This window comes from Corvus cornix, chromosome 2 (assembly GCF_000738735.6).
Source record: "Corvus cornix cornix isolate S_Up_H32 chromosome 2, ASM73873v5, whole genome shotgun sequence".
In the NCBI taxonomy this organism is placed as follows: domain Eukaryota; kingdom Metazoa; phylum Chordata; class Aves; order Passeriformes; family Corvidae; genus Corvus; species Corvus cornix.
Window position 1 is genome coordinate 140,296,944 of NC_046333.1, and position 72,089 is coordinate 140,369,032.

Consider the following 72,089-nt stretch of genomic DNA (forward strand, 5'->3'; position numbering starts at 1 on the left):
CTTTACATTGGCTAGTGTGGGGCTGTGCTTTGGATTTGTGGACAGGTGACCCAAATTGACCAGAGGGAAATTCCAGACCATATGACATCACGGTCAGGATATAAAGGGGGGGTAAGAAGGAGGAAAAAGGGGACATTTGGAGTGATGGTGTTTGTCTTCCCAAGTCACTGTTACATGTAATGGGGCCCTGCTCTCCTGGAGATGGCCAAACACCTGCCTGCCCGTGGGAAGCAGTGAATTAATTCCTTGTTTTGCTTTTCTTGTATGCTCAGCTTCTGCTTTCCCTATTAAACTGTTTTTATCTCAACCCATGAATTTTCTGGCTTTTACCCTTCTGATTCCCTCCCCACTCCCACTGGTGGGGGAGTGATTGAGGGGATGCCTTGAACTTGGCTAGTGGCTTAGGTTAAACCACACCACCTTGTGAATTTCAGTCCTGTTGAAATGCCATGTTCCTAGTCAGTCCCTTAGGATGGGTTGCCCTTCCTGGTGTCTTACTCTGATTTCCTCCATACTGTACCATTTTTAGTTGTATGAGGCAAAAAATTCTACCATGCATGGCCATTTCTCATTCACTGTCATGATGGTGGCTTAGGTCAGACAGTGAGATGTCTATACCTATATCCTACAACCTTCCTGACATTATGTCATCTACTGATGGTCATCTGAGGTCTCATCTAAGGTAAAGCAGATGCCAGGCGTCCACTAAAGCCACTCTATCACACCCCTCCTCACCTGGGCAGGGGAGAGAAAATATAACTAAAGGCTTTTGGCTGCAGGTAAGGACAGGGCTCTCCAAAGGGTCACAAGTCCCACCAGGAACCTGCTCCAGCATGGACTTCCCATGGACTCACAGCCTCCTCTCAGTATCCCTCTGCCCCAGTGTGGGGCCATCCAGGGGCTGCAGGTGGATCTCTGATCCACTGTGGACCTCCATGGGCTGCAGGGGCACAGCTGCCTGAACATGGCCTTCACATGGGCTGTGGGGGAATCTCTTTCCAGCACCTGGAACACCTCCTGCCCCTCCTTCCTCACTGACACTGGTGTCTGCCTGGCTCTTGCTCTCACATATTCTCGCTCATCTCTCTACTGCTGTTTTTTCCCTTTTTTGAATACATTATCTCTGTCACCAATGGCTCAGCCTTGGCTAGAGGCGGGTCTGCCTCAGAGCCAGCTGGCATTGGCTCTGTTGGACGTGGGAGAAGCTTCCAGCAGCTTCTCACAGAAGCCATCCCAGTAGTACCTACCTGCTACCAAAACTTTGTCACACAAGCCCAATACAGTATCTTTGTGTTTCATGCCAGGCCCTCCCTGGAACAGTGTTGCAGGTATAGAGAGGATTTGAACATTTAGGGACGGTTGCTCTGGGGTAAAGCACTGCCGGCACAGGAGGTAGAACAAAGTTCGTATCAAATGGAGTGGGGCAAAGAATGGTGAGTTTTTTTCAGTACCACTGCTGGTTTTTCACATTCCTCATCTCAGACCCAGTTCTTACTCCCATGTTTGAAATTGGAGGTCCAAGGAAAAGGCCAAGAGCCTCACTCTCCATGTGGCTGGTGCCATAGGTTGATCCATATTCAACAGCCAAAGCAGATACTATGATTTAAATGAACCTTGTGATGAGGAACAAATTACACCAGAAAATATATTACAGGGCTTGCTCTTACACTTGATGAACTGTATGTCTATTGATTTAAAAATGTATTTTTCTTTCTTATTGTCATTTAAATGTATGGGATAGTAACTGATTCATGAAGCAGTAGGTATTGTTTCTTTTAACTCTGATGATAATTACTTTTATTTAATGAATAAGGTCCAGGTTCAATAAAAGACCCATCTGGCTTCATATAATAAATTGATTTTATGGGGCTGCTGTGAAGCGGAAGCCAGAGAGAGTTTTTATTGAATCTAGGCCCAAACACAATATATCACAACTCTCATTTTCAGCTTATTTTATCTATTAATAAAACTCCATTTAATATCCTTGGATATTTTTCAAAAGGTTTGTCCTTTATCCTCTTTGTCATAATTAGCACAGAGGGTAATTAGTTTTTACACAGGCATTTTCCTTCGTCTAGATAAAAGTCATCTAAATTGTTTTCTTTTGCTTATGGAAATGAGAACACCACATTTTTATTTCTCCTTCAATTGCTCCCTGGTGATTACCTTAATTGGAATTACTATTTCTCTACCACTGTTGTGAAGTTCAACCCTTCAGGAGCTGTCGTGGACAAGGAGCCCAGAGCCTTTGGTGGATGGCAAATGAACTGGTCCTGCATGGACCTAAATATTCAGTTGCCACGTCAAATACCCATGGCAAGATTTTGGAGGTCACAGGGACCCCTGTGACTGTGGGGTAGTCTCTGGGGAGGGAGGACAGCTCTGCAGCCCCGTGTGCTGCCTGTGGGAGGCCACTGGTGCCCCCCACTGCTGTCCCGGGATTGTTCTCCTGACTCCAAAAGGGAAATCACAAGGCCTGAGCAACAGCCATTGTTCTGCCTGCTTCAAATCCATTGCCGTAGAAACTGCAGTCTTCAGGATGCCCCAACTCACAGCACTGCATCTGTAAACAGAGCAAGAGGAGAAGGTGAGGTGAGGCAGCAAAGGCTTTACCCAGTGAAGGCTCAGCTCCACCATGGGGGTCCCTTTGCCTTCAAGGGACTTTCAAGGGACCTGTCTGCATTGCTGCTGAAACACTCTCTGTTTGTTTGTTTGCTCAGGAAGATTGTTGTAAAAATGAAAAAAACATATACATACATAACTCCAATTCACAGATTTTGATATAGTTTCACATGTAATATAGTGTCACATAGAACCCTCTATTTGCATTTAATAAATATTTATTTTCTACAATGTCTTTTACTTGAGACAATATTTGCATGGAAATATGAAGTAAAATAAATTAGAATTGAATTATAAATTGCAATAAAAATTATTATAAAATATGATTATTTATTTAGTAACAAGAATATTTAAATTTGCATTCCAGTTTCTGAATCAAATGGGCTAAAAGGAATTCAGGACCCAAATTTATTCCTGTCTCTTGATATGAAATGAAAATTTCTATTTTATCAAAAATAATGTAAAAAATTTTCAGATTTCAAAAATATTTTTCTTTTATTATGACCACTTTTAATTCATTACTAATATTTCAGGGACACCAAGTCCCTGATTGTTGTTAGTACAATTTTGCTGCTCCTGTGTGTTAATCTTCATGACATTCTGCAAACTGTGATATCAGAGGCTCCAAGAGAGCAGAAAGGTTTGTGGAAAACAGGAAAGATAAAATTGAAAAATATTGACTAATTTAATTTTTTCCACTTTTTTAAAGAGTAATTTGTTTTAAACAACACAAGATATTATGTGTGTGGGATAAATATAATCTGTCATTTCAGAAAATATGTTATTTAATCTTAAATGTTTCCAAGACTGTTTACTCTCACTCTTAATTTTGAGTGCATTGCCTGAGACTTATCATAATCATATCTTTTGTTATTTTAATTTTTGAACTCACGTGATCTGTCAGGGTTTTTTAAAGACGTGGATGCTTATTCAAGTATTTCATTTAATTACTAAGGGGCGAGTAATTTTCTGTTCTTGTTGAATAATGCAGATAATAAAATGTTACTTCTTATGACTAGATTTAACATCTATTTGACATCTTTATGTCATAGACTCAGTGGTATCTTTTCTTTAATATTAAGGTCATTAGAAACTCACATGTCGACCCTTCTTGCATCAGGAAAAACACTTCCAAAGTTAATGTAGTAAAACCAGGAGTGCAAGAAAAAAAAAAGACCTATAAAAATTAGGCACAAAATTAAAAACCTGAGCAAGCACATTTGCTCAGAAACCAGCCCTGGTGTGTACCCAAGGGCACATCTAAGAAAGGAAAAGATTTTCCAGCTGATGGCCACTATTAACCCTTCACTATGGGACAAAGCTAGCTGTGATGCATCTGCTTCATACTTACAAGTCCAATGAGCAGAAAACAAGTTATCAATGATTGAATCCCATAAACTTTGTCCCTGAGGAAGAAGAAAGGACACAGATTTCAAATACTCAGATTTCAGATGTGAAAAAACCTCTTCTAAGCAGGTGAAAACTCATAAGGAAACCAAATAGATACAAAAATGTGGCATATGGAATAACAGCTCAGAATCACCCCTCAGAGCCAAACTTCACTTTGGAGACTTGTCTGCTTATAATTTAAAACAAACAAACCCAAACAAACCTCCAAATCTACCCTGGGTATTAAATATTTAAGCTGTGTAATCACTGGAATAACCTGTTCTGGATTCCTGCACACTGCTTCAGGGACCAATTAAAAGCACAACATCTTCATTCCAGTCCTGCAGGTTTCATCATCTCAGCCACCAGGAGTCAGGGGGTGCCAGCTGCCAAACACACAAAGCCAAATACTGAATGGGATACCTATGGCAAGAAGCAGGCAAGAGAAAAAGGAAGTGAAAGAAACATGCTTGCTGCAATTATTCATACAAGTAAAGCACTTTAATATCCATCTTCCTAACTAGAATAACTAGCAACATTCCTGGCCATGGCACAGTGGAGTAAGAAATGAGGAAGGCCAACACACAGAGCTAAAAGTGCTTCATCCCCCGTATCCTTGGGTAGGAATGGGTGCACTTAGAGTGATGATGTGTTTCTGGTGACCAGTCAAAGGACCCAAGGAAATGGAATGAGGTTGTGTCAGGCAAAGTCCAGACTGGGCATTAGGAGAAAGTTCACTGGGAGGGTGGTCAGTCACTGGAACAGGCTCCTCAGGAAAAGTGGTCGCTGCAGTAAGCCTGTCAGAGTTCAAGGGGTGTCTGGACAATGCTTTTAGTCATATGGTTTAATTTTAGGAAGTACTGTGAGGAATAGGGTGTTGGACTTAATGATACTTATGGGTCCCTTTCAATTTGAGATCTTCTATGACTCTAGAAGAATCATGGGTGGAAGAGCTAGAGAGACCAGCTTGCTACCTACTGCACTTGCCTCGAGTCAGACAATCTGCATAAATAGGTACTGTTCCAGATGACAGCAATGGATCATCAGTTGTCAAATATGTCGTGTCTCAAACTCATGGGTTACTTCATAACCTTATCTTCAGACAATTTACTTTCTGATCCTTCTAAAAAGTCACAAGTTATTTCAATACATGACAAAAATCTATCTTACCCAAAGCCCATCCAACATCCACTACTTCCATTTATCTTTATGAAACCCCCTTCACACAGCTGCATCACCCCACACTTCATAACAAAAATCACTTTCCATGTCAGCATCTACTAATGAATCTTCTTTAATTGCTTACAGCAGAATGTGCAACATCAGTTTCTTCTGTGAAGCCAAATCCAGCTCATGTTGCTCATTCTTCATAGCTGCTAAAGTAAATGGCAAACACAGCAGCCACAATGATTTGGTACATCAAGTTTAAGCTGATGAGCCAGGTAATTTTTCTGCTGCAGCTGATTTGGTATTTTCTTGCCTGCAAGTAAAAGTCTGTTGTTCCTTGGACTTTTGTATGGTAACCTCACTGTGTCAGGGATGCTCTAGATGGTCAGAGAGTGCTAAGACAAGGGGCACTGTGCAGTTTCTATGGCATATGTGCACATACAGGAATAGTTGGATATGAAACCTTTAAAGCCCACCTCCCCTCCCAGACTGCTGCTCAATACACCTAGCAAAAATACATATTCATAGCAGAAATGCAATTGATCACTGCTGTGCAGGATGAGTCTGTTAAACAAACAAAAAAAAATTAAAAAAAAAAGAGCAGTACTTGGGTAAATTTAATGTAAAATTCATATAGTGTAATGCAGGAATATATCTGAGTTGCTGAATAGTAATAGTAATGTCGATGGACTTTCAAAGATGATCTTATTTCCTCTTCACTCCTTTGCTAGTTCTATTATTTATCTCTCTGACCCATCATTTTCATTTCATGTGGTCTCCCCCTTCTGTCTTACTGCTTTATGCAATTCAATTTCCAGTCCTCTATGTAATTTCAACAACTGCCATTCCCACTTCCCTGGTTTTCTGCCATATAGAATATGGATTTTCCATAGACAAAGACATTAAAAAACTTGGAGTACATTTCTTGATCTCATTGTGCCATGCAAGTTTTAGAAATGTAGAAAGAAAACTACTAAGAAGATTTTTCGGTCAATTAATTCAATATTGTTGAAGTTTTCGCTCCTTTTTCTTAACCTTTTCTAATATGTAGTCATATAGAAAAGACACATTTTGGTGAGCTTAATGCAAAATATTTTTACTCTGCCAGAAGATGATGTTTCAATATTTTTTCATTAAAAAATCTGAGCAACAAATACATCTAATTAGCATTATTATTTCCTAAAATTAGCACTTTCTAATAGAAACTATTGGCCACGTCTAGTTATATTTAATATTACCCTGCTGGAGTGTCGTCAATAGCAACAGTAATTTATTCTCTTTTAGAGACTGGAACCAGAACCTGAATACCAGGTGTTAAGCCTGGTTAACACCATGACCCAACCAGCACAAGCTGGAAAACATGGATGTTCTGTACTTCTTCAGGCCATATCAAAGCTCTCAGAAGTTTTCTGCTGTACTTGAGGCAGATCACAAAGTTCAGAACTATTCTTATTTTCCTCAGCTGTTTGCTTGCTAATTGGTGTCAAATCAACTTTGTTTAAGATAAGATCTTGACATCGGAGACTCGGAGGCAGAGATTATACCTGGAGATTTTCCTTGTTTTGAGGTTTATGTGCCGGTGTCTCATACTGACTTCAAATTAGTTAGGAAAATGTTTAGCTCTTAAAAGCCTTTCATAGCTCGGGTCAGGAAGGAGCAGCTGCTGCTACCGAAAAAAAGAAATTAAACTCGGAGGGCTTGGACTTCTGGACAGCAAAGGGATTTTTCCTACACGCTGTTTTAGTGAATTTATTTTCATTAAGCTGCTGTTAGGCTGCTTGGGACGTGCCCCGCCGCCATCCCCTCGGTCTCCCGAGGCATCCACGCCCATCCCGATGCGGGCAGGGCTGGCACCAGGTGGCACCACCGGCCCACGGTTCCGCCGCCGCCGCAGCGCCCGCCCCCAGCGCGGCGGCTGCGGGGCCACCCCGGGGCTCGGCCCGGGTCGGAAACAGCACTTATGTTCCGGCAAGGTAATGCTAATTCAGATTACTGTTCTGTATCTCAGTGTGAGGGCGTAAAATACACAATGTATATAACTTGCAAGGACATACCAGTGAATAGGACCTCATACTTATTTTTGCGGTTATTATTTCTCTTTGTACTACTGCTAGACGTTCATCCCTAAAGAGGAGAGAAAAGAGACACGCTAACAGTTTTCAGGCACATAAGAAATTCTTACAAAGCTCTGCAGGGATACACTGCCCTTTGCATTCACTGTGAATAGGAAAAAAAGTAACATAAAGGGATATTTAGTTTAGACAATAACAAAAATGCTGTAACAAAGAGAATAAAGCACTGAAAATTATTGCACAAGGTAACTCTGGAGAACTCATCACACTGGTTTTCAGGAACACGTGAGACTGGTTTAGGATGAAGAGCAGTGAAGGAACGACTGGAGGACTTGTCAGGGTCTCTTCTAGTGCTGTTTTCTATAATTAGATGAGATAAAAATTATACTCAGGTACTCAAACAGCATCTTGCCCAATGGTACAGGTTGCATAAAGCCTGATAAAATTTTCATAAACTTTCCTCAGATCCAAAGGCACTGATTGAAAAGCTAACTCTTGTATATCAATACTAACAGCAATCACTCCTTTTAATTGCACCCCGTTCTCACCCTTAGATTTGACATTCAAAAGAGAAATCGGGGTAAAGAAGCATCTCCTTCCTCTTGTAAAGAGTTTCTACCTTTCCCTTTGGAGATGTTTCTTTTTAAGATCATCTTTTAAAACACATGCTTGCCTGATTGGGTTGGTTTGTTTCTTCAAGCCTTTCAAGATTAGAAAAAACTTTTTTGTAATTAGAAAAGACTCGTATTTCATGAACAATATATTCTAACATTCCTATATACCACACATGTGGACATTTTTCATATAGTGACAAATTTGGAAATAGTAAGATAATTTTCCGAGATTAAGGAGGTAAAAGTATCTTCATTTTACTACATGATTGTGATGTTTCCGGGTTGGATAGAAATTCAAGATTAACTGATAGTTTCTGGCTTATTTTAAAGCATGGGAGGAGGCGTACATCCTCTTAAAATTTGGTAGAGCCTTCCAAATTGAGATCCTTGGTAGCTTTTTCACACTGTTAATGACTTTTATTAAATGAGAATCTGAATTTGCTTTTGGTGGAGAGTCTTCTCTTTTAGCACAGTGACTTTCCAGCAGGTGTGCATCTTTCCTCATGGAGAAACTTCCAGCACTGTGATACCCCTTCTTCTGTGAAAGCTGCTCTGTGGTACCCCAGGAATGAACCTCATGTTAAATATTTCTGTTTGTGACTGTCTTCTCCTTAAAAATGACTGAATAGGAGTGAGACAAAATGATACAATATAATATGAAGCTGCAAATAGCAAAATGGTGCCTAGTTTAAGGTATTGGGAATTCTGGTACTTCCAAGTGCATTCAAGATATTGACTAATCCACAGCAAAGTATATGACACAGGTAGTGACTCTGATTTACAAGTTGTAAGCCTCAGGCTACCTGGAGTAAAATAGTCACTACAGGCTCTATGTGCTCCGGTTACATTATGTGGAGCTACAATGAGTACTAGAAATCATGCCTGGATCTGTCCACCTTTCATTTCTGCTGTCATTCTGGGTGTATGTCAAACTGCCCACAACAAAGTGGAAATATCTCTGTTCCTTTTCATGATTTCTTTCCCTACAAGCACATGCATGCAAGGAAGTACAAGGTAAAGCTTCCTCCTATTAAAGATGCTAAGTCTCATGTTATGTTTCAGTTCTACACATTGGTTTTCTTGTGTGTCCTTCCAATTTCACCTGAGTAAACTGATCACTACTATACTTCACTAGGCTAGGAATCAGCTCCAGGTTGACTGGAAATCTGCAATAAAATAAAAAATGAAAAGCACTTAATTTTATTATGAATAATACATTTTTCATTAAAATTCCTCCCATCTCTCAGTTGCCTGCTGGATGGATTAACCATGTCACCCATGTAGTTTGCTGATATGTTGTCTCTGATGTCTGAAACGGGAAGAAATGCAATAGAGTGGTGCCAGGGAAGCACTTGACTACAGTAAAGTGGCAGATTACAGCTATCAAGAGATTTTCCCATCAGATGCAGTAACCAGCCATCTTGAAAATGGTTAATAAAAGGACTTGACAAGAAATCCACATTAGTAGATAGATTTCAAAGAAGCAAGCACATTTGCCAGTATGCCTACAGCCATTTTAGTCTTAATTCTGAAGTCCCACATTCTGGTACACCCTCCCTCACTAACATTCTTGTATCTTTTAAGAAAACCATCTCACTTTCTTAACACTAGTCATTCCAATAGTCACACAGATAAAACTATAGCAAGTTTATAAATTTTTATGTACTGTAGAAGAAAATAAAGTTCCTTGGTGCACACTAAAAACATACTGGGAAAACCAGTCTGGATTATTCCTGGTTCAGGCAAAGGCAAACCCATCCATGGGATTGCTTTTGCTCACAAACCTGGGTGCACTTGGTGGGTAATGCAGGAGGTTGGGGAAGTCTGGTGTACACCTCAAGGGAATTTGATTTTGGGTGAAAATGACAAATTAATTAAACTGTATTATGTTAATAATTATCCAACACTGTGTATTACCACTTTAGTGGTGACTACATGTGCATCACTTCACTGAGCACCGCACGGCATCGATCTTAACCACAAGCGTTCTGGGGATCCCAGCCTGACTTCCCTCTGACCGTTGCACCCACACCAATGGAAAATAAACTTTGATAAAATTGAACAACAGCAGCAGCACTGGAATCACAATGAAGTCAAATGTGCAGCATTCCACAATTCAAAACCTTACACCATCTTTCCTGCTTGAAAGACTGTTACCAAGGATAAAGGCCAAAAGTGCTAAATGAATTCTACAAACATTTTTTTTGGCATATGTGAACACTTTATGAACATTTGACAGAGGCCTTCCACAGACTAAGAGAATGATGTTTGTATATCTATCAAAATAGATAAATAGGAAAGGTGATGGGATATTGAGGAATGTGAAACTTGGTATGACATAAATGGTATGGAGTAAAGGGTGGATATTGTCCTGGTTTCAGCTAGGAGAGAGGTAATTTCTTCCCAGCAGCTGTTACAGTGCTGTGTTTTGGAATGAGAATGGTGTTGATAACACACTGATGATTTGGGTTTTCCTACATCGTGTTTATCCTAAGTCAAGGACTCTTTTTTTCCCTTGCCTCACACTCTGCCAGTCAGGAAGTACGCAAGAGAAACTGGGACGGAGCATAGGCAGGACAGGTGATCTGAACTGACCCAAGGGATATTCCACACCACAGAACATCATGCCCAGGATATAAACTGGGGGGACTTACCCAAAAGTGCCGCTGATCTGGGTTAGGGAAGGGAGGTCAGGCATTGGTCAGTAGGTAGTGAGCAATTGCATTGTGCTTCACTTGATTATTTCCTTTTTACTATGATTCTTTAACATGATTATTATTTAATTTTACTTAATTTTCAATTATTAAACTGCTCTTAACATACAAGTTTTATGTCAATTCTCCTTTTCATTCCACCAGGGTGGGGAAGGAGAGGGGAGGCATTTAAATGAGTGGCTGCATGGTGCTTAATTTCCATCTGTGCTTAAACCAGGACAACAGCACACCAGTTAAGATTTTTAAATAAGTAAAAGTTACCCATATCCATCAGTGAATCAGTTTGCAAGGAGATGTAACAGACTTTATTAGACCAGATGGTGTAATTAAGAAAAAAAAGAAGCCTGGGTACAATGTAAAAATTGAACATTTCTCATTTGGAGCAATAAATGCATTAGTTTTACTTTTCAAATCACATCAATCTTTAAACAAATGCTGGAAAATTAAGATTGTCAAAACTGACATCATATTTCTGATTTCACTGAAAAGAGATGTGTTAGTGGACCAAAATAAAATATTTTTTATTAATGGAAACTTTTTTTAATTTGCCATTTTTATTCTGATTTTAAATGAAAAAATAAAATACCTGGTAAATCAATTCTGTACAGCTCTACCTATCCTCATTCAACAACATCAGGAAATTTATAGGCAAAACCCACTAAACCTGAAAGGAAAATTATTCTGCTTTTTAGTCTAAAACAGTAAGTAATATTTCGGTTGAAACAGAGTGATAGGTTGTTATTGTTTTTAAATGAAAGCAGTGAAAATTTAAGAAAAGAATCAGTAAGGGAACAAAGGCCTGGCAAACAGATTTTCAAACCTGTGGAGGGGCTGCAGAGGAGGAGGAGTAATAGTAGTAATAAAGTGATAAGCCACATTCTGAAATGCAAAAGGTGAATCACTTTTGTTGTCAGTCAGCAAAGTGATAAGGACAAACAAGACATTCAATAGCACCAAACTTCTCTGAAAAGTTTGAAAGATCTGAAAATTGATGGTGCTCTGAGATTCAGGCTATAGGAAACTGAGAATATTAAAAACAAACAAGAATAGAAGGTGGAGGAGTTTTGGCTGACATTTTCAGAAATGCACTTAGTACAGGAACGAGTCCCTTTGGAGTAGAAAGTAACTAACATAACCTTTTAGAAAAATAGTCAAGGGACCTGACAGGAAAATACAGAGCAGTCACATTCACAATCTATTTTCTGAGATCAAAAGGAAGAATAGTTAAAATAGCCAGATTTCCCTTGCTTCAAATGCATTCTTTGTTAACACTTCTTTGAAGATCCCTCTGACATGCTGCTCATGAGAGATACAGCCTTTAGCTAAGATGTCCTAGTGTACTTGATAACACAGCCCACCAGCAACAAATGTCTAATATGAAGAAAGAAGTATCAACAGATAAGGCAGAAAGTGGAACAATGGGGTAAGAATAACAGGTTGTCATAAACAAATCCTTTGCCTGCTGAAAAGAATGTCTGCATACCTTAGAGGCCAGCTTTAGAACCAGCTCATTGCTTTGTCAACTAGTAAAGAGAAAAATAAAGAATTTAAATAGTTTATGCATCTTGTACTATAGCAGAAGAAAATGCACATTAAGACTGAAAAAAATAAATATATTAACAGTGATTTAGTCTCTGACATACCTGTCCTGGAAATGGTATGCAAGGAGTATTTCACCTTCTTCTGCCAGATAAATTACAAATAAACCCTAGTGACATCAGATAAAACGGCACAAATGTTTGCAGATGTCTCTTCAGAACTCAGCTAAGGTAGGTAGTTTGTGGGTTTCTATTTTTTGGGACAGATCCTCAGATGATGTAAGCTGGCTCAGGTCTACTGAAGTCAAGATGCCAAAAGTTAAAACTGAGCGCATAGTTAAGACCTTATTTTGCAGCACAACAGCAGTACACACTATGCACTGTTAAGGCTTGAACAGAAGATCTGTTGGGGACTCAGCTGTTAAATCCAGCTCTCTGGGGCTGCAGTCCAAAGACTACCCACAGTCACCATAAAGGACATCCTTAAGACCAACAGTGCTGTGTCTTTGCTGCTTCCATGAAACCTCTCCTGACTCAGTTCCTCTTCAGTGTTATTTGCCCCTACACCTGGATGTGTCCACTAATTTTTTATACATCATAGCAAACTAAACTAGCCACTGCAAGTGGTTCAGTGGAGGGCCTTAATCTGTTAATTTGTTAGTAAAGTGCTATGTATACCTTTAGTACTACATAAATAATTAATAAGGCTAACAAGGATGACTCTAACCACAGGAACCTAAAAGTCAGACAATCTTAACATTAACATAAATCTTCCAGTGAATTATTAGCAGCCAGTGACGCTTGCAGATTCCTGGCCTAATGTACATATGCCAGCCAGTTTCAGTTGGCAGCTTGGCTGCAGGTGACAAAACGTCTTTTCTGACTTGCATAAAAATATGTCTGGAAGCAATGAAAACCCCAAGAAAATAATATCCACTGTAAAGAAAAATTATGCAGAACAACAAAGACATTTAGAAACTGGGAGGGGGGTGGTTTATAAAGCCCGTGATGATTCAAAAGTGCAGAAAGATGTTGGGTTCAGTGATGCTGATAGTGATAGACTGGGCATTTGGCAACATGTATCTCCTGCTTTTCCAAGTTGCTTGTCTGAATTCCTGTTGCCTTGGCTTTGTCTCTTTCATCTGAAATGATCTGTCAATACAGGGAGCATGGGAATGGAAACTGAATCCCTTACATGACTGAAAGTGCACTGCCAGGAGAGGGAAGGGGCAGGACATGCAGGGGGTATGCAGGCTTTGGCGAGGTGCATCAGTTAAATAATAAAACATGCTAAAAAACACAAACTGTGTCCTTTGTTTAGCACCATAGGAACTACACTCAAGATCCTGTTTCAAACTTCAAAACTCATCAAACTCTCAGAGCTAGCTTTTAGAATTACTGGATTTGAGGACTTCTAACCACTGGCACACAAAAGGCTAGTACACATAGAGAGGAGCACTTCACCCCTCCTGAAAGAGATTTGAGGGTGGGTGTATTATCAATGAATCAAATCACACCCTTAGACCCCTTAAGACATCCTTGAGACAAAACATTTTGTGATACAAGACAAGGGAAGTGAAACAAAGGCTGGACAAGGTACGGGTGATGACACTGGTACAAAGGAAATCCTCGTGTGAAAAAACCTGTTCCACAGAAAACAAAATTGAATGTAAGGACATGGCAAGGCAGACAGTACCAGAAAACAAATAAAATTATATCAAAGAAACCATTCCTGTCTAAAAATCAAATCTTACTCAGATATGAATCCCATTAACTTCAGCTCATGCAGGAGTTTACGTTTTTCAGATTGAAGACTGCTGTAGACATTTCTGTAAATAGGTTCTATTTTATCACAGATGAACTTAAAATAGTTTAATAATTCTTTTCCTTTTGTTACTCTTTCATTGACATTTTTATTTTTTGACATCTTCACTCTCCTTTGTCCTGCCTACAGTTCATCCTGAGAATAGAGACTAAGTAGCAAAGTACCTTTTTTCCATAGATATGACAGCCTTTCACCTTTGCAATCCTTTGGAGGACAACAGGTCTTATGTTTAAATCACTAATCCCCTTTGGATGAAGTCTCACTTTCTGGGTGGCTTCATCGGTCAGACCCACAAAGCAACCGCTTCTCAATTTATATTTTTTCGAATGACACTCCCTTATCTGTCATTGTCATATGGCACAGTGGGACATCTTTGGAAGATGAGGTGGACTGTCTCTTTTGTCACATTCAGCTCTCTGCTGCAATTAAAACCTGCTTGTCTGCTAACTAATCACACTTTCTCTTCGTTACAGACACATTTTCACTTCTTCACTTTCCATACAGCCTTCATATTAATTTCAATCTTTGAAATGGATATGATTCCTCAAGATTAAGCTCCAGATATAACTGATGAACCCAGTTTTTCCTCAGCAGAAATCTTTCACTTTGATCCTTCTTTTTCATCAACCATTCATCTTTAAACATAAATAATGGCATTGCACACAAGGCACAGTATTCTGGATACCTGCTTCCAATTTTTAACTATGACACAGCCTTCTCCAGGAGGTTTGCCTCTGGCACTGGGAATGGGGCTTGCCTTCCCTGACTCAGCTGTTCAGTCTAAGCTCTTCTCTACAATCAAGACAGATGCATGACCAGTGGCCCTAGGGACATCATTTGCTGTAGGTATCTTTCACTCTCCTTTGACAAGTGGGAGAGTCTGGACAACAGGGTTGGCCTCCACATCACAGCTTTCAGATGGCCAATATTTACAAAGGAATGCTATCCCTACCCGCTCTCCACCCCAGGTCTCTACTATGGTAATAAAAACCCATGAACTTCTTCCACCTCTTACCAGCCATCTCTGTTCAGGATACATAATGTTGTAACTCTTATATTTTGTGTTCAAACAGTGCCCAGTTAGATAAATCAGGAACCATGCATGCTTCCACTGCAGGAAAGTTTGCAGTACCACTCTAGGTCCTGTTAAACATCAGGCCAAACAGAGGAGGACACATCCACCCTCCAAGGGCAGGTGGAAAGCTCTGCCAGCAGCTGGCCACATGCATCCAGCTTTCTTCTGTTAGCCATTAGGAAGGTTACTTGAGAATGATTTTCAATTTCCTTTCAGTTTGGTTATATTCAGCTTATATTCTGCAGATCTTTCATATTGGCTAAATTTGTTAGTATCACAGCATAGATTCAGCATTCCAATGTATGGAATTGTTTGGTCTGCTATGCTCAACTGTCACTCTCACCACTTTCACCTTCTAGCCTCATATTTCCTCATCTTGACATTAAGATCTTGAGCAGAAGAAATCCACAAAGGACGTTCAGAGACACCTATAACTGAGCTTTTTAATTCCAATGATGGTGAAAATTGAGGTTAAAAATGAAATTCATATCCACACCAGGTATCTGACTGTAAATATCCAAAATTCAGAAATGCCCACATAACACATTATTAAGTTATTCAAGAGTTAGTTCCTAAGAACAAAATGTTTTGGATTTATCCACCATACCTTAGAATTTCCCACTAGCTCCTGATTCACCCTTTAAATCAGAGGGTAAGAAGGTAGGGTAGATCAGATCTTGAGACCTGTTAATGTCCCAAGGATCAGGAGCCTTGGGCAGTTTGGCCTGAGCTGACCTCCACTCTGGGTCCAGTGTTGAGAAGACGTAGGAATCCAGAAACAGCAATTACGATTGCAACAAAATTTATGGCAGCAGGAACAACATAATAAGGAGAGGCTGCTGAAGCAATGCAGTCACTTTTTGCCAGGAAGACAATCTGTTCCTGGCTCATATGAAGGCTGTGTTCAAATTTAGGTCTAGCCTTATATGGTCAAATAAGGATTCTGTCCGTGCCTAAGGAACATTAAGTCTGAAGCTATTTTCTACTCTTACTTTCTTCTTTAGCTAAGGAACACGACAGTTAAATTCGTTCTGAGAGTGTTCTCCCCATTATAAACACAACCAGTATGCACTGGCATCTTCTCATGGTACACACATCACTGCATGGGCATTACCAGCAGTACCACAATTCTTATAGACCAGTTATCCTTCTGACATTTACTAAATAACCACCAGACAAGATAAGAGCTGCTATCATTCTCCTAGTGTGAAGACAGATGGACAATTCTCAAAATTTCAGTCAAGCAGTTGAAATACATGAGGTGTCAGAAAGCATTATTTATTTCATCTACATTTTTAATACAATGGTTTACAACACATAGATGACTGGATGACTGGGCAAATGTATACATTTCATATGGATAAAATTACATACAAACAGGTACAAATACACATACATACACATTTACCATGCTATACAGAATATGAAATATTAACTTATATGGTTCATATGCTTTTATAAACATATTCTCCTAAATGTAGATTTCTGTATTGTATATATTATTAAAATGTGGCATTCAGATCCATATAACTCATTTTAAATTTATTTATGTTGTCTGTTTCTTCAGTTTTTTCAGAAATCACTTTTGTCCTGGATGACTTTACAACATACCTTATTTAGTAGGTCAATACTAATCAAAATTTTGTATCAACCTTACACCACAAAGCATGGCAATTTCAATAACAAAATCGGCTATTATTTTTACAGCTCTCCAAAGTGTGATGTTAGTCTGAGTTTGGAATGTCAATAAACTCAAAGCTAAGAACATGCTTAAGTACTTGCCTGGATCAGACCCAACAAAACCAGTTGAGATGGGGGATTCATTAAAGGTAGATTTATAAATCATTATCATGGAACTGGCCACTGAACATTTTTTAGTAGATTACATAGAGAGACTGGACACAAAGAGAAGACAAGAGACACTAATAACTGCCCCTGTTGGACATGACAGGAAGCTGAGGTCAGGAGAAGGATCTGCCAAAGGCATCCCAGTAAGAACCTGTCTCTCTTCTGTCAGACCATATGTAAAAGTAAGACTGTCACTGTTATCTGCTGACCTTCATATGGCCCTAACAATGGGGAAGGGGCCAAGCTGGGAGATTCAGATGCAGTCTTGCAGTTTTGGGGACTGCATATGTGTTTCCACCACTTATGTCCATATTAAGGGACTGCAGAAACATTAGCATGTTGACAGAAACTAAGTCTGGAGTTCCCTCAGAAAACAAAAACCCACTGCAGATGTGCAGCTGCAGTGATGCAACAGCATCACCTATCAGTCAATACAAACAGTTTTGTAAATACATGGTATAAAATTATCAGCTATGTTCTCCAAACTGGTTTAATAGATTAATTATGGTTTAACAGATTAATGCAGCATTATTTCAGTGTTTTCAGTACAACAGCTGCCAGCACTGCCCTTAGCCTGGATTCCTGCTTTGTGCTTAGAGCTCCCATGTTCTTCCTGTTGTAAATTTACTGCAACACTGAAAAGCCCAGAGTTAGGGATATGCAGATTAAAAAAATTGTGAAAATGATGGCAAATTGAATGAACTAAAACATGCTCTTCCCAAAAGATCTGTTCATATGGAACACAGCTTCTTGATATTTAAATTCTAAGGCTAAAGACTGAGGCATAGCAAACTACGGACTCCTAGAATATTTACTCTATAAGGATGAAAGATTGTTGGTCCCTGTGGGATTATGAGGCTGGGAAGTGCTGTTATTTCAGACCTGATGTTTAGGCCATTAATGATTCAATGCAGTCTTTTCCTTTATTTCAGTAGCAGCAGTTCTGTCCCTAATGTCATTTTTTTTCCCATATAGCCTGAGGATTTGATGTGATTAACATCTGAAACGTATTACTTGGGTTGGTGCTAATTAATTTAGCTGAAATACTATAACTTTTAAACTCTATTGGTCATGGAAGGCTGAATGATAAGGTTAATTAATTCTGAACAATTTTAACAGTAAACAAAAGCATTTTAAAAATAAAAGAATGTAAAATCAGAGAAAGACTTTTCTCTGCCAAACTTTATTAGGATCCTACCAGTGGCTAGATGTCCTGTAAAGAATTATTCTCCCACTAAATTTGTGTTAGCTGGATAATATAGGAAGAATGTTCTCTCAGTCTGGGTTTTAAATAGTTATCCCAGCAGAGATATGCATCTTAGAAATGGCCCTGTATTTACTGGAGCTGGACCAAGTTCATCAATCCCACATTCCAAAATCTCCCACACTAAGGCTTAAATTCTGCAGTTCACATTTTGAGTCTGTGTGAATCAAATCTTTTTAAGTTTCTCCCTCATTAGTTTTCAGTCAGGATTGTCAGTTAATAAAATACAGGATGGCACAGATGCTCAACTCATGTAAATTTTCTCAACTCCTGCCACTTGATAGCTGTCTCTTTGACGTCAGTGGAACCATGACAATTGCCATCAACCCAATATTCATTTTCTTCCCTCCTGTTATCCACTTCCCTGAAGACATGAATCACTAGATGCTGCCACTGCTGTCATATAGTGCCATGCAGACAAAAGATAAGTCACCTAGAAAACTTCACATTTCATGCTATCAGAGGATATGGATTTGAAAAACTAGTTCGACTCAAATGACAAATGATGAAACACTGAATTGACCTTTGCACTGTAGTTTTCTTCTTTTAATGTTTGAGTATAAGCTTTTAATTCTCATGCCTGCAGCTTTACTCAGCAGATATCAGCTGCTGAAGGACCTCTTCCCACGCTCTCAATATGCATGTTTGCTCTGTCACTTCTGGTACTAATGGGAGCAGCATCCCTAAGTACATTTTTATCATTAAGATCAAGAAGAAAGATAGGATGGCAGTGTTGCATCTCCAGTGGGAAGATGTGCACAGGCTGACAGAAGAAAAAAGAATATTTGAAGGATGTACGTTTACAGGTCCAAGGGAAGTACTATCCTAGAGTGTGTGGAACACATGCAGGTAAATTACAATCTTTCTACATAAAAGTAAAAATTCCTTAAACTCAGCTGCAGAAGTAGCAGCGGGACAGAGATTTTATCTGTAAGCATTCTTTCTAGACCCAGACTTCCATTCTGTAAAGGCTGCAAAAAGGATTTCAGAGATTTTTCTGAATTAAAATAATATAATCCTTTCCATATTATGTAACCCTTCTTTCTCTACAGTAATTTGTCACCTGTACATGAAAAATAAAGACATTTGGGTCTGAAGATCCTCAGCTCAAACAATGAGAGCTAAGAATAATACCTCTAGAAATTAAAAATAGAAAAAAATGTCTACAAAGTCTACAATAACATTACTTTCATCTTTTCTGTTTTACAGCGATGCATGGATTGTTATTACTGTTGCCAGCCTCACACCAAGAGAGCATACTGAGTCTTTTGTTGATAACACATGGATGATATTAGCTAGTGCTTTCTAAAAAGGCATTTTCTAAAGGGCTAGTATTGGTTAAAATACTAGCCCTTTAATACATTATTTGGAAGTCCCATTTCTTACTCCCAAAGCTGCAATACTCTTCACATGTGCCAACAATGCCATTATAGCATTAAAATGGAAGAGTTTTCAGATTTTTAGTTGAACTATAAATACTAAGCTTGGGGGGTTTGGAAATCTTGCTTTATTGTGGTTTCTTTGCTTGAACAATCAAACTAATTAGTCATGTTCTCCTTTTCAGTCTACTACTTTCTGGTCTTTCAGACTTTTTCTCTTATTATTATCACAGAGCTATGTGATATGTCATTCAGATAGTGCTGGCCATAAATTTTCCATCAAAAATGTTCATTTAATGAAAAGCTTCTATTCAGTTAAATGAAAACATCTGTAGCTATTGCTCACATTATGTATTAAAAGATGAGCACTTTCAAAAAGAAACCTCCCTCTTGCACATTCCAGAAGTAAAAAAAAAATCCTTGAAAAACAAACAAAAATAATTTTAACCATTTTACTGGAGTAACTCAAGATCAGATGGAAGGAGCTGGGAATGAGGAGAATATGCTTGCTATCACCACATGTGCAGTTCTCTCTAAATATTGAAAATACCTGGTGGAAACATCTTAATTGTCTTTTGGCATAGTTTGTTTTTCTAAGGCCTACATTTATGGCCTTTATAATTATTTTAATGGGTTTTTTTAATGGTGTCTTTTAAAATCTAGATCAAACCTCCCCATGTTACCGGAAGCAGGTAATTGCAGCTGAAGGGCCCCATGATGGTTGTTTTCAGTTTGATGAAGGAGGCACAGGAGGGTAGCACCCTGCTGCAACAGGCACAATATACAGTGATGAAGCCAAGGTGATTTGTCAACACTGACAGTGCAAATAAAAACCATGTCATGCCACCTGCTAATGCAGCAAGATTTCAGGTAGTTCTGCAGAGGAGCTGAAGACCTATTTGAAGGACTCATAGTAAGGCTTTACATGAGAGGAGACCTGCGCTTTTCTGTTTCTCCTTGTCTTTGACAATGCATTGCATTGGTTTAAAAGAGTTGCTTTTCTCAGAATCCTTTACTACAGTACCGTGTAATTTTAATGTATTCTGCCTCTCTACCCTTACAGTTTGTCTGTCTGCGCTCTTGCTTTTCACATATCTGTAAAGACAGATGCAGCCATGATTTTTCTTAGGTTCGAGGCAGCTTCTCTGCTCTGCCTGTCAGAGCACTATAACCCGCAAGTCTGTGGCACCTCCCTTCAAGGAACATTACTGTACTTCTCATCTGCAGCAGGCTTATACAGCAGCAGACTGATCTGTGAGCTCTGTAGAGCTGACACTCCTTTCTTCCTCTTCTTGGCATTATTTTCAGTAAAAGCATTGCTACTAGCTATGGTTGAGTCTCTACTTACAAATGACTGGAAGCAAGCCATCCAAAGCAGGAATTCTCCAAATTCTGCGAGCATTACCATGTTTGGAGATCCTAATGCTGTCACATGGCATCTGACAGTATGTTCACTCTGCTAATAAGCCTTTTTGAGCTGTAACCCCAGAACATGCTTAGATCTCAGATCACTAATTATCATCTTCATTCCAGGAAAAGTCTTGTTCCAGATACTGACAAACTTGTGAAACTGAAATAACACCAGACTTCTCACTCACTTCACACAGTTCATGGAGAAAGCACTTGCTCATGCCACATTTCATGTTAAAAATAACTCACTATAACAATTAAAACAAACAAGTTCACCAAATTCCATTAGCCTTTTAAAAATGACATGGATTACAAGATTATGAAGTTTCTTCTTCAGTAGCTTGCTTCTCCTCCATCCCATTTTTCTTGGTCTTAAAAGCAAGTTTAGAAATGCATTTGTTATGGTGCACACAATGCTAAGACTGCATTGCAAAAAGAACAGCAGACTACCTCGGTCTGTAGCACTCTACCACCAACAGTCTGGGAGGTACCAGGAGAGAACAATCCTTTCCAGTAGGTAGCATGTCTGTTGCTACACTTTTCCAAAGTTTAAAAGAGTCAAATAGTATTTATATGAACAGTTCAACGCAACTGGCCTTGCACCCAGATAACAGCCTGATGAGAATTTATTTTATTAGTACAGCTGCAGCCATACAGAGTCTATTGAACATCTGCTTCACAACATACCATACCCAACAAGCTACAAAAAACTTTCCAACGTGCTGTAATAAAATTAGGATACACAGTGTTTAAGAGAGAAGTTTAAAAGCTAATGTGCAATTAGTACAGGTCCAGCAAGATGATGAGTTTTGCCATCATCCAAGCCTGAACCAAATGGAAATGGGGTCAGTAAAAGTGTCCAGATGTTGTATATAGATTCAGGTTATAATGACAAATATACTGCTTCTAGTAATTGTGATATACATCTGGAAGGTTATATAGGAGCAGGATGGAAAACTCTGGGGAAATAGAGGACATCCTCCATTCTGTAATATATTGCTTGTAATATTGCACAGAGGGAATGTGGCCAGAAGTTTTGCATAAATAATGTCAGTGAGTCAATCCAAGAACCCCGCAATAATGCATCAGCCTAGAGGGATGATTTGTGTTCAAACATCTGCCTCCAGCTATGCTTTTTTCCTATCTATTATTCCATTCCCTATTTCACATAGTCTTATATCACTGGGAAGACACAAATGGCATTTGACTTGGCATCGAGTGATGATGGCTTTTGTGGACATGACCTGCACTATACATCTTTCATGCCCTTATTATTTTTTCTGCATTGTCATCTATACTGCTGATGACTTTCATGGTAAATTAGGACACTCTGACCTCCTTATCCAGGAACTATTAGGTCCCTTTTTAATCTATAAACTTCTTCGCTGTGAAATATACAATCTCTGAATCATAAACCATCAAGGACAAGGACTGTTTTATTCTGCACTCACACAGCAGAATGAGGTTATACTCTTGCCTTAAGTCTTCTGCTGCTACCATAATGCATCTGACATGATCACATAATGTATATCTGTGTTTGTTTAAATTATTCTAAATCTACTAAGAAGAAAACAAGAAAAGCAAAATGTATCTTGGGATGAATAGATTGTGTGAATGAATGTCCAAATGAGGGAGTGAAGGACACAGAATGAGTCCATGAATGGTCATACACATAGGAGAGCTACTGACTAGAATGCAAAAATTCCCAGGACCAGATTTGTAGCACCAGAACGGCTGATCTTACCACCTCATTAATACCTGTTTTACATGCCATCCATGTTTACATGCAATATCTGATTCACAGGCAGAAAGGGTTGTGGAACCTTTGAATAAGAAACAAGGCTAGAGAATCTAGACTGATTGACACTGAATAAATCACAATTTTGCTCATAAGAAGGAAGTTAAGGCGAAAGAAAACATCTTTTGCCACAGATACAGGAAACAAAAATGAGCTTTATAATACTTCAAGAATACAAATGTTCTTTGCAATCGGCTGATGGGTATTCAGTGCTCCTCCAAATAACAGTGGGGTGGGTTTGTTTCTATAACGTCACAGAGAAAGTTTTCATCTACTGCTAGGGTTTACAGAAAGAGAAATAAAACATCAGTAGAGGCAGATGAAGAGAGAAACCCTGGGCTGCTGTACCTTTCAGGATAGAAGACAAAAAGCCATGTACTACAGACCACAGCAAGGATCCCCTCACACATGTTTTAGGAAGGAAACAAGCACAGGACCTCTCTGTCTGTCCTACTATGCAGCGAGTTACAGGAATATCATCTGTCAACACCTTACTGAGAACTATGCCTCCAACTGTGGAGAGGAAACTGCATACCAAACAATAGGAAACTGCATACCGGCAATGACCCCTGAAGGGAAAAAACACCCTTGCACTCCTAATTATAATGCTAATAGCACATAAGCAGTCAAACCACAGGGCAGATTAGCTTTTCTCCAGTATTAACTACTGTGAAGTCCACCACAAAGTCATTTGTCACCAACATACTTTCAGCATTGGTGTAACAGCTGTGAAAATACAATTAGTCCCTCCATCTCTATCCCACTGGGTACCAGTCACTGCTTCAGTGGCCTCTTTGGATATGTTTCTGTCCTCTGCTGGCCAGAGGTCAAGTTTTCCAGAAGCTAGTTGCCTGTATAAATTACAGTGCACATATTTTACATCTCATTGTAATGCTTTCTTTTGCCAGCATCCGCTTCTTTGCAAATGTTCCATTTCCAAGCCATTTTTCTGCAAGCCCCAAGAGAAGTCATCAAACAAGCATGCTGAAAATTTATCCACAGGCATCAAAAATGCACATTTGGCTGATGAAGACATAGAGTTCATATAAACTTCAATTTGGAATGCTTCTTCTTCCAAACAGCTAGTCCCATATGACACCATTTGCTCAGGAAAAATAACACCAGGGGAAATGTCCGAAAGCCCAGTACAAGAAGACACAGACTGCCCTCAGCTATTTTGGGGCAAGGAGACAAACTTGGTATTGTTTAAATAATTTTCAGTGTCAGCATTTGGAGTACCAGTACAATTGAAGGCTGCAGGAGAGGTGCTGGGTAGTGAGAGACCAAAGGAGACATGATATGTCTGCTTCTGGGTTTGGGTCTGAAGTCACAATGCCAAGATTATGCTGAGACTTCCAGATGTCTCTTTAGAGACAAGCAACTGAACAACTGCAAAAGCAGAAAAATTATCAGGATGATGTTTCTGCATTGTGATACCCTGGAATAAGTCCTGTTACTCCTTTTCCTTCTGTCACAGTTACAGGGAGAGTACCAGCTGCTAGACATAACAGCCCATCACAGTCTTCGAGCCAGAAACAACTGACTGCAAAACTAGTTCTTTGGTGTTTAAAGGAATATGAAATGGGCCAACGGCAATGTTCCTGAGCTGAATGTCAAGATGGAAACTCCAGACAAGTAGAGAATTGATGATACAACATGCCTGCCAAGATCAAAAAGTGGTGTGTAGGACCCACTGCAAAGTGAGAACCAAAAAGCCACATCATGTTTTAAGCACCTCACATGTAGGCTGGACTATCACACTGCACCTGACTTCCCCATATTCTGCTAATGCTTGTTTTTATACTATGGGAAATAGTAAACCCATATAGTTATTATAGTAAACCACACACTAACCCTGGCTTATGGAGGCAATGCGAGTCCCAACAGTGTCTAAGCTGTTACAGTACCATTTGGATCAGTCAGCAGGAGGACTGTGCTTCCACATGCAGGTCTCAACCCATGAGTTTTTCATCCTATTTTCTCCCCGTGTACTGCTCAGGAGGGAGAGGGGGAGAGTGAGCGAGCGTGATGGTGGAGTGGTGTGGTGGGCACCTGGTGGCCACCACACCACATAAAGTCATTCTGAAATTGGTGGTTTCCTGATCAATTTTCTGTTCACTCTGTGAACATTCACAGGTTGGGCTGTGGCAAACCACTGAAGTTGGTTACTACCTGTATGAAACCCAGCAGGTATGACACTCCGCTTCTCTGTGCCCCAGCAGACTGTGCCATTAACACATACAGCGTATAGACAAGTGTTACAGTGGCGATACTGCAACACGTGTATCAAACAACGAGGCCCGTGGAAAAGAAATATATATGGACCGATTCTTGATAGATGTCTCAGAGAGATGTTTATTTCTCCAGCCGCATGGCCGGGGCTCTCCAAGGAACCGCTCAATCCCGGGGCCCGAGGGTCCTTGCCCGCGCAGGGGAACACAAAACAACCAACGGGGAACGAGGCTGAGCAGGGGCAGGGAAATCCCATGTCTGTCCCCTCAGGGGCCCTCTCCCAGGACCACATGGCAGGGGGGAAGGGACCCCGACACTTCACCCATTTATTTTTAACAAAAAGAGATTTAAAGCTTAACATTGAAAACAACTGGATAAACATAACAAGAACAGTTTCAAAATAAAACAAGCCACCCTCCTGAGTCTTTAAATGTCCAAACAGATTCTCTGGAACATCTTAAGGCTGACAGAAGGGAGACAGGACTCTCCGAGCATGCTTTGTGGGGAAACTGAGGCAGGAGGGGGTTTCTTCCATTTGTACCTGTTGGAACTCTAAACAACAATAGTTAATTTCTTCCCTCCTCCCCTTCATCCCCCACTCAGCATTGGGAAGGGATTTTTGGGGAAACAATTGGTAAAGGTATGGTTTGTGAGGGAAACCATGGGTGAAAAAACGGATTGGGAATACACTGGGGGTAATAGGACACAGGGTAAAAGGGAAAGGTGGGATTAGGAAAGGGAGACTGTAGGGACTGTTTATAATGTGGCTATTGTCTAACATGACTACAATTTTTAGCATATATACTGCCTTTTACAGAAACACCATCAGGCCCAGTGACCTCTGCTGCTTGTAAACCTTTTCTACCTTGCACAATTTTGAACTCTGCTGCTTCTCCATCTCCGAAACTTGGGATGTATTTTTCAGGGTTACTCTTTTTAATAGCAGTTCTATGAACGAATATGTCTTCTTGGTTGTCACATATTGTTATAAAACCATAATTTTGTTTAACATTATACCATTTTACTATTCCTAAAACCTTAGCTACTATGATTTTTTCCTTTTTCCGAGTGGCTGCTGTTTTCTGTCTCGCTGCGTTTTTGCTTTCTCTTTCGCTTTCACTCGCTCCCGTGTTGGAATTGCCAGGGTTGTCAGTGTTGCCGGGGCCATCGGGGCTGCTCGTGCCTGTGCACTCTTCCCGGGGTTGCATTCGGGGCTGTGCGGGCCGGGCCGGGCCGCGCCGCTCAGCTCCCCGCGTGCCACTGCGTCTGCTCTCAGCTGCGCTGCTGCTGCCTGGGGCCGCACCCACGTCTCGGCCGGGCCCCCGAGCGATGATCCCCCCACCCCCTGCTCCGTGCGCGTTTCGGCTGGGCTCCGCTCCGCTCCGCCACCAGCTGCCGCCCGCCCACCGCTCCTCTCACGGGGCTCGCTCCACCACGCGCTGTGCGGGGCTGGGCGGGCTCCCGCCGCACCTCGCTCCGCTGCCGACACTGCAGCTCGCATCGCTCCACCCGTGCGCGGGAACTGCCTTGCTGCTGCTTGGAGAGCGCACGGGGCATGTGGGTGAGGCTGCAGGGTCCCTGCGCCAGGCTTCCCTTCGCCAAGACACAGCTGACATTGCTCAACAGTCTCGGTAATTAAATAATATTCACGAAAATATTCTTCCATCGGCATATATTTTGACTCAGAAATTAACTGTGTCCAAATGGTCTTCCAAAAATCTTTGGTAAGAATCAAATCCCAAGAAATGTAGAAAAAGTTCTTAAGCAACCATGCCAGGAAGTGTTTCAGTTCCTTTTGAGCTTGAATTAAGCTAAAATTTACAAATTTTTGTTCAAGAATCTTTTCAAGTTTAAGATAAATGTCCACATGCGGCTTGGAGAGCCAAGAGTCTTTCCACGGTTCCTCCATAGTTTAGAGATGGAACAGCAAAACAAAAACAAGAAGAGAAATCCGGAGTTTACTCACAAATCAGTCACTGTCCTTAGGGATCGGGGATCGTTCTGCCCGCATTAACCACCATTTGTTACAGTGGGGGTACTGCAACACGTGTATCAGACAACGAGGCCCGTGGAAAGAATATGTATATGGACTGATTCTTGATAGATGTTTCAGAGAGTTGTTTATTTCTCCAGACACATGGCTGGGGCTCTGCCGAGGAACTGAGGTAATCACGGGGCCCGAGGGTCCCTGCCCGCGCAGGGGAACACAAAACAACCAACGGGGAACGAGGTTGAGCAGGGGCAGGGAAATCCCGTGCCTCCCCCCCAGGGCCCCTCTCCCAGGACCACATGGCAGGGGGGAAGGAACCCCGACAGACAAGTTTGCTTATGGATATACAGATGATGGAAATGAGGCAAGCAGGGACGCTGAGCCCCATCCATCATGCTCTCCTTGCTGTTCTTCTACCACCTACCACACCAAAGGGCTGTACAAGAGAATCCTGTAAAGGCAGAGAGGTCTTCATTGCTCAACCCAAGCTTCCCCTTGGTCCAGAAAGCAGCTGTGTTCACCCCCTACTGAGCAAGGGCATGGAGTATCACTCTCTGCTGTGATGCTCTGGGCTCTGATCCTATCTAATTTATCCCATCTTATCTAGCACTACCACTACTACTTATCTAGCACTACCTGCTTCCCTCTATATGGATGCTTTCATAGTTCATGAAAACACCTGCTTGGATGAGGAAAACACCATTGCAAAAAACCTCCTGTCACACAAAAAGACTCCCCCAAGCACATAGTCCTCCTCACCTAATCACAGCCATTAACTGTTTCCTCTGGCCTATAAATACAATCTCTGTTGAATTAAACTCCACCTATCTTAAGTGTCTGTGTTAGCCACATACTAAAAATGTTACGTGCCATGTTGTTATCTACCACAGCTTGGTAACAGTAAAACTGTACCTCGTCTGTTTATTGTTGGCAAAAGTTCCACAAAGTCCCATTATTTCTCCTTGAATAAACACATAAACACTGAACGGGACAGGGTGGAGAATGAAACTCCTTCCATGGTTAACACATTTCCCCTAAGCCATCTGTCACCCTCAGAGCAGTATCAAAGCACTACTGCTTAAGAAATAGTGTGAAGGGACTTGTGAGGGAGTAAATTCTTCTTTATTTGAGGAAAACAGAGGATAATCCATCAATTTCACCAGTTCTGTTTATTTTTAAACAGAATGATTCATATTGCCTTGCAAATGTATAGACTGATTTAGAGAAAATTATTTGAACAAAAGCAACAATTATCCTCTTCCCTCACTTCTGAGGATTTTTACTCTCCTTATAGAGCACAGGAAAACCATCTTTGGAGTTGCTCAGGGTATATGAGTGAGAACATCATAAAATACAAAAAAATTCATAAGCCAATATTATGGTGAAAATTATAATCACTGAAGTAGTTACCCTTTAAAGAGTCCTAATTTCAAATTTGGGTTAAAGTTGGTTGGACTAGAACATTACATGCAGACACAGGCTCTTTGCTAGGTTTTTGGTAGCTTCTCTGCAACCCAACAACAAAGGCAGCAGAATCCTGACACTGGTTTAAACTGATGCCACAGAAATGGAAATGGATATGAAAGATGATCTCTGATTTCGACATGTTCCAGATGAAAGCACTTGGCCCAAACTGAAGCCAGAGAGTAGCTGCTTAATAGATTGCTTTTAAAACCAAATTCATCATTTTCTCTTTCAATCAGGAAAACGTTCTTATCTAAAAGGAGATTCCTTTGTCTGGGAATGAAATCCCAGATTTAGACAGTTCCACAGACTGGCAATGAAGAATATTAGGCCTCCTAGCAACATTCTTCAGCACTCTTCACATGCAGACTTGGCTCTGTATTTCAACTGTACTGTACATGGCAGCCCTGTACTGCAGGATACAACTCTATATGGGGTCTGTCTGGCAGCCCTGAACAGTAGGTGGTCTGAATCCCTCATTACTCGTATGCCAGTGGATTTGGGGCAGCAAGTTAAGCATTGTGAACAGAGCTCTTGGGCATGCAATCAGAAGATGAAAACATTATCCTTTGTGCTCAACACTTGAACAGTTCTTGTATAATTTTCTTAGTGTACAGTGAAATGAGAAGCAACCTTCAAATAAGCCCTTTGAAGTTCTCCAGAGGCTGCTCTTCCCAAGCATTGTCTAGCTAGACACCATAGGATGTTCTTTTGCTGTCTGAAAATATCCTCCTCTTATTTTTATAAACCATTTTTTCCTCTCTGTTTAAGAAACCACTTTTGTATCCTTTATGCTAAGATCTTTGCTAAAATATGGTTATTTATATTGTACCTTGAGTAAGGCAGAGTGCTAGGGAGAACTTAGCCAGTCAGCAAAAAGCTCCAATTTAGGACAGGGGATGCACTTTCCCCTCAGTAGTCTGCTTCTGAGGTAAAAAATGTTTTCTGAAGCAAAATGACAGCAAGTTTGTATGGTTCTGTTCCTGAATATTCCTTGACTGCTTTCTTCTTTCTTTAACAAAGGCTGTATACCACACATCAAACTTCTGATTTATTTTTACAGTGTTACAAATGCAAAGCATTTTCCACAAAAGATCATTTGTGACATCAGTTTTAATACAGCACAACTACCTTTACTGTGCTAAGAATTCATAAGAAGCTGCAGGTATATAAAGGTCCTCTTCTGCATATTTAGATACTTATTGTCCCAATCACTCAAATAGAGTCCTAGGTATGATGTTAATTGAAAAAGAAACTTTGGTATTTACTGATTTTTGCATATGAAGAAATTTTTTGTTAGGCAGACAGTAAGCATTAGCTACTGTATGAACAGCTCATATCTGTCAGGCCTCATAGAACCTTCTTGGTTTCTTTTTGAGGGTGTTCCCCCCCCTCACATAGGAGGCCTTGTCTGTACTTCGAAAATGCCTCAACTGTATTACTATGGTACAAGCACTCAGAGCTGTTTTATATCCACACAAATACTGTGCCACAGGAAGGCCAAGTGTTAAGGCTTTTTTGTATTAGCAATAACGTATCTGTGCAAGAAAGAATAGCAGTACGTCCATAAAGCTATATAATTAGCACAGGTGTCACAGTGTATACTGACAATACATACTTATCCCACAAAACAGATATTCAGCCACTTATCAGTGTGACTGGGACTAGAGCATCTCTCCTACAAAGACAGGCAGAGAGAGCTGGGGGCTGTTCAGTCTGGAGAAGAGAAAGAGACCTCATAGCAGTCTTCCAGTATCTGACGGGGCCTACAGGGGAGGTGGAGAGGGACTCTTCATCCTGAACTGTACTGATAAGAAAGGGTGAATGGCTTCGAACTGAAAAACAGTAGGTTTAGGTGTTATGAAGAAATCCTTTACTGTGAGGGTGGTGCCTGGAGAAGTTGGGGCTGCCCCATCCCTGGCAGTGCTCAAGGCCAGGCTGGACGGAGCACCTGGCCTAGTGGAAGGCGTCCCCTGCCCGTGGGTCGGGACCTGACCTTAAATGATCTTAAAGGCAACTTCCAACCCGAACTGTTCAATGATTCTACGATCTGACAGGGGAGTGGTGGGACTGTATGAACATGCCTGGGGATTTTGACCAAACCTTTCAACCTCAAGAGCCCGCATACTGGCTGACCTGCCCGCAAACCCGCACTGGAGTCAGCAAGACAGAAAAACGCCCCGATTCCCGAGCGAGACGTTGGACGGAGAGCAGCTGCACAGGGGCGGCCCGAAGCCGGCGTGCCAGAGCCCCGGCCCCGCCCGCCGCTCCCGCCTCGCCGGCTGTGACGGCGCCGGCCGCCGGGAAGTGCTTCCGCCCGCGCGGGTCCGGGGGACGCGGCGCCGCGGCCCCGTGAGTGCGGCGCGTCCGGGGCGGCTGCAGCGCGGGGCGGGGCCGGGCCCGGGCGGGAGCGTGGGGTCGGGGGTGGGCTGAGGGTCGGGGCACCGCTTCGCCCCGGCCCCGGGAGCGGGTGGGTCAGGGTCGGGCAGCTGCCGGTCCCGGAGCCCAGGGCTGCGATTCTGCCTGCTGGAGCTTCGCAGAAACCTCTGTCGTGTTCCCCTTGGGACGGATCGGGGCAGGGGCGCGCCCGGTGACCGCTCTGAGGGGAGGGAGGTGCGTGAGGGGCACCCGCAGTTCCACCGCTCGGCAAAGCTGCGGTGGGTCAGGGAGCGGTGTCCGGACCAAGGGGTGCTGCGCTGAGCCGGCCCCATCCGTACAGGGAAAAGGAGTGGGATGGCCACTCTGCAGAAGTTTGCTAGGATAGACTCAAACAAGTATTTGGCTGTTCCATCATCACTTTTTTGTGCAGCTCGCCCCAGTGTGACTGGGTAACGCCAGGAGATGTCGACCCCCCCTCTGGCTGGGGCGGGGATGCCGCCGGGAGCTTTCTCTGGGACGCAGGCTCAGGCTGCCAGGGAGGTGAACACGGCTTCCCTCTGCCGCATCGGCCAGGAGACCGTGCAGGACATTGTCTTTCGAACCATGGAAATCTTCCAGTTACTGAGGAATATGCAGGTGAGAAACAACTACTCATTTTTATGCACTCAACTTGCCGTGTTTTTATCACCGACTGCCAGTATATATAGACTCAGGAGATGCCTTAGGACATCTAGAAAACTCGATCAAACTGCTCTAAAAAGGAGGATTGGTTGAAGAAGTGAGTACTACTCTTAATATATTTGCTTACTCCTGTACATTAAGTGAAGATTGTGAAAATTCAGAAGTGCTGAATTGTCATTGCCCCCACAATAAAAAACTCTAAATATGCTTAGTAACTGTGTTTCTTTTTATGTATAATGAAGTCTGTTCGTATGTCAGTTACGTTTCTCTGTTTATGTTAACATATGGGGAGTAAATGTAGAGGAATTTCCGTTGATCTTTTTCTGTAATATTTTCCACCTAAAACTTTTTTTTTTGGTTAGGAAAATGGACATAATCCTTGTTTGTGTCTACTTACTGAGAAAACATAGAAACTTTTGTTGTGTTTTCTCTGTGGAGAGTACAAGATAAATAATCACTCTCACTTCTTCTGTATTTTCATGACTCTTGTGTCACTGAGTTGAGTGGCCTGGGGTTGAGACACAAAATCTCAACTCATAATACTTGGATCACAATGGCGTCATATTTAAGCATTGTGAAGACACTCACTGAAAAGTCAGAGCTATTGACAATGACCAAAGTGTAGAATACGAGGGTGTTTGACAGCAGTGATTGAGTACATAAAATACATAATTTTGCTTGTAAAGAAAATAAAAATTTCAGTGATTGCTATGGGAAAAGTGTGATTGTCTTATTTTAAAATATACAAAAACCTGTCTGATATCTTTGAGTTTGTTTATTTCATGTGACAGAAGCTTTACTGTAATATTTTTAATGTTTTGGTTCTCTAAGTTACCAAATGGTGTTACTTATCATACTGCAACATATCAAGACAGACTGGCAAAGCTGCAGGAACATCTCCGTCAGTTATCAATACTCTTCAGAAAACTGAGATTAGTCTATGACAAATGCAATGAAAACTGTGCTGGGCTCGATCCTGTTCCCATAGAAGTAAGTATCTTTATTTATGTATAAATTGCAAATCAGAATAACCACTCTGGATAGCAAGTCATCCATCCATCTCAGTTGCAGGAGACTCATAACAAGTTTTCATGATACTGGAATTCTTCAGTGAACTGAATTCTGTTTATTAATTAGAGCTCATTGAAAGATTGTGAAACTTAGTGTCTAGTTGACACGGTGTTCTGTCATAAGCTGGACTTGATCTCAGAGGTCTTCACCAGCCTAATTGATTCTGTGATTCTGAGAAAGCAAACTTACTTTAAAATTTTAGCCTTTTTTCCTCTGGCTTCTTGGTATCTTCACCAATTTGTTTCCCCTAGGAAAAAAAAGAGGATCAGGGCAAATTTTTTGAAAAAAGTGTGGAAAGGCCTGCTTTAAGCTCTCACCTGTCGGCCTGGCTCCTGAGTAATAAGTATTATTTACTGTCTGTGGCCATTAGTCTGTGCCTCCATAATTCCCTCACTCAGCTATTCCTAACCTGCTGGCCAGTATGAACCAAACCTAAATGTGCAGTGGTGATAGAAAAGCTACAACATAAAACTTCCTGGGAGGAGGATTGACCAGAGTTTTTCTTAATAAAACTGCTGTTGCTCATAAAATCTAAATGTCATCTTCCCTCCTCATAAGTTGTTTCTAATTTCTAGTAATACTCTTAAACTCTGGGTTTTGTTACAATTTGAGTTTCTACCACTCTATATTAACCAGAACTTTGAAATTCCTTAATTACTGACCTCTGGATCCTGAGACAATTTATTAACAGACTTTTGACTGTCCGTTGAATTTTAATTATTTGGACATTGTATTTGAAGTTTGAGTCTCTTAACTGAATAGGAATAAATAAATGAAGAAGTCCATTCTGTATAGTTCATTCTAGACTACTATTTCAGTTAGCAGTCGCTGACTTTTGACAAGGGTTTCAGAGAAATGTATGTGGAAACCTGACAGCAAGCAAGGTAATAAGTTAATTTTCCCATTTAAGAAAATAAAACCTGTTTTCAAGGTGTGTTGACTTGTGTGCAATAACCAAATACTTGTGCCTTCTTTAAAAGTTTTTCATGTGTCTTATTTTCCAATATCAATGGAATGAGGTGGGGTTGGGTTTTTTTAATAACTTTTCACATTTTTTTGCCGTTACCAGGATGAAAAAGAATCTCCATAGTGAAAATAAGTAGTTACTTCAGGCTTTTTTAATGCAAGATTTCACTTGCATTAAAACTTAGTCACAGCAGAGTTTTTTATTGATAGTTGGAGTATTTTGTTTTTAATCTGCTTAGTCTTTTCTGCTCTGAAGTTAGTAGATGCCTGCCTCCTCATGTTTTTATTGGTTAGAGTCAATGGCAGTGGCACACCATTCCCCTTGGATCAGTTTTCTTAAATTCCTCTTACAGTATTTCAATAGTAGTCTCAATTGTATTATTTAATGGCCAATATTCTAACCATGTCTTTACAGAATATCAACAAAACTCTTTTTTTTTGCACAGTCTAGATAAGTCTATACCTACTAATATTCCATTATTATTGATATAAATGTTTTCATACTTTCTGTTAATGTGTATTAATGTGTAATAGGTGTTACTAACTTTCTGTTAACCAACATAGCAAGGCATGAGATAATTGTGAAGGAGATCTGCCTACAAAGATTACCTTTCCTGCTTCTTTTGTGTATTAGGTATAGTTCTACTTTTCTTTGTGGGTTTGTTGTTTGGTTCTTTTTTTAATCTATTACCTTTTCTGAAAGACAGGGAGGTCTTCAAAGGAAATGTTCTACTTTGAGTGCTACTTAATTTTTCCATCGGAGAGAGTTTTTTTCCAGGAGCATATAGCAGCCCCACTACTTCTTTATGGTCTGCAAATGTAGTAAGTGATCAACATTTACTACTTTTTCATGGCAGACTTTATTGTGGTAGCTTTTGTGCATTTTTCTAAGTTTAGTAAGAATGGCTGCAAAAATTTTTGGATAGAAAGAAATTACATTTTCAGTGGGTTAAATCAAAGTAAGTTTTCCATCAGAGTGCTGAAGGCACTGAACATTTCGTAACATTACACTGCAACCTAAGTAACAAGTTAATATGCACTTGATGAGCAGCTTGCTCCCAGGCTTTAAACGAATGTCTTCTTGCTCACTTTTATCAATACTAGTCTTCCATTTTTCTGTAGTGTGTATGTGAACATGGATATAATTTTGCATAGTCCAGGACAGAAAAAACAATGCCAGACTATGGACTTTGTGGGTGTATTATTTTTTAAGAAATTTGTAGTAGCTTGGGAGTGTTCTGACACAGAAGCAAGTATTTGTTTTGTATCAAGTATGTTTCTTTTTTGATTTATTTTTTTTAGGAAGGAAACATATAATAGTATTCATTAAGAAATTCTTCGTCAAGGATTTTTGGCTTTGTTGAAGCTTACAAAACAGACAGTGCACTATGGTCTTCTCCAGCCTAAACCAAACTATGATTCTGTGTGTCTGAGGAGATCACAGTGAGAAATACTTCAAGAAAAACTCCTGGGTAACTGTGGGCCTGGTCTTAAGAGTAGCCAAACAGAGGCTCATTAAAATAGCAAGTCATAACTAGAGTATTAACCAAATAGCTATGTAAAGCCAGTCATAATTATATTTAGAATATCACTAAAATGCTTTATAATAATGATAACTTTATGTTTGTGGTTTCATTTCTTAGTGTGGAATAGTAAATTTAAAAATCCCAATCTGCGGAATTCAAAACTATAAGGATTATCCATGATAAACATCTTAAAATGAAAAGACCGACTTCTGCCTGCAGTTACAAAATATCTTTGGTCTAGGCTTGGTAATGTGTGAGAATGTGTCTTTTTGAAGCACGTTGTTTTTCCTGGAGAACCAGCTGAGGTCATTCCAAGGCCTTTAGGTTTGAGGTGGCAAGCAGGCTTGTCTCCACTTTTTCTTGGGCAGTTAGAACCTGTGGAGAAAACGGTAGTACCTTATGTATTTCCTGGATTTGATTTTTAAATTTTTTTCTTCTCTTTTTTTCTTTTTTTTTAATTTCTTCTTTTTTTTTTTTTCTCTAAAGCTGATGTTTCTTGTCTTCACAGCAACTTATTCCATATGTTGAAGAAGATGGCTCCAAGCACGATGATCGTGGTGCTGCAAGTCAGCTTCGTTTTGCTAGTGAAGAGAGAAGGGAAATCATGGAAGTAAATAAGGTAACAAAGTTGTAATTAATTTGCATAAAATGAGAAATGTCATTTTCACGTTACAAAGCTTAAATTTCAAGATTGCTGTGCTAAATACAGAATGTGTGATGATTACCATCAAAACTGGAGATAACTACTTTTTGCATATAAATACTTCAGAACTGACCTTTTAGTTCAACAACTATTTTTTAGCTGTACCGCTGGCAGTGGAGTTTAGGTTTCCTAACAATTTTAATTCACCTCTCTTTTAAAATGACATATATTCTTATGAATACAGTGTGTTATGTTTATGTGTAACCCACTAGATATTGACAGTACAAATTGAACTAAGGTGCTTGTTGAACTTACTTATCTTCAAAACTTACCTTAGGTGTTAAAATAATTGATATTGAACACCAGATGTGTAAATATTATTACAATTCTGTGAGAAATATCAGGGCTACCTTCTGTATTTTGACACTTTGAGGAATACTGTAAAGAGGAACATTTATTGAATCTTCGCACATTCAGAGAAAATGTACTATGAATTATAAATGCTAAATGAGTTAAAATGTTAAATTTTCAGTTTGAGTGGCATTGTGCAACTGAGTACAATTAGTAAAGAGTGATTCAAATCTAAAAATAATTATGCTGTAGTAAATGCTAATATAATATTGAGATTAAAAATATGTTGTTTTACCAGACCACAATTTTGAACATTGTTTCTTCAATCTGTAAAGTACAAATATACGATTAAATAAATATTTATAGCTGTAATATCTGTAAATGCCCAGTAAAAATGAGTTATAATCTACAAAAATAACTGAACAAAAGAAATAAATGAATAAAATGTTTATTTATGGAATGAATAATTGATGGATTTTCAGCTTTTAAAATATTTCCAATATTTTAATTTGTCTTCCACAATCGTACATGTATTGCATTTTTCATAACCCATTTATTTAGAAAAATGCATGTGTATTGTATAGGAGAAAACGAGGACTATGTGAATTTAGAGAAATGCAGTTTTCAGCTTTCCTCTTGTAATCTTCCTCTTCAGTGCTGATGTAGCAGGGTTGTATATATTATATTGTATGTAATATTGTACTGTGAATTTATGCACATTTATTTGCAATCTTAAAGTGTTAATAAGCTTAACTGTCCATATTTGCTGTGGTTTTAATAGTTCTATGACATAGTTTTGCCCTTGTTGTTGTATTTGTATGCTAATATGGTTTTAAACCTCCTTGGTGTGATCTTGTGAAAATAATTTCATAAATTTTTATGAAGAGTTCTGAACCTTAAAAAGGTTGATGGTGTTACCATTGGTAGCAAACTGGTAATTAAGAATGCATTGAAACCTTCACTTAAATATGGTCTGAAATTCTGTATTTATACTTAAATGCCTAGGCCTAATTTCCAGATTTTCCACAGTAAATCTTTACGAGATAGTTGAACTTTCTCTAGTATTCTTGTGGACAAATACTTAGTAACTGCAGCAAAAGGAAGTTAAACTTGTGTTTTGAAAGTTCACTGATTTTTTTTTTTTCTCCCTCCAGTTGCATGAGCACATCTACTACCATTTCCAAAGTTCAAGTTTTAATACATTACAGACTAGGAAATGCTTTTATTACTAGAAATACATAAATTCTTTCTTTTTGCAAAGAAAAATCACTAGAATTAGATAATCAGTCTAATTTCTAACACTGGCTGCTGGGCTCAAGGAGGGCTTACTCTGATTCTTAGCTCGCAAACTTGACAGCTCTTCAGTCCTCTGTAGTGTGTAATGTCCACCTCCAACTCAATTTGATTAATTCATTTTAGGAAAATTTTAGTAATACAAAATATTGATGAAAATGCTGTGACAGGGAAACCAACATGATAGTTAAAGAAGCTTTTTATATTCTTGACCATACCTTTTCTTCCTTCAGCTTCTTGTCCTGTTCTCACCTAATCCTTTTTGCTGTGATAGGCATTATTTTTTCAGTGTTGCATGTTATTGGTACCAAAAAATCACTATTGCAAAAACCCAATACTTTGACACTATTGCAATATTTGAAATAATTCTTAGACCTGCCCTGACTCTCTTAATTTTGCCCTTCTTGCTGTGGTATCCCAGCCTGATTTCTTTAGTGACTCTGGATGTATGTGAAAGGTACTAACTGCCCCACAGTGTGGAGCACTGCCAAAGCTAGCAGTAGCTCTAACAAACCTTGTGGATCATATGTTTTCACACAAAAATATTCCATGAAACACTGACTTGAAAAATAGCAGCTTTGCTTTGCTACTGCAGTTGTTTGAGAAGGGAGCATCCTCAGTGGAGGAGAAGGGGAGCATCAGGTATTTCCTATAGTCACCATCTTGTTCATGGGGCAAGAGAACCTGTTAATGTATCAGAGTTCCTAAAAACTGCAGGAGCTTTTGGAGTTGGTTTACTGTGACATCTTTTGGTCTTAATTAATTATTCTGCTATATTAGAGTTACCTTTTAGGTCAGAAAGTTTAATGTACTGACCTTGGCTATGTAAGTACTTGTCTGTTAATTTAAAATATAGATTAGTTTACAAGGCAATGAATTTCTGTCCTAGCAATTCAGTAATAATTAGCAACTGTAGGTTTAAATAAAACCTATTAAGCTTTATAACACAAGGGAGTTTTGCCTGCAATAAGAAGCTTGTACCATTATTGTAAAACAAACCATTTCTTGAGCACTGACTACCTCTGTCCCGTCTTAAGCAATTCTCTCCTGCAGTTCCCAAAAATGTAGCTTATTTCTTTTTATTTGTATATGCTTTCTGAGCTTGTAAATTGTTGAGGTGGTTAACTTTTTTTTGGAATAAATTACTGTTACAGAATCAGTTTAGCATTTGCATTGGTCTTCTTGTACTTGTCTTGATCCAGTTTTCATTGAAATTAATCTATTTGCAGCAAATGGGAGATGTTACCAAGATTTCCTCTCTTCTGTTCATGTTCTTCTAGTGTTTAATATTCTATCTGTTAAGTTTTCATCTTTAAGTGTTGAATCATCAGTACTATTTTCAAGATGTCAGGCTCACCTTCGGTCTGTGGTCTTTTAGCACATTTGACAAGACTTGAAACAGAAAATGCAAATCAAAAATTGAGAATTATTTAATCTGTATTGCTGCCTTATCAATGGTTTTCTTTACTGCTTGCTTTTAGAAGTGGAGCAAGTACAGCTTAGGTTTCATTCATGCTGTAGGTCTGGTTTTAGTGAAGCATTTAGGAAAACCATCACATAATTAGTAGGGTAAGTACATTTGGATGAAAATGAAGCGAAATAGCAGTAGAACATTCCAAGTGACCCTTTAGAAAACAATAATATTTGATATTCTTAACTAGTGTTTGTTAAGTGTTTAACAGTGATCTTGCTAAGAGAGGAAAAGACAATCTACGTGACAGATTTTTAAGTTAAGCTGTAACAAGTTTAGCTCTGGGCTTTTTTTGATAACACAAACATTATGCCTTGCAGCTGAGGTTGTTTAGGACTATGCTGAAAACCTAAATTCCTTTTAAACTACCTTTCACACTATTTGCATGTATTTTAATTTGTTTTGTATGTGTAGAGTCCTTTTTTACCCAAAATATGAGTGTGCACCAAGGAATGCTTTGGCAAGAGGGGAAGAATTCGTTACTTGGACACCTTCTGGGAAGATTAATCTGCACTGGAGGCAGTTCCATCATTTTTTGAGTACCCAAACTGACTATCTGCAATGGTAGAATCAGAGGAATTTAGGCTCAGTGGGAGGTCTGGAGACTACCTGTTTCAGGCCCTGCTCAAAACAGGACCAACCAGCAAAGTTATATCCAGCTGCTCGAGCTCATATCTGGTAGTATTTTAAATATCTGTAAGGACTGAAATTCCATCTTTTCTGGGCCCTTCTTAAGGGTTGACTTTTACTGTGGAAGTTTTCGTAATGTTACTTTGGAATTTTCTTTGTCGTAACTTGTATATTCACTGCCCCTCATCCTTTTGCTGTGTACACTCAAGAAGAGTCCAGCTTTGTCTTTTCTGTGAGCTTCATGAGGTAGCTGAAGATAGCACTGTGATCCTGCCCTATGGCCTTCTCTGCTTGAGATTGAACAAACACAGATTTAGTCATTGTGGTGGCCTTCCACTAGGCATTATCCAGTCTGATAGAGCTTTGTATTGATCCCCAAAGTGGACAATCATTCTCCAGAGACAAATAGAGTAGAGTAATAATTTCACCTGACCTGAGAGGTACACTCCAGCTAATATAGGGCAGAGTGCAGTTTGTCTTCCTTGTTGCAAAGCAGATCTGCTGATGTCTCATGTTCAACTTGTCAGAAATTATCAAAAAGGACCTCAGATCCTTTTCTGCAAATTTTATTTCTATTCAGTCAGCCCTCTGCCTGTGCTGTTGTATGGGTTTATTCTGTGTGCAGATGCAGGATGTTGCTTTAATTGAAGTTCCTGAGATAGGTGTTGGCCTGACTTTCCTACCTGTTGAGGTCCGTCTGAATCCAACATCCCACCACTGAGTATATTTTTCACTTTCCCCAGTTTGGCACTGTCCACCAATTTGATAACTTTGGTATGGTGATTAGGTCATTATGTGTGGATTAGTCATTAATGAGGATATTAAGAATGTTCACCTTAGTGTCCTGAGAAACTTCAAGAGTGACCAACTAGCACTTGGTCTTAATACTGATGATCCCAGCATTTAGAATCCCGTAGTCCAGCCAGTTTTCTGTCAACCCAGTAATTCACCTATCCAAACCACATGTCTCCAATATGGCTACAAGGCAATGAGAGACTATGTCAAAAGTCTGACTAATGAATGATTTTACTTTATGAAAGTAAAGAAAATGTTCTGCTCTCCCTTTGCCACACAGTCATTTCTTGATAGAAAGCTGTCATGCTGGTCAGGCACGAGGCATCTTTAGGAAATCCAGTATGACTGTTTCCAGTCACCTTATCATTTCTGTGTCTAGATGTGACTTCCAGAAGAATTTGCTGCATAGTCTTTCTGGAGTCAGGGGTTAGGCTGTCTAGCCTGTAATTTTCTGGATCTACCTCCTTGCCTTTCTTGCAGATGAGTTGAAATGTTTCCTTTTTAACAGAAGCATCCCCCCCTCTCCAATAGAAAATTAAGTAGAGTGGTCTTGTTATGTCATAAAACAGCTTTCTCAGCATTCAGACACATTTTTATTCCAGATAATTACTTCCTTTCCAGTTTTGTATAAAATGTTGCCCACAAAGTTTTTCACATTGCATCCTATATCCAAACCATATCATGCTTACAAAGTTGAAAAACGTTTGGAAAAAGTGAACATAAAGCTGTCTGTAAAGTCCCAATTGTCCCCTTTTGTCCTCATACAGATGTATCTTACACAACCTTTATTGCATTATCACATTTGATTCCTCTTCCCCCCTTCCCACTTTCTTTTCTGGAAGAATCCTTTGAGCTATTCTGCTTTTGTTCCAGACTAGGCACTGTTTAGATTGAATCAGTATTGTAGTAAATAAGATTATAAAAATCCTGGTTTGTGTATTGCGTAACTGGCATTACACTATTGAGTAAGCAGGGAATTTGGGAATGAGAAAGAAGGATTTGTTGTGTGTAGTGAGTAACTAACTAAGGCAGCTCTTGGGAACTGAATTTTTTTTTCTCTGCCACGAATTATCTGTGGTGGTTGTTCATTCTTCCCCTTATGGCTCGTGGTAGCTTTGAATATGTGGGAAGCTGTTAAAATATGAAGTTTGGAGATGAACATGAATCTTAAATGTCTTTGGACAAAGTTGGCAGCACTGCAGTTTTATCTGTAGTGTTCGTGTGACTGAGTTTGCCATCTGTAACTGAGGATCATACTATCTGTGGGATTTTCATGTTAAGAATGGGGATGTAACACTGAGAAGTGTGGTAGAGAAGCACCTTGAGGATTGAATAATTCCATTACAAGCTACAGAGCTTAGATGGTACTCAGTAAATAAGACCTCAGACCTCATTGTTGAATGATAAATAATTGGTATGAAGCAAACATCCATCTATTTGAATGAACATGTTTATTCCTCTCAGAACAACAGATCAATGGATAAATACAATCCTGTATGGGTCAGTAGGTGAAAAGTATTGAGCTTGCAGCAGAGCATAGGCTGTCACTGGTGCTTCTGTTTGTTTCAGGAACACAGGGTTACACAAGCAGAAGGAGCAGTTTTCCTTTCAGCTGTCAGGTGAGGAGCAAGGCAGAAAACTAAGTCTCTGATTTCTGCTAAGTGTAGAACAATCACGCCTGTGGATGACATCAGGAAAAGCTGTAGATATTGGACAATGATGTGTTAATATTTAATTGCACAGCAGTTACTGTATTAGCGATGAATATTTTTTATCCCCTTGGGAAAAATTGTAACTAGATTGATATATGAATTTGTTATGATGGAAAGTGAGCCTTGGTATCAATTGTGCGGCCATAAGTTAAGACATCACTTGGCAGCTTTAAGAGAGTTCAAGCAAAGTGTTGAGGGCATTTTTTCCATATTTTTTTCAGCTATATGCTTATAATGTTGTAATAGTCTCTTGACTACTGAAGGAAAAAAGAAAAAATCAGGTTTTTCCACCTTCTTACTTCAGAGATTTCATTATGAAGGTTTCATTTAAAAAAAGAACAGTATAAATGTCACCCTCCTATTACACACATCGTTTTTCTCTAGAAATTTATTGGGCTTGACTTATCTGGAAACATGGAGGCCACTGTCACCTTTGTAAGACTTTCAAGAATCACTTCCTACAGCAGTTTAATGGTCAGAAGGAGTAACATGAGTATTGTGTCCAGCTCTGGCTTCCTCAGCACAGGAAAGACATGGACCTATTGGAGTGGATTCAGAGGAGGGCTACAAAAATTATCAGAGCGATGGAACAGCTCTCCTATGAGGAAAGGCTGACAGAGTTGAGGCTGTTCAGTCTGAAGGAGAGAAGACACTGGGAAGATCTTACAGCAGCCTTTCAGTACCTAAGGGGGGCTTATAAGAAAGATGGGGACAAACTTTATAGCAGGGCCTGTTGTAATAGGGCAAGGGGTAATGGCTTTAAACTAAAAGAAGGCCAATTTAGATTAAATATAAGGAAGACATTTTTTAGGCTGAGGGTGATAAAACCCTTGTCCTGAGACGTGGTAGATGCCCCATCCCTGGGAACATTCACAGTTAGGCTGGACAGGGCTCTGAGCAACCTGATGTAGTTGAAGATGTTCCTGCTTATTGTGGGGTTGAGCTAGATGACCTTTAGAAGTCCCTTCCAACCCAAATTGTTCCATGATTCTATGCTCATGGGAAAGAATGTGATGCGAGTTCTCTTGCATCTCTTGTAGTAGATTCTTAATCAACAAAGTAAACATAATTTTTAAAAATTTTGTTAAGATTTATGCAAGTAAAGGTACTTCAATTATTAATATTTAATGTTACACTGAGACACTGAGGTGTCCTTCTCACCTGTACTATTGTAGATCTTGAATGGAGCAGGTAAAAACTATAGCTGGCACAGCATTCAGGAGAATGGTCTTCTGCATGAGATTTTCCAGATGGAAACAGATCTTTGCTTGTTTTTTTTCTTAAGCAAAAGAAGAGCCTGTACAACATCAGCAAGTACTGTTGATATTTTTCCAGGCACCAGTTGGAACATGATCTTACTCTTCCACAGTGTTTACATTATTTTCTTTGCCTGAAGAAAGGATTTCTAACAAATGGATTGAGTGCAGCATGACTCACAGTGATGTTTTAGTTTTAAAATTTGAAGAATACAAGAGCTTAAAATGAGGAGGGAATCAAGAACAGTGCGCGAAAGAAGGTTCTGATACATCTCTGATTGTATGTTGTGAATTGGTCTATACAGCACTGATTTCTAATGAAATGCAAGTGAAGCAAAAATGACTTTTAGTAAAATATTTATTTCAGTCAAAGTTGAAATTACTGTGTCCTACTGAACCCAAATCTGCATGTAACATGGCGGGTTCTTTATGGCAGCTTTTTTCCTTGAAAGACAGCTATTTTCTGGATGTATGTTACGGTTCTCCCACTTTGTTTCATTTATGGGGGTTTTGTGCTTCAGTAAATGTTTTCACAAATGACCTACCTGACCTAAGCCAACTAAGGTCTCACTGGTTACTGGAAGGTGCAGTCCTTGCCAACTCCATTATGATGGCTTTAATACTTGCAAGGTCAGTCAAAATGGATCCTATTGAATATTAGTATCACCAAAGGGCTGGTTTTCAGTCAGATCACTTTTGTGGCAGAGAGGGACTAACAGAAACATGCCTCACAGATGTAACTTGAATTTAGGTCTCTTAAACTCATTATAAACAGCCTCATAGAATTTCTCTGTGCTATCTTAAAACAGATAAAGTCAGAAGATAAAGTCATGTATGTAGGATGAAGTACTTTTTCTTGTTTCATACAACTGTTAATCCTGAGAAGCAGTCTAGAGTTCAATTAAGTCATTTCAACAGAAGGAGGAAAGAGTGGGAGACAACTTGCAAGCAATCTGTTCAAATGAAAATTTGTCATTGCTGCAGAAGCTGCTGAAAGATCTCACCCATTTCCCAAGAAGGCCATTTCACCTATCTTTTCAAGGTTAGACTTGAGTTGAGATGTTCTTACTGGCTCAGCAAAGTCTTAAGCAGAGGCCAGCACTTCCAGTGGTGCAGAACATATTAATTATGTAGTACTTTGTGGTGTGGACCACTGCCTGTCAAAGATCAGTAATGAAGATCACTGTATGCATTTCAATTAGAAGACTCTGCTCTCTGTAGTGGATTTTTTTCTCATCTCTTTATTCTTTCAACAGCCTAGAAACCCAGGGATGGTGCTTCATCTTAGATGTTTTTTCTAGCTCCAGAAAAAGTAGAAGAACTAAGAAATTAGCTCTTCACTAAAGATAAGGATCTAAAATTATCTTCAGATAAATAAAGAAACAATTTTATACTTCTTGTCCTTACAGATGCTTTGAAAACAAATGAAATCCAGCCTGAAGGTTCCCTTGTCTAGCATCAAATAAAGATCAAACAATTTACAGTGTCAATACTTTCACAAGAAAGGAAAACAGTTTTACAGAATGAGTCTTTTGGGCATAACTTACACAAAGTTCATGTGAGTAACAGTACAATGAGACATGGATGGAGAGAGAAAACAGTCTGCTTATCAGAGGTCAATGGTTCTTATTTCTGTCTGTGATTTGAATTACCATCACCAACTGTTCAGCCTTCATTTCCATTGATAAAGGTTTTGAAATACCTTGGAATGGCATGCCCTCCGTATGAGGGAGTTAGAGCTTGCATTGAACTAGTAGTTTTGATGTAACAGCCACTGATTTCTCTAGAATTGAATGTTGAGGATGGCAAACAGAATTATGTTAAAAAATGCCACAGGTAGGAACATGCTTGTTTATCTCATCCCTCTTGTGCTTTCTCAAGCATCAAGATCTTGTGTTTATGATCTTTTGTAGGAAGACACTTGCAACTCTGTCATTTGGATGCTGTGGTAACTACATGCTTCTTAGCTTTCACTCTTGTCTTTAGGGGCTGAATCTCTGCTGTATGTTGTGAAGTCTTTGGATCAGCAAACGGGAAAGAAGCACTAGATTAGATAAATGCACAGTTATCTTTAAAACACTTTTTAGTCTGTCAAATGCTTGATTAGAAATTCCATGTTAGTGCACATGAACTGTCCTACATCTGGTTTTGTATCCTTCTTGGGAGTCTGGATCTGACTGTTGTCTCTTCTTCCAGGGAACATGTCTCGCAAAGTCTGTATTCAGGAGTATTTCCCTTACTATGTTTCCCATGTAATCTAAGCCTAATTGCCATATTACTTCAAACAGTTTTTACAGGTCTGAAGTGAATAGCCTTCCTTTTTTTCTCCGGACTTCTTTCCCAGATGACCAGCTGGCAACTTAAAAATGTTGTTGTGTTGTCTGCATCAAAATTCAGGAGACTAATTTTCAGGATATTGCTTCGTTTTACCTCTGTTCCAGTAATACTTCAGTTGTATTACTGGTTTGAGTTACGCTTTTAATGTATTGCCATTTGTGTAGTACAAATAACAAAGTTACATCAAACCTGAAACATTTTGTTCTGTTTTGGTGGTAGCAAATCTTTCCTGTGCTTTCACTTCACTTGGAACTCCGGACTTCCCTAATGAATAAGTAGTTTGATCTCTAATGTAAGAAGGCTGACATCTTATCAAATCTGAATGAAATAAAGGGCAGACTGTGTACTGTTAACAGCAACCTAACTTAGTTCTCAACGGCTTTGATTTGAGCAGGAAAATGCATAAATGAGACAATAAATATGGGTATTATTGTGAAACATGACAGGTTAGGGAAATTGTGTGATGTCTTAGTGCCCTGATCTTTTTTCTGTAGAGACATAATTTTTAAGTTTTGGCCATGCAACCAATAAAAGCTAGTCTGCCGTTCTCCTGTTCCTCCAAATGCTTCTGCAGTTTGCAAAAACAGATACATAATTGTAAAGAATTCAGCATGATTGGGAAAACCTTTTTCAAGACAGGACTCTTAACGCATCACAGTTGACCTATATAGCAGAGGGGCTGCAAAAGCTTGATTTGCTTCACCTATACCTTGTGCTTTGTTCAAATGTGTACTGTTAATCCCTCATTTTTCTCTAAACCAAATTTATAAAACATAGATTCACATAAATTTACCTTCTCCCCAAATTCTTTCTTCCAACTTAGGATGCTGTCTTTTGGACTTTTCAAAGTGAGGACTGATCCCCACAAGCCTCCAGCTTTTGAAGGTGCCAGGTGTTTTGATAAAAGGCTGCTGTGAAAAGAAACAGTATTCCCCCTTTAGCAATGGTCCTTAACTTTTGAGGCTTTCTTGTATTTTTAGAATGTGCTTTAAAGGAGATGTATTATCCCACTAATAGGGCTCACCGACAGCTGAGAAAAAGATTCATATAGCATTTCATAGCACTGCAACTTTTGTTGAATTTTTGAGTGCACTATTTGAACTGGTCACAAAAAAACTTCTAATAAACTCTTCCCACAGAAACTGAAACAGAAGAATCAGCAGCTGAAGCAGATCATGGATCAGTTACGAAATCTTATTTGGGATATAAATGCCATGTTGGCAATGAGGAACTGAACAAGGAAAATCAAACTTTGTAACTGAAGAAGATACAAATCTGTTTGGATATACTTAACTTCCTTCTAAGAAGTAACATGTTTTTCCACAATGATCTTGCAGTAATGCTTGAAAAGTCTTCAAGATTAAAATGTTTGGTTGTTTTCTAATAACTTAAATGGTGTTGGGTTTGTTTTTATAGAAGATTCATCCTATAAGTTTTACCTACATGGTTCACTTGGGCTGTACAGCCTCAGTAATTTACAGTAGTAGTTTGGATTGCTATGCAAATAGGGGGTTTTATAAAGAAAGTGTTTCTGGATTTTCTTTATAATACAATTAAAAATTTTAAAAGCATGTGTTCGTATGCCATTCTACAGTGCAAACAGCCTCTTTAGAGAGGAAAAGTTGCAAGACAGGAAAGTTGCTCCAGTAAGCTAGAGGGCCGAAATCAGCAATCAGATACTGCAATTCAATCTGCAGTATTTTATGTAGTATCTGCAGTGCAGAGCAGAGCGGGACAATCTCCTCTCTTGCCCAGCTGGCGATGCTGTCCTGATGCCTCCCAGATCAGGATTGGCCCTCCTGGCTGCCAGGACACTGCTGACTCATGTTCAGCTTTCCACTGACCAGTATCCCCAGGTCCCTTTCCACAGCTCTGCTCCAGCCCCTCATACTCCAGGCTATACACACAGCCAGGGCTGTCCCATCCCAGGTGCTGAATCCGGCAGTTGCCCTTGTTAAACTTCACACAGAGAGATTGCCCAGCCCTTTAATTTGTTGAGGTCTCTCTGCAGGGCCTTTTTGACCCCGAGGGAGTCGTCAGTTCCTCCCAATTCAGTGTCACCAACAAACTTAGCATTCCTTCCAGTCCTGTGTTGAAGAGCACAGGGCTGAGGATGGAGCCTTGCCAGGTCATCAGTCTGATGTCACCCCATTCACTGTAACCTTATTGTGGTGGTCAGCAGCTGGCCTGAAGGCCTCACAATAATAATTAATCCCAGTTTATAACTGCCTGTTTTATAACTGAAATAATGAAGATATAACTGCAATTATATAAGCGCCTTGACAGTAGGTTATGTAATCGGACCAGTGTGGACTGTTGGAGAGCAGGCCCAGGCCAATGGGGACGCAAGCAGCTCTTGGCTGGTTGGCTGAGTGGCAACTCGTTCAGCCCATAGGGATCGACCGTGCGGACCTTCAACTCTGTGTAAGTAAAGGAGGACTCAATAAAAGTGGGCTGTTGTGCGTGAACGCGGCGTGTCTTGTCGCCTGTCTGTCTCCAAAACTGTGACATAACCTTTTGTGCCCAACCAGTCAGCCAGTTGCTTACCTATCACATAACTCAGTTATCCAGCTGTGTGCTGGACATTTTGTCCAGGAGGCTTCTGTGAGAAACAGTATCCAAAAGGTTTGCTGAAGTCCAAAAACATTACATCTACTGGCTTTCCTAGATCAGCTAGGTGGGTTACGCTGTTGTAGAAGAAAATCAGGTTCAAAAAGCAGGACTTCCCCCTCATGAAGCCGTGCTGGCTGTGACCAACTGTCACCAGTGGTGTATTTCTGTAGCATTATGTATGGTTAGAATACTTTGGTTTTGTTTATGAGAATGCACTGAGTAAAGACCTCATTAATCTTTTCCCTATGACTGTCAGTCCTAGTAAACTTCAGAGTATATGAGCAGTTCATTATTTTGAGTTAATCATGAACCTTCATCTCTCTTTGTTCTAACTTTGTTACTCCTCACAATTTTTGTTTGCCCTGAAAATAATCTTGAAAATTTTTGTTATCCACAGATGCTGCCAGTGCACTATGTGTCTCTTTTTCCAGATGAAAAAATATGTAAAACAACAGTTTCAGTACAAATCCACAGGGCACTTTACTCTTAATATTTGTCAAGTTAAAACTAACGATCCTCAATGAATTGCTTCTTGTGTGTCACTTTTAACTCTCATTCCATCCCAGTCAGACTCCATAGTAGTTTTGTGTGAAACATTTGTTCAGAACCTCCTGAATCATCCAGTTAAATGGTATCCTTTTAAAAGATGCCCTTTTGGCAGTCTGATGGTTTGATACTGAACACTTACTGATTTGAGGTTCATGGATTTAAAAATGTTATGCTGATCTTCATAGAATCATAGAATTGTTCATGTTGGAAGCAACCCTAAAAATCATCTTGTTCCAATGCCTCTGTCATGGACAGGGTTGCTCAGAGCCCCATCCAGCCTCACCTTGAACACTGCCACGGATAGGACATCTGCAGCTTCTCTGGGCAACCTGTTCCAGTGTCTCACCACCCTCACAGGTGTTTTGTTGTTCTATCAGTCTCTTTAATTCTGTTTTTTAATAATTTCAACCCATTTGTCTACTGCTTGAGGTAAAAATCACTGGTGATAGATCCCATCACACCTGGTTAACAATATGTGACTTTTCTCTGAAAACAGGTACAATATAGTTGTCTTTTGTTTTTCTTTTTAAAGGCTGTATATATTAACAGATAAATGGATGTCCAGTCTTATAATTGAAAATAAAGTGTTAGAAAATGTTGGTTTTGATTAGTTTAACCAGTGTTGAAAGTGATCTGTAAGTATGACAATACTTAGATGTGAGTAGATGTCAAAACACCTTACAAATAAGGTCTCTCTCTTTTCTCCCACATTGGAAATGCAAGAGTGGATCTCTTATTCTGCGGCAAAGGCAGCAGCATAGTTGGTTGTTCCCTGTTTAGATTGGCCACTATGGCAGATTTGCTGGTCAGAAATAACAGTTTTTTCTTCAGCTGTGAGAGTCATAACTATTTTGTATGCAAAGCTTTTGAAAAGGAGATGACTGCAAGTAGAGATTTTACTTTGTTATTGGTTTAAAATGCAAATGCATTTTTCTATTTGCAAGCTGTAGTGGCAGCTTTCTATTTAGTGCATGTTAAGCATGCAAGCACCCTAGAAGAAGTATTTGAAGTGGATTTTGAAATGGCACCATCATCTTAATTATGAGTGTAAAATTCTCAGTTCTTCATATTTTTGTTCTATTTTTGGAACAATTATGGAAAATGGAGATTAGTCTAGACTTCACTGTTCTGCTTGTATGGTATCTAGGTCTTCTCACTAAATGTGTTTAAAGTTTGGTGACTTTTTTATTACACACAAGCAGTACAAAGTTGCCTAAAATGTGAATAAGAGTGCAGGTATTGCAAGTAGATGTCTGAGTGATAAAATATTCAGCCTTCTCTGTGCAGCTGCTAGCAGTAGCCAAGGTCTGTACTACAGTTTTTCATCTGGGAGAGAGGAGAAACTCTTCAAACCACTACCAGAATAGATGTGCAGTAGCTAAATTGCAAAGTGCAGAAATTGACAGAATTGTAAATTATCACAGTAAATACTGTCAAGGCAGGACTGTGCAAGGTGTTGGACCAAAACCATACACTTTGACTTACACCGATGAAAGTAAGGGTAGTGAACATAATTCAAATGCTACCAGATCCGTGAATAAGTATAGGATTTGGCCAAGAAGATGACAGTTTCAAGAAAAGTGGCAGTTCCTCAGCTGTAAAACACTTGAATGAATTACTGGGCATCAGCATGTGCTGAAATTTAATATTTTAGTTAATGCTAACTGAACTTTAACTGCTGGTTAATGAAATGGCACCAGATGAAGTATTTACAAATACCAGTAAAGCAATACAAACACAGATGTTCCAATGTTTGGTTTATGTATCATTGACTGTTATATCATTATATATCATTGAAATTATCTTCATGCTTCTGGTGTTCCCCTACTTTCCTCACCAGGCTGGTGGCCTCTCAAAATTACTGCCTGCAACAGTGCTGGACATGTTATCCCTCCTAAACACGCAGAGCTCTGACTGGGTCTGGAAGTGCCCCCTCTTCACTTCAAGGGTCATTTTCATGTGACTGGTAATAAGTGTGGAAGGTATCTTTTCAGCTTTATACCGGCTAGCGCTTGTATTTCAATGCCTTAGAAAGCCTCGAGCAGCCTAGAGGGGTAGCACGGGCGATCTAGCACTTTAGTAGCTCTAAAATCGGTACCTGAATCAGCTGCAGAGCAAATACCATCAGCAGAAGCAAAGAGGGAGAAATATAGCTCCCTGCTCACTCAATTCCCTGCAGCTAGAAGCTTTCAAATGAGACAGACAACCAGAGATGTTCACAGGAAAGTAGCTGAGCTGAGGGAGTGGGCGGAGCCTCCCCTCGACCATCTTTTATTCGGAGAAGGGGAAAGGGGAGGACTGGGGGCGGACCTGGGGTGAGCGGCCAATCAGACACTGCTGAAGAGTCTGAGTTACATTTGGCTTTGCCCGCGCTTGGAACAAAGGAGCTCGGAGCACATGGGCAGGAGCACGTGTCTTTGGGAGGGGGAGGGGAAGCTCAGAACAGGCAGCAACAAATAAGTATAGCTGCTTACTAATGGTTGGACTCAATGATTGTAAAGGTCTTTTCCAACTTAAATTGTTCTATGATTCTATGGCTATTTTTATATTTTTGATAAGGCAGAAGCTGGATAAACATGCTGACACTTCCAAAAGCAAATACCAGAGCATAAGATTGTGATATTTTTGGAATATAAAAATATTTGAGAGGTTTGGATTTCTTGGAGCTTTGTTTTGCCCAGATAGGACTTGGGAGTGTGGAGCTACAGTGCTCCAGAATGCTACAGAATACTGTATCGCATATTTGTGGGAATACTCCAAGTTAACACACACTCTCACAATGCAACCATTAATCCAACACTTTTGGAGACAAAATAATGGATATTGAATGTGTGGTTCAGTGTCACAGCACAGAAGGTGCCTGCTAGGCAGTTGCAAAAGTCCAAGGTTTTTCTTACATAAGAAGACAAAAGTCCAGAGCAGATTTATGCCTTGTTAGGAAAGATGAAAGGAGCTTATCTTTCCTCTTGTCTTCCATAGAGGCAGCAAGGCCATATCCATGACCATTCTTGTTGTCCCACAGAGAAAAACCCTGCTCTGATTGTAGTATTTCTTACTGACTGAGAAGCTGGAACTTGTGCACAAATGCTACTCGAAGTAATCACTAGAGGATGGATTTAGAGGGAGGAAGACAAGGATTCTGGTCTCATAGGAACCAAGACTTCATCTGTCCTGCACAAGCCAAAAACACTACAGCTGAAGGGTAGCTGACCACTGCTGTGGAAGCAGCAAACTCCAGATGTAGATAAGAAGACCTGAAGGTAAAAAAAAAAAAAATTAAAAAAATCTGCAATGACACCCAAAGACACTATGAGTCAGCTGGGGTTGACAGAGGATGGATTAGTTTAATTGCTTCATGCTAGCAGAGGAAATGGAAGATTTATAAATGAATTTACAAATACATCAGTGCAGAAAAAAAAATTGGGGAAGGAAGTGAGTAGTTTTCTCATTCCCTTTATGTAATAGTAATGAAGACTGATGTGGTAGAACATCAGGGCTTTAAAGGGGAAGGGGATTTTCCTGACTTGGAAGGTTATTTGATACGTTAAAGGAGCAAGCTGACTGATATGTATTGCAGGTTATTAATTAAAGTGACAAAAAATATGTACCAGTGCCAGTTTTTATTTAATAAGATGTAATGGGTAAGTGGAATATAAGAGGTAAATAGATACAATATAGAGAAACTTTTGTCTTGTTAAATCTAACTTCTGTGTAAATTTTAAGGCTTTTTTTTTGTTCATATTGCATGAGGGACACATTCTGGAATTTGTTTCAACACAACAGAACAAACAACATTATGACCAGTCTGCAAGAGTGTTTGTATTGATTGAATGTAGTCAGAATCCGAATCTGTGTTTTCCAGCACTTCTCACCAGACTAGACCCAGTAAAGACCACCAGTGTATGTGAGGGAAATAAGCAGAGGCACGTTTCCATGTGCCTCCTTAACTCTGGGAGCATCACAGCTCATTGAATGCCTCTGTGTTCAACTTGCAAGCTGTCTGGTTCATTGGAGTTCTGCTTCTGCACGTGTTCCCAGCCGCTGATGGTATCTGATAGTCACTGCTGAAGTTGTATAAACTGTGATTTTTCAGCCTGAACCCTATGAGAGACCTGATGTGCTTAGGCCGTCTTTGGCCCCTTGTGCTCTCACTTTCAGCTGACTGCACATAGTACAAAGCTACAGAGCAATGTTCTGGAATGGAGTTGAAATTCAGTGGATGTAAGGAATGAATTACATACATGTCTGTGCTAAAATTTTCTCCTAGGCCTGTGTGTGCTTATCATGAAATCTTGCTTGAAAAATAAATTCAGATTTGCCGAAATAGGAAGAAAGATTGGTGGGTTTAAAGTTGTCTGAGTAGCAATGGATAATAATGCAGTTGTTTTTATAGCCATATAGAGGGTTTAATGGTATTTACAGTCCTGGAGAGGGGGGAGGAAGTTCATGAAGACAGTCTGTTACTGAAATACATTGTTAGAATGGGAAGACTTTCAAACAATAAGGGGAAAATATAAAGAAATACAGCAACAATCAAAACTTGGGTGAGTATACACTGGCCATAAAATAGAGGCAATGAAAGGGGATTTGGGAAAACACATTTTAAACCTGCATTAAAGAGATAAGTTTGGATGCAGTGAGAGGAAAAAAGCCACTGCAGTTTTGGGGTGCATGTCCAAATATTGCATAGTACGGAGCGTGAGAGCTCTTGCTCTGTAACCAGTAATTCTGACACTGTAATTCTGCATGAAATACTGAATTAGTTTTGGGGTCAGCATGATACTAACACAGTAGAACAGAAGAATACTGATGTGCTCCCATATGAATAATCTTTAGAATAACTTGTGAATGTGAATACAAGGCTTAAATGTAGAAATTCTTGAGTAGATGCAAAGGGGAGGTAATTAGAGTGATTTGGAGTGGCTGTAGTATAGAACAGTGAAAGAAGGTAAACAAGAACTTATTTCACCAAACAGCAGTGAAGAGGGAAACCTCTTAGCATCAAGATACAAAATACTGATTTCCCTAGCAGTTTAGAAGATGCCTCTTGGGTTGTGTGGAAATTTTAAAACTAAACAGCGCAAAAAGGCTGAACAAATGCATTAGGAAAAGGAAAAAAGAATCCTGTCTTGGACTGGCAGAGCAAGAGGTGGACTGAGCTGACGTGACTGGTTTTTCCACCTTTGGATTGTACAGTTGTAAAGCATGTTTATCAGATGACTGTCAGATGATGAGCTCCTGACAGCACCTGGACTGGATGCCACCTGCAAGTATTAAAGAGGCCTTCGTGGCTTCTTTGTGATGATTTGCTGCTGAAATTCCTCTTCAGGTTAACACGCCCTCATGGAATTTCTATTAGAGGAATTAGAGCAGACAAAGAAATGAAGCAGTACCTTGTTTCTCACTCCCTGCTTCCCCACCTCACATCCCAAGCCTCCCACTCCTAGTTTTGATGCATTTCCTAGTGAAGTAGCTGGTACCTGATTACCCTCTGTTGATTCAATAGAACCTAGGAAGCCTTTTACTAATGGGACATGCATTATTATTTGTCCACCCTTCCCCATCTCATAACAAAACCAGCTGTAGTGCTTGCATGCCTTGCAGTGTGAGCTGGTGTCACAGTCTGCACCAAGGGAACACAGACACAGAGGGCTGTTCTAAGTGTGTAAAATATCTGATCATATTTTGCCTCAGATATGAAGCAGCATTATAAATTGTTATGTAAACCACGTTACTTTTATAGCATTTACACACGTTACATATAGTTTTGTTTGGTGTGGGAGTTTTCAGTTACTTTCTAGGAAACAAGAACTTTTTTTGAAGATCTTGAATAGTCTGAGCAACCACATCTAAAATGCCCTCCAGCACTCTCAGAAGTAAGGGATGGAAATAGAACATAGGGATTGTTCTTCCTCACAGGGAAGAAAATGGCTTTTTACATGTGTAATTATGATTGCCACAGTCCCAATTTCTCATCAAAATCATTTGGTAGCTTAGATTTTATAAAAACTATCAGCCCCACCATACCATTTGGAAAGTAATAAGCAAATTCACGGTAGTTAAGCTAAATGCAGTTAGATTTATGTATTTTACAGCATGAAGTTGCAGAGACCACTATAATTTAAATTAGTTTTACAAAGCCAGAGTGGAGCTGGAATAAATTCAAGCAAAGACTATGTGGCTTTCATATCAGAGCTTTTGAACTTGACTTGAACAATTCAGCTAGTTTTCCTGCTGAACAAAAAATTAGGCAGAGAAACAGTAAATCCTTCAGATGTGCAAACTTCTGTCACAGACAGGAATAAGGAAAACAGGTGGAAATTTCAGCCTGCTGATACTCTGAAATACAATTTTCAAGCAGATTATGGAATGTACCATTATACCATTTTGCCACACATTAACACAGCAGCCACCAAAAAAAGTGGTTTCAGTGACAGAGCCCAGACTTGTAGCATAAGTCCAGCAACATTCATGTTGTGTGCTGGCTGTGTTCAGGTCTGAGGCACAAATATTTATTCCCAAACTCAATTGCTTCCCTGTGCCATGCATATAAAATTTCAGAAGCCCCTTGTATTACGGTTTGTGTGCTTTTTTAAAGGCCTTTCACTGACACATAATAAAGTCAAGTCTCTGGTGATCAACCATATACTGGTATGCCAATGAAGATCTCTATTTGTGTGGGTGGAGATGTACAAAACCAAGAGGTACCTCTGCCCCTGAAGTGCAGGTTAGATAAACAGGAGGGATTAATGACAGAAACAGACAGCAAAGAAATGCTTCCCCCAGGACTGAAGGGTTTGGGGTTTGTTTGTCAGCTTTTTATTTAAATATGTGAATAACTGTCTCCGTTCAGTGCATGCAGGTTTCCATTTCCAGCTCCAAGACAATTTGCATTTGAAGTTTGGGTTCAGGCTTTTGAGAGGCAGGAATTATCTACAGTGTGCAAATGTGAATGTGGAGTGCAACTGCCCAGCAGACTGGTGATACATCATCTCCAGGGTTTTTGTCAAGGTCTTATATTTTAGCAGTGTCAGCCTTCCCAGTCTATTGCAAGCACAATTTACACCCCTTCTTTCTCCAAAGAGGAGAGGAAAGGCGACAGAGATGTTCTCAGAGGAGTGACTAATTTTTACCCTTCAGGAGTGTTCAAGGATAGCCATCCCTAGTAATCATTAAATTGTTGTTTTTAAAACAAGGAAAAGAAAAAAGCAAATCAGTTAATCCCATTTCCCAAGTGTTCTGCAGTGCACATCATTATCTATTCTGCTTCTTGTAGTCATTACCAGAAAAAAATTAGGTCTAGCAATGAATGGTCAGTATGATGCTGTGAGCAACACAGAGTTCAATTTGAAATTTAAAATAGACTCTGTTGTCTGCCTATATCAGCTATTAACTTTAGTGTCATTGTCACAAAGCCATCAATCTGTGTCTGTCCCAAACCCATTTTCTGTGTAGAGTCAGCCCATCTTCCTTATTTCCTACACATGCAGATTTTAAATCATGTTGTAAACCTTGTACTGCACAAAAGGTTGAAGGCTGAAAGACTTGGCAGGTTGGGGTTTTTTTAATTCCCCTGCCTCCCCCCAACATACATTCAGTATCCACCAACAGATGACAGATTGCAGCTACTCTTTGAACTGGATCATGCCAGAAATAAGAAAACAGAAAAAAACCAGCCCTAAAGCTGGTATGAAATGGATGAAAGCCTGGTTCCACTGAAGCTAATGGCAAATGCAGTAGAACTTAATTTCCAAGTAATTGCTACTGCTAAAAATTGTTTCAGAGAAACAGTGCACAAAGTGGCCTCTGTAGGCTGGATCTTGTACATTTTAGAGATGATCTCTGCTTGTGTAGCACCAAAGCAGCTGAGCACATCAGAAATGCCTCAGTTAGTTGTCATCTAGTTTAATGTGGGGGTGTTTGCTACTGGAACATTTTAAGCATGTAATTGAGAGAGTCTTCTCTTCTGGATTTTGCCTCTCTTCTGTGTCTAACGATGTCTAAGAACATTGACTTTTAAGGCCCATAAATTTCCTCAAAATTTCCAGAAGGCACAGCTTTAGGAACATATATGTGATTTGTAAAGGATAGCTGTAATAGGAAGAATTGCTTCACTGGAGAGCCTATTCTGATCTTCATTTTATTCTGTCAACATGAATCCTTCAAGCAAGGGTCATTTTAAAATACCTACAGAGAAGTTTCTGCCTCTTGAGTCCATGACAGAATGTTGCTTCATTAGCCTACATCTCTCCGGAACAACTGTAAAGGGACCAATTTGTAAACTACAATAACTGTGATGTTGTGTTGCATTAGTACATAACATAGCAAGTAATGAAACCTGGCTAATTCTGGCCATTTATGTGTACAATTACTTTATTGTTAAAGTGTTGGACACCTGGAACCTGAGTACTTCAAAAGCTGCTTTGAGTGTCATGTCCAACAACTACAGTGACACTAATACTTGTTGCAAATCTTGTGTTCAAATCCCATTTCAACCCATAGATGTCTATGTTACTGTAATACTGGAGCCTAGGTTTTGCTTACAGGATCTCACAAGCTTGCTAAGCCTTGATGTAACTGAGCTGCTGTGATCCCTGGATAGGATCTAAGCATTGGCAAAACTCCTGTGCTGACCCATTTATCACCTCTCCCTCTTGGGAACTGGCACTAGTAGGCATTTTGTAAGTGAGGCACAAGAGACTATACAGTGAGATGCAACACCTGTCCCACTGGTGTTTGAAGCACTTCCTTGAAAGACCCAGACTCAGGTCTTCAAACTTTGGGAGCACATCCGGCTCAGACTGAGGCAAAGAGGGGTGCAGCAGAGTGAGTCAAGCCTGAAAGGAGCCAGCTTTGTGTCTGGAAGGTGTTCTCTCATATACAAGTCTCTTTTTTTGCATACGTAGAAGCCCCACTGCAGAGAGAGAAGGCAAATATGTATTTCATGAAAACAGAGATAACACAGACTACATGCATAATTTATATTTGTTGGAAGATACAGCTTCTGAGTGCAAATCAAATAGCTGTATACAGAAAAGGGAAGAGTAGAATATACTGCTGTGTTGGGGTTTTGTGGCACAGTTTCAGCAGTGGGTGGCTACAGGGGTCGCTTCTATGAGAAGCTGCTGGAAGCTTCCCTCTGTCTGACAGAGCCAACACCAGCTGGCTCCAAGATGGACCTGCTGCATGCCAAGGCTGAGACCATCAGCCTGTGGCAGCACCTCTGGGATAATGTATTCAAGAAGGGGAAAAAACTTTTTGGAGGAGTGAGAATATGTGAGAGAAACAGCCCTGCAGCCCCCAAGGTCAGTGAGGAAGGAGAGGCAGGAGGTGCTCCAGGTGCTGTAGCAGAGTTTCCTCTGCAGCCCGTGGTGCAGCTCATGGTGAGGCAGCTGTGCCCCTGCAGCCCATGGAGGTCCATGGTGGAGCAGAGATCCACCTGCAGCCCCTGGAGGAGCCCATGCTGGAGCAGGTGGGTGCCCAAAGGAGACTGTGACTCCATGGGAAGCCTTTGCTGGAGCAGGCTCCTGGAAGGGACCTGTGGACCCATGGAGAGAGGAGCCCACACTGGAGCAAGTTCTGTGGCAGGACTTGAGACCCTGCAAGGGACCGCCATTGGAGCAGTCTGTTCCTGAAGGACTGCACCCTAGGGAAGGGGCCCATGGTGGAGCAGGGGAGGAATGTGAGGAGTCCTCCCAATGAGGAGGAAGGAGTAGCCGAAACAAGGTGTGATGACCTGACCACAGCCCCATTCCTTGTCCCCCTGTACTGCTGGGAGGAAGACTGAGAGAACTTAGATATAAAGTAGAGCCTGGGAAAAAGGGGGGAGTGCAGGGAAAGTGATTTAAGATTTTTCTCTCACTACTTCACTCTGATTTTTTATTGGCAATAAATTAAACTAATTTTCCCAAGTTGAGTCTCTTTAGCCTGTGATGAGAACCGGTGAGTGATCTCTCCCCATCCTTACCTCAATCCATGAGCCTTTTTTTATATCTTCTCTCCCCTGTCCAGCTGAGGAGAGAAGTGATAGAGTGGCTTTGGTGGGTACGTGGCATCCAGGCAGGGTCAACCCAAAATTTCAGAAAGAGAATAAGCAAATGCTCCCCTTAGCTACAGTAGCTAAGGGCAAAGGAAAAAGAGAGAGACAGTATTTGCATAAGTCCAACACTGCTTCTGTGATGCCAGTGAATTTGCAGTTATGGGCTTAAGCGTGAGATATGGTTGCAACACATTCTCACCAGATCCTTGCAAAATTGCCAGATAATACTCCATTGTAGAAAATATACAACACATCCTATTTCTTATGCTCTCTTCACAGTCTTCTATATGGTGCATAAGAAACAGAGTCCTATAACTCTTCTCACTACAAACACACTGTGGTGGTTTTAAGCCCAGGTGGACACATATATTCACAAACCCAACCTCACATGATTCATATTTTGTATGGATGGAGAAAACATCCTTTTTCAATGGCTAAGCCACTAGGTTTGATGTAACTCCAATACCCAAGTGAGATCCTCCACCACTTGTTGGAACCATGAGACTGCAGTGCCTCTTGTCTTCTAGGAGTTCTCTAAGTAAGGAAGACAGCTAGGACTGTCTATGAAATATGAAAGACACCTTATGGCAGGAGAACAAAAATGTGCTGGGCACAGAAGACACTCAGCCAGCCAGTTAAGGATAGAGGAGTTCTCAGGAAACCCTTATCTTAACTTTGACTATTTTTGTACCTCGGAAGGGATTTTGATTTGAAAAATGTAACAGGACTCCATCTGTAGAATAAGAAAGACAATAAAACTTTATTCCAGGCCTCTTGGTTTTATCAGTTATTGATGTCTAGAAGTAGGTTGGTACTGTACAGGGCTTGAAAAATGCTGCTGCCTCCGGGGACTTTTAACCAATGAATTGTAAACACAAGCCTGGTGCTCATTAGTGGCCAGAGTATGATAGTTTTGGCAATGTTTGGCCTTGTCTGAATGTCATAATGGAGTAGGAAGGGCTGTAGGAGCACATATCCACAGAGAAAGATGTGCTTTGAGAAAGGATGTATGAAAACAGAAGTGCATTCCTTTCTAAACTGCATAAAAGAAGAATTCAGTTTTTGAGGATGGTTTGGAGCATGGAGGAGACAATAAAGGCATCACTGAGGTGTGATGTACTGGAGGAGTGGAAATGAGAGCAAGAAATACTGCAGTTGGTGCTATAAGTCAGGGCGGTGTTCTGGGGATCCTTGAAGGGAAGCACAAGTAGCTGAAATTTAATGCAGGAGGCCAAAGGAACATGATGGAAGAATTCAGAGGTGCCGCTGTTGAGGCAGATGATTTACTGAGACATTTGAAATAGGTTGCAAAGGAAAAAGGTGAAAATGAAGAGGAGGCTGTAGTAGTCTTGCGGAGAAATGATCAGGGCATGACCACAATTTTTGTTCACATGGCTGACACGGGTGAGACTTAGAGAAGTTGCGCATGGTGAAATGATGTAATTTGGCAAATGTCTGGCTCTTGTTTCAGACTGGGAGAGATGACTCTCAGGAGATTTAATTAACGTATAGGACTCCTTGTAGGAAATTGCGAAGTATTGCTATGCCCAGAAGTTTCTCAGGAAATTGAGAGCAAAATGAAACACAATTACAATTTCCTCACTCCACAAAGAAATTCTGCAAGAGTTGCAATCTGTGCTTGCTGTCCAGGAGATGAATATTCAAGTCTGTTGTCTCCTTCTGAATAGAAAGCTCTAGAAAGATCAAGTACTTCTTTCTTGGGCCTCCAGAAGGTTTATGCTGAATGATGTTTGAAACATAGCTCAATAAATGTTTATGAAGAGATAAAGTATAAATTCTATCTTGATTTCATATTGACTCGTTATAGACAAGCAACTGTTCTGAAAATGTTTCCACATAATCATTCATCTCCTGTTAGAGAATGCAGTGTGCCAGCTTCTGAGAGAGAAGAAAATTGTCATGTATTATTTTTAGATGCAAGCAATTTGTGGTTAATGTTACTCTGCCAGAACAGGGTACCAAACCCCCAGCTTCAAAACCATGCAAGTTTATTGGGTAGCTATAAAACTCCATGTGAAGGAAAGAGGAGAGATTTTCACCTAACTCAAATAATCTGACATGTACTTCCAGTCTACAGATAAGACTGAAGCTGGAGTAGCTCAACAAGAGAAGATGAAGAATATTAACACACTGTCTATATGTGGATGCAAGGAGCATGGAAAATAAGCAGCAGGCTCTAGGAAAGATACAAAACAATGAAGTTTATGAGCTAGTGGGCATAGCTGAGGCAAGGTGGGCTGATGCCTGTCAATGCATTGAATGTCAATAGATTTGAATGTCAGTGCTTTGTCTGTCAAGACAGACAGTGTGCACAGATAGGCAGAGGCATGGTGGCAGGATGCAGCTGTTTTCTCACTGGTGGGGTGCATGCAATGGGCTCAAATGATGTTCTGTTTTCTCAAAGAAACTTTAACTTGGTAGATCAGCAGAAATAATGAACATGATGGATTCAGTGCAGGGTTTTTTCATTCATGAGCTCTTGGAAATCTATAGAGTCCAAAAAAACCTGGATGTTTGTGATAAAAAACAGTTCAACCTTTTTTAGTTAAATTAACACTCACAGTTAAGTAGTGTAGCAAAGCTACAAAATGCTGGATGCTCTGTTTGAATGTTGGGTGTATTCTTGTGAAGCTTCCTAGTTACAATAATTAGTACCAGCCCTGGGACAGGCCACCCACTTCTCTTTCCCACTTTGATGTCAGCTGCTGAAGGGAAGAATGTAAATAGAAACTGGATTGTAAACACAAACACTAACTGAGGTCTTTGGTCCCAGTATTGTAGCCCTGACTCATTGTTTTAGGTTTAACAGCTCAAGCATATAGGAAAGAGCTCTCCTATGAAATATGTAACCATAAAAAAGACATTTTAGCCACCTCCAAGCATAAGTAGTTTGACCATTTGTGTGTCCCTTTTGCACATGGAGTGTTAGCACTGAAATCCTGTGTCCATTATCTGAGCTGCAGTTCTCAAAACCAGCTAGCACTAGGTGAAGTCAGACTCAGCTTTCCAGGGGAGCTGGGAGCCACAGATGACCCAAACTGATCAAAGGGATATTCCATACTGTATAGTGATTGATGTGCTCAGGAATAAAAATGGGTAGAGGAAGTAAAAAGTGGAGTTTTGTCTTCCAAGGTGGTCATTGCTCAGCTGGTCTGCCTGTCGGACAGGGTGAGTAATCTCCTTTGTCCCAATTGGTTTTTTTCTCTTCCCTCGCCTATTAAACTGTCTTTCTCTCAACTCATGAGTTTTCTCATTTTTGTTCCACTTGTTCTCTCCCAGTGGAACTTGAATTCTCAAGGAGAAGGGTGGTCTTGTGAACATATCAATGTGAAAACAGCATCGTGGGCATTGTGCCAGCCACAGGGTTAGAGCTGAGGCAGTTTCTGAGGCACATCAATAAAGACACCTTCAGCCTGCTTTAGCACCTACTTTTCTGCTCTGGTAGGGATGAGATGTCTCAAGAGCCTGTGTGAATTATGGAGTAAGAGGTGAGGTACCCAGGTTGCCTCCTACTGCTGTGGCTCTCAGGTCCCTTTCAAGCTAGCTTCCCACAGATATATGTGCACTACTAAATGACTGTCTAAAGATAGTTCATTCAGAGACACTTTTCCACAGGATTCCCCCAAGTTTGGATCTGTCCACCATCCATTAGTTACCACTATCACAGAAAGTCTTGAAGCTTCCCTTCTCCTCCTCAAGCCAAAATATCACAGTGGAAAACAGTCTCACATCAGTTCAAACACTCTAGGAGGAAAACCACCAAAAATTATTATGTATTAGGTCCTCCATGGGGACCCTGGTGGAGACTGAGGCTGTATGCTAGATGTATGGATTTCCAGTTGCCTCCAGGAAAACCCCTGAAGTTTCAGGCTGCAATCCAAGTTGTGTGTATAGCTTGTTGCAAATGCCTGTAGGCAGGGAGGCACAGCCTAAGCCTTGTTTAAAACATGATAGGGAAAGACAGGCATCTGCTGCAGAATACCTGCATGTGCCTCCAAACGGGGAGTTGCTGTGGTGGAAGGTCCTGGTCTGAAGGAGAGAGTAATAGGAATTAAAACATTATCCTCTGTCACCTATTCTGATTAGCATCCTGACTACCTAGTCTCCTTTCCTCCTTGAGATTTTTATTTCATGACTGGTGGCTGCGGGGAAAACATGATGTGAAACCACCACATGGTGGCTGGACAGTGCACTGAAATATAAAGAGGAAGATTTCTGGTAAAAGAGCTCACAGGTTATTTATCCAGGAGTGAGCTTAGTAAGCTTTTCCAAAGGTATCTGCAGCTAGCCTCTGTCTCCAGGCATGGTGTCCTGGCCTTGGGAGGCAGCCGTGCTGCTTGCAGGTGGCTGGGATGCTCATACCCAGGGTGTTACTGCCATCCCTACCCAGCCCTTTTTGTAACACACGGTGCGACCCAGAGCTGAGAGGGCAAAGCCACACTTGCACCTCGTGCTTCAGACTCTTGCAACACATTTCGGTTTCCACTCTTGTTGCTCCCCTGTGCAGCTGCTTCCTACTGTCTCCCCATCACCCCAAAAGCAGATGCCTCTGTTCCTCTCCCAGAAGCCCTGAACCTCCCTCCTAGACTCTTTCAGTTTTGCTTAAATGCTTTTGAGTAGTAGATGCTTCCTTGCTTGGATCAATTGAAAGATGGAAAATTTTTGTTTGACCAAGCTAGCCCTTAATCCTTTAAAAGGAAGCTTTTATCCAGGCAGTGAAACACACAGAACAGGCTTGTTAGCAGAAAATATTGCACTGTTGTATTTTGTTTGGCAGCAGACTGCAACACTTTATAGACATGCATGTGTCCAAGGAAGCTTTGCCATGGGACTGGATGCAACCTGCTGGGAACAGGGGAGGGAGAGGAACTGGAGATGGGTCCGTGATGAGATATTGCAAACTCCAATTGCCCTACATGTGTCATTAAATCCACACTTCTAGATATAAAAACAGTGTGGGACTGTCAACACTAAATATGTCAGTCACAGGTAGAAATTGCCTGGTGTCCTGCAATTTATATTTGCATGAAATCAAAAATAGTAGGAGGAAATCTGCCCACAGCAGGCTTTCAATTTACGTCAGTCTGCCAAACTCTTCAGCAAAAGCAAGCCACTGTGTGAACACTTAGTCATCACCTTCATTTAACATCCAGTGGGTGTAATGTTTGGCAGCCTAGCCCTCTGAAGAGACAGCCCTGGCATCTCATTTTAGCACATTATCCCATTATATTGTGTGCTGTAGTATCCTGGTGTAAGGAAAGAAAGGAAAACATATAGCTGTGTGCACAAGGGCTGCACAATTAAAGCTGGCTTCTCTGGGGCAAGTAGAGTGTGATTAAAAACTGGAGGGTGGGAGATACAGTGGGTAAGTGAGGCAAGAGCTGTGACTGCCTGAGCAGGCTGAGGGTTGGAGACCAGCACCATCTACAGCTGAGGAACCTCTTTCTGGAGGTTCTCCTGCTTCTGGAGAGAAGGAAAAAAGACTGTCCATGTGACCTAATCTAGTGTAAGGTGTCCCTGCCCATGGCAGGGGGGTTGGAACGAGGAGATCTCTAAGGTCCCTTCTAACCCAAACCATTCTACTAATCTATGAATCTATGAAATAGGAGTGGCACTGCTCTGCTGCACTCAGCACAACTTGGAAACTTATTCTCAGTTCTTGCTTGTTTTGGTCTTCTGCATGCTTTTCTCTCCTCCATGATGCTCAGGTGATTGGTGCTCGACCTACAAGGAGCATGGCTGGTTCCTTGGACTTTGCCAGTCCTTCCAGGGACATTGGCTGGGCCATCCCATGGCTCACAAGTCGTCTGACTCATGAAGAATGGAGGTTGCCTAGTGCCTGAGCTGGGGATCTTGGGTAGACTTTGGGTCTCAGGGTGGACTTAGAGATCTTTGTAGACACCAAAACTCATTTGAAATCTGACTCCACTGGGAAGCAAAGGTTTGCAAGGATACCTAGGTAGACGCATAATGCCAAGTTCAAGTTTAGAAAGTACCGAAGTGCACAACATTGATGTTTACTAAATCTTTATCAGCTCTTTTTCAACAAACCCTATGATGTTATCTGCAAGTACTAAATATCTATTTTGGTCCTTAGGTGCTTAATATCTGTGTAATCAAAAATTCAAGGCCCAGATGGATCCTCAAGGGCAGGAAACTTTCAGAGGTATTCATGTAGTTGACCATTAAGAGCCAGACTCCTGTGATTACACATGAGACACCCAAACACCTTCCTTTTAGTTCTCCCTGGTGCAGAACCCAAAATAAGAGTGGTCGTATAGAGATTGCAGCTGTCCAGTACATTAAACATAAACAGAGGCATGCTGTCACAAAGGCCAGCCAGCATCAGAGCTTGCAGAGGTGGGAGCCACATACAGACTGCCTCCCTAGGGAGGCCCTGAGCATTCCTGCTCCCAGGTTGTGGTTAGGTGCTCTTTGGCAGTTTAAGAAGTGTTCAAGGCCAGGTTGGATGGGGCCCTGAGCAACCTGATCTAGTGGTTGACATCCCTGCCCATGGTAGAAGTGTTGGAACTAGATGATCTTTGAGGTTCTTTCCAACCCAAACCATTCTGTGATGCAGAGGTGGCACAAGCCAAAAAGGTTTCCAAGAAAAAAAAAGCACCTATGACTGAATTACACTTTCCCTTGATGTCCCCTGGCACTCCGTAGGTGACCAGCACAGAGGGAGTCATGAGCTGTCTGTACAGCCCTTGGCAGGGAGCAGCAATGGTGGAAGAAGAGGCCTTTCATCTGCCTTCGTCACGTGCCCTGATTCCAAGGCTGGGCCATGGTGGGTTTGCTGTTGCACCCTCCTCATGGCCCCAGGAACCTTGATTTTTTGTGCATGCAGCTGCTTTCTCTCTATCTGTCTCAACCTCCGACAACTCCATGCTTTGCTGGCCAGCCACTGTCTTAGACGTTTATCTGCCTCCAGGCACTGGAGGAAAACCTGAACACCACTGAGCATGAGGCAGAAAGTCCTGTGAGAGCTTCACAGCTGTGTGCTCAGATGAGCGACATCAAAATCCCTCCTTGCATGTTGCACCCTTTAAAATGTTATCCCTAGAAAAACTGGACGTAGTTAATGTGGTGCTTTTGAGACCTTGTAACAGGCCGTGATGGCATGGGAATCCTCGAAATCCTACCCGAGCTGGGGGTGAGGAGGTAGATATTTTTATTTACAGACAGCCTGTGACCTGATCCTGTGAAAGAATGCTTGCTAATAGGCCTGATATGAGTGGGATTACTCTCATTACTCAGTAAAGAGTAAGCCCACCAGCAGAATAAACATTGGCAGGATCAAGCAGCAGATGAGTCATCTTTTCCAAATACAAAAAGACAGCGAGCCAGTAAATAAACATGTTAGTTAAATTAACTATCATACACAAACTCCAGATACATGTAAAACAACCTCAGAGGGATAGCCACCACTGCATACCAAAATACTGTTTAGGTCTCTGTCCTAACACAAGTGTCTTCAGCTAACACATCCCTGTGCACAGCAGTGCCACTGCTGCGGCTGTCCCTGGCCAGGGGAACGCTCCTCTTAATCCAAACCATGTGCCAGTTGAGCACCAGCAGATAAACTAATCAAGTCCAGCAAGACAAACCTCTTCAGGGTTAACTTCTGCTCTCTTTTGCTTCCTCTGTGACCTATTTGAAGTCCATGAAGTTGTACTGAGTAAATTAGAGGGGAATTGTGTTCTCAGTGTTTCTGGTGTAAACATAACACTACCGTATTCCCCCATGGGCATTCAAATAACTTTAAAGAATCAGTATAAAAACATAACCATTAAATTTAAAAAATAATATTTAAGCTGATAACTATTCCCTGAGGCTTTAAAACCTTCTCCTTTTTTTAAACTTTTGTTTTTACTTAAAATTAAGTAGGTGAACATCTGCTGAGTAAACTGATCCTACCAGAATAAGGAAGCAAAGCAGAGCAGGATGCCTTGCCAGTGCAGAACTCTTCTTTGTAGTAGTCTTTTTGGTGTTTTTTTCCCAACCTTTTCCAGAGACTGAGCAAAAAACATCTGATAGGATCATGCCATGTCCAATTAAACCTCACCAGTGCCAAAGTTTTTCCAGCCTTCACATTTTTCTTGTTAAATTTTATCCTACTGCTCCTCACAGGCTCCATCACTGGCATCCTTTAACTGATCACATCAACAGTGTCTTTAAAGGTGGGGTTCGGTGCCCACTGGAGCAGGGGTCACTCCCAGTTACTACAGCATGGTTACTGCTCTGGGCATCCTGGGCCTGTCCTCTAGTCTTATGTAGGTACAAGGTCTCATCCTCCAGCAGGAAGCTAGTGTGCTTATTTCCAAGGACTTCTGATTTAGGGTCATTCTGGGCAGCAGTGAGGGCCTGTTTTTCAGCAAGGCTGAGGAAGAAAATGTGTTCAGTGCACCTATTTTCTGTGAAAGTGAGACACGTGTAGGGATATACATAGATGTGTCCAGCACTAGGGAAAATGGAGCTGTTTGGGGCGCTCAGATGAACATGCCATCATTGTATATGATGTTGTGCTTTTTAAATGAGAGCTGTGTGGTTTGTATGGAATTCTGTAGCCTGACATGTCAACTTCTAAATCTTAATGGAGCAATTTTTTGTAGTCCTTTTACTTTGAAGCACTGGGTTATCCATAAAGACACATTTTTCCCCATTGTATTTCATTCTTAGAAGAAAAATGCAGCTAATAATGATGCTTGTTGAGATTCTTTCAGCTCTAGACTTATTTTGACAGCATTTTAAATGAGTTATGGGACCAATTTTGGCTGTACTGTTAGCCATTGGTCCCATTTTCATGACAATTTTGACATTATCTCTAGTATCTTCTTCAAAGCTCTGCATGGGCCGGGTGCCATGTGGTTTGATGGTGAGCTTTCCCATTGAAATCCATATAAGTCTAGCACATGGGCAATTTCACAGCATGGAAATGATGTCTCCAAAAAAGTGCAGTGTCGATATCTTTTCCTTGGGCATAGGGCCCACTTGCTGCCTTCTGACCTGAAAAACACTCCAGTTGCAGCAGTGGCTTTGTGCAACTTATTTAAGGAGTGGAGTCTCAGCTGCTGCAAACTTATAGCTCCTCTGATTTCGATTTCCACCTGATAAAATTACAGCTCATTTGTTTGCTTGTTGGTTTTGTTTAAGGTTTGAATTGTGCTGATGAGCCTCACAAGATCCATTTCTGTCGGGGTCCCTCCCCCCTGCCATGTGGTCCTGGGAGAGGGGCCCCAGGGGGACAGACACGGGATTTCCCTGCCCCTGGTCAGCCTCGCTCCCCGTTGGTTGTTTTGTGTTCCCCTGCGCGGGCAGGGACCCTCGGGTCCCGGGATTGAGCAGTTCCTCGGCAGAGCCCCGGCCATGCGGCTGGAGAAATAAACATCTCTCTGAAACATCTATCAAGAATCAGTCCATATAAATTTCTTTTCCATGGGCCTCATCGATTGATACGCATGTTGCAGTATCCCTACTGTAACACATTTCCTTCTGTGTCTTCAGTCAACTCATCAGTGCTGAACTGGGTTGAACTGTGGTGCAGGAACTTTTCCTGTTTAAACAGCTGTTGGGTGAAATCCTGACGCAGGCTGCGGCAAAGCAAGGAGGCTGATGGCCTTTGGTGGGTCTCTGAGTCCGACACCTGGTCATCTGTCCCTAAGACCTCCTACCTGCCACAGGAGAGCTGACAATATAATGAATGTTTTGATCTGGGAATAAAACCCCAACGGGAACTCAGCACAGTCATGGTTCTGATTTCTTCCTGATCATTTAGTGGGACAAAACACACCAGAGCAAAGCAATTGAAAAATGTTCTTATTTTGTAAGGCCACTTCATACCTGTATAGTTTTCTTCTCCACATGGTTTGATTTCAGCAGTCTAAGGGCACAGCATGTAAGGCAGTGGAGAATCAGACTGTGTCATTTTAATATGGAGTCTTAGCTGTGTTTCATTTCAGTAATATTTCACAGGAGGCTTCTATGACTGACAGGCACCATATAAATAAAATATATGATCATTTCAAAAGCATAACCTGTAGGTTGCTCTCCTGTGCTGAGTAAAACGTTTGCTACTAACATTCTTCCTAAGCCACCAATAAAATGAATCAACAAAGCTTCTGGACATGGTAGTTTTAACACCAGTCTATGAACTAAACATGCAAAAGAGGTACATAAAACATAGGGTAGGATATATTTATACACACACATATGTATATATGTCAGTCACTCACTCACTGCCACATATTCACATGGTACAAAATATCAATTTCTTCCTTTTCAATCATATACTTTTAACAAATGTAAAAATAAATCACCAGTAAAAATAAACCAAAGGACTCAGCTGCCTACACACTGAACTGTGGTATGCCCTGCTTGTCAGTAGGTGTCATGCAACACCACAGTTTTTAAACACCTGGCTTGCACAAAAATATCCCTTAAAGAAGATATTCACCTCCCAATGGCTTTTGTTGGTTTTTTTTAACGTCACAAATATTCTTATCTGGTTGATGAACAAGTGTAATGTGAGCATCCACTAATGAGGGACTGCAGCTAATTCCTGTCTCTTTGGATACGCAGTTGGTTGCATTTGGAAAGGCAGCAGCAGCCAACACAGCAATGAGCTGGGCAGACAGGGTAGCAAAGAAGAAGAAAGCCCTTGCTGGAGAGACTGAGCACAAAGGCACCAAGCTTAATACCTGCTCACCTCTACATTACCTTTTCTCTCCCCTTTTCTCCCTGTGCTCCAGTAATCCAATAAAAGCTCTTTTGTTTCTGTCATAGCTGCAAACACAACTCAATAATGTCATCGTACAGATCAGCCAGCTCAATTTTTCTCTAATCCAATCAATAAAATGACCATGCTGTGGTCCCTGCTCCAATTTAAAATTGAGGATGATAGTCTGAAAGAAGTAAATCCCAGAGAGCTGCTGATCAGACCTTAGGGTATTGTTTTGTTTGGTTGCTGTTTTCACAGCTTGGTCATACACACATTGAACCTGCAAATGCAGCAATGAAGCTAAACTAAGTGGGAAGCAAAACCAAAGCTGAATTTTGCAGATTTTAGGCTGACTGGAACCCTCAAAGAGCGCATCAGATGACCCAGCTAAGAGTTGAGTGAGTGCCTGGGTGCTCAGTAGGAAGGAGCAGCCTTCAGTCACATGTCTGGCATTACATGTGTGAGTGACTTGGCAGATCATAGGGATTTATGGTTCTGTGCCCTAAAACCTAGATCAATCCACAGCCCTGAGGGCTTCAGAGTGCCCTGAGAGAGGACATTACATATAGAGGCTGAGATCAGCAGGCATTTTCATCCCAGCTCCCTCTGGCTAATTCTGATAACACTTTGAATGCCTATTGATCAGGCAGAAATTTTTCTATTTGCTTCTGCAATTGAAATCTCATTTGATTTGTTGGCATGAAGACATCACCAGCTTTTAATACAAAGAGAATGATTTTTTTTTTTCAACATCTATAAAGAAGAAAATTGTTGCAACTCATTTTTTATTTTTTTTTAACAGCTCTAATGCCAAAACAGCTGGGGGAAGCAATCCTGAATTTGTCAGACAGATAGATAGCACTCGTTGCAGAGAAGTGTTTTGGAGTGTTCCGGTTAAAATTGGTTTTCATTTGCCAGAGTTAAGAGCTGTTGAGAATTGCACATGCAGTAAATATTTTAACACTGATAATGCTGAGCTGGGAGCTGGCAGAAGCTCACTGTGCCGCTGCTGTGGCTGCAATCTGGCCAAGTCTGCTGAGGCATGGGATGTTGGAGGCCCCCAGGGGCTGTAAACCAAAGGGGCCAGGTGGAGAAATCCGGAACACTAAACCAAGTAAGCAGGAGCCAAAAAAATGCCAAAGTCCCCCATGGCATCTGACCTCTCAGACCCCATCTAATTCCAGCCCTAGGACAGGCTGAATTTTTTCTCCCTCACAAAGTCAGGCTCCCCAGAGAAGATGCCATGCTGGTGTCACCGGTCAGATAGCAAAGTACTCTGACAGCATATTGATTTTGCACAATGTAAGATACTTCATGGAGAGAGAGAGAGAGATTTACTGTGTGGCTGATAGACAGAAAGGCAGGTAGCTGAGTAATCAGAGAAAATGGAGTCTACTAGCAGCATCTTATTTATGGTTGTTTATTGTGAAAACACAGAGCACCCAAGAAGGGCTGTTATTTTCTCTTTAAAAGCCCTGGGAACAGTTTCCCAGCACCACATGCAGTATTGCAGTTAGTGAACTATTCAGCTAAGTAACTTGGACCAATGTTTTATTAACAGATATATATTGCTAATAGCATAACTATTGATCTGTCTCTTGAATTGGGGCCAAATCTTGATTCTAGTCAGAACCTCTGGGGTAGCTGTAAACTGTGTAGTACCATGGCTGTACCCCCTTCCACAGAAATCCTATTACCTTCAATTCATGTTATTGTTTCTTCATCCTGTAAATGGCCACAGCAAATCTATCTATAGGTCCAACATCTAGGGGTGAGCAGAGAGAAGATATGGATGGTGGCAATGTATTTGTCTGTAAGGTTGTCAATAAAATCTATAGATTGAGAAATAAATATGGATCATCTAAACAGCTGGAATATACAGAGAAGTAGAGATACAGAGGGGGAGTGGGTGTGAATGAAAGACAAATTCATTCATGAGGTGTATTCAAATATATGTCTGCAGGTACACAATTTCCATACATATTACAAGACCATAGACAGACAAGGGTGGATATGCATTTTCAGAGATATCCAATTCTCTAAGCAAGGGAAAATACGCAAATATAGCAAATAGCTCAGAGCAGCAGAACTAATGCAAGCTGGTTTCCTATGGATTTGTGTCCTGGCTTGACTGTGTGATACATAACAACCTGTGAGCTCCTGTGAGCTCCAAATTACTATTTCCCATGTCTGGGAACCTGACAGGGTTTCTTAGCATCTAAGAAAGGGTTAGGCAAAGCTTGTCTGCAATGTTTCCTTCAGTGGAGATGACAGCAAAGCTCTTTCCTCCACTTGGCTGCTGATTTTCATTAAATCTGTAGGGATACAGTACCACTGAGATTGTCAAATATGTTTGAAATTAATCAAGGAGTTGAAAACTTATTAGCAACACATCCACATCCATACATGCACACACGTGCAGCACGTGCTTGCAGAAGCATGGGCTCATAGGAAGCCAAGCCTAGAGGAATATGTAAAAAGCTCTCTGATCTATAAGCTGCTCATTGCCAGTGTCAAGCAAAACAGCAGAATGCAGTTTATTAAAATATTTGTCAGTCTGTTCTTAATTTAGATTCTTTCTATAGGAGAAAAAAGAGGTGCCCCTCCTTAGAGCAGAACTAGATGCAAATGTGGA

At 40.6% G+C, this 72,089-nt stretch overlaps 1 protein-coding gene across 3 annotated transcripts; it reads left to right on the forward strand.

The window, feature by feature from the left end:
• Window positions 1-30,672: 30,672 nt before the first annotated feature.
• On the forward strand, window positions 30,673-49,271 carry MED30 (mediator complex subunit 30). 3 transcript variants are annotated; one of them, XM_039549418.1, is made up of 6 exons: window positions 30,673-30,753; window positions 31,211-31,416; window positions 32,293-32,451; window positions 34,202-34,320; window positions 35,533-35,643; window positions 46,652-49,271. In XM_039549418.1, exons 2-5 carry the CDS (start codon window positions 31,243-31,245, stop codon window positions 35,636-35,638), a joined length of 558 nt encoding a protein of 185 aa, XP_039405352.1. In that variant the 5' UTR covers window positions 30,673-30,753; window positions 31,211-31,242; the 3' UTR covers window positions 35,639-35,643; window positions 46,652-49,271. The 3 variants fall into 3 exon arrangements, with proteins under 3 accessions (XP_039405352.1, XP_039405355.1, XP_039405353.1); XM_039549419.1 differs by lacking the exon at window positions 30,673-30,753 and adding an exon at window positions 30,866-31,014; XM_039549421.1 differs by lacking the exon at window positions 34,202-34,320.
• Window positions 49,272-72,089: the final 22,818 nt, after the last annotated feature.

Bases quoted from the DNA above. Each gene is read 5' to 3' on its own strand.
- MED30 (XM_039549418.1), top strand. From the start codon at position 31,243: ATGTCGACCCCCCCTCTGGCTGGGGCGGGGATGCCGCCGGGAGCTTTC. The intron at 31,417-32,292 runs GTGAGAAACAAC...TGGTTCTCTAAG, and splicing joins AGTTACTGAGGAATATGCAG to TTACCAAATGGTGTTACTTA. The intron at 32,452-34,201 runs GTAAGTATCTTT...CTTTTCTGAAAG, and splicing joins TCGATCCTGTTCCCATAGAA to ACAGGGAGGTCTTCAAAGGA.